The sequence below is a fragment of the Oncorhynchus mykiss genome, chromosome 12 (assembly GCF_013265735.2).
Source record: "Oncorhynchus mykiss isolate Arlee chromosome 12, USDA_OmykA_1.1, whole genome shotgun sequence".
Lineage (NCBI taxonomy): Eukaryota > Metazoa > Chordata > Actinopteri > Salmoniformes > Salmonidae > Oncorhynchus > Oncorhynchus mykiss.
The window spans coordinates 69,377,846-69,449,934 of record NC_048576.1 but is presented as its reverse complement, the minus strand read 5'-3'; the positions used below and the strand labels follow the sequence as shown (position 1 = coordinate 69,449,934).

At 45.5% G+C, this 72,089-nt stretch overlaps 1 protein-coding gene across 1 annotated transcript; it reads right to left on the bottom strand.

Annotated features, from left to right (window-relative positions):
• Nucleotides 1-14,657: 14,657 nt before the first annotated feature.
• On the bottom strand, nucleotides 14,658-46,942 carry LOC110538157 (rho-related GTP-binding protein RhoN). Its single transcript, XM_036938219.1, has 5 exons — nucleotides 46,576-46,942; nucleotides 45,882-45,969; nucleotides 24,236-24,345; nucleotides 21,532-21,666; nucleotides 14,658-15,026 (listed from the first exon to the last, which is right to left on the bottom strand). The coding sequence occupies exons 1-5, from the start codon at nucleotides 46,675-46,677 to the stop codon at nucleotides 14,757-14,759; spliced, it is 705 nt and encodes a 234-aa protein (XP_036794114.1). The 5' UTR covers nucleotides 46,678-46,942; the 3' UTR covers nucleotides 14,658-14,756.
• Nucleotides 46,943-72,089: the final 25,147 nt, after the last annotated feature.

Here is a 72,089-nt window from a genome sequence, read left to right as displayed (position 1 = left end):
ATCAGCTCGTTGGTTACCGTGACGTCAGCATCTCTGTGGAAACACACTGGGTTCAGGGTCTGACAGACACTCGATCTGGACTTCACATCACCATGGTGGGAGAATGTTTGGAATCAAAGCATTACCTAGCTCCTCTTTCCTATGTCTTGTCAGTGTATTCCTAATCCCTGTATAGAGGGCTGTTTGTTTAGTCTGGGTTTGTGTCTTTTAGAGTAACGGTTTATCATTGGTGTTGCTTCATGATGATTTTGATGTCTGAAAAGTTCACAGGGCTGTGTAGTTAACCACCTGGATTTAACCACAATATATCCTCTGAAATTACACCCAGGACCAGCCCATACTCCTACACCAGCTCATATCAGAACACCAGCCAACAGTGACAGTAGCTGACAGTAGCTTCATACTATACAGCAGGGATCAACTAGATTCGTCCACAGGCCGATTTTCTTTTTTTAGTGGATGGCCAGAGGGACGTAATTACATATAAAACTTCTGGTTTTATTGCTAGCTTGAGTTAACTAGGGTGGCAGAGAGTTCCTTTTAGTCATGACTCTATTTAATACTGTGTGTTTCCCAGCCTCTGTTCTGGACCTGGGGGCTGTGAAGAGACCTCTGGTTGCATGTCTTGTGTTGTACCGATGAGCGTCCGAACTGTGTGCCAACTGCTTGAACAGACAGTTTGGCATCTTTAACACATCAATGCCTAGCACAAAATCCAATACTGAAGAAGTTGATTTCTCCTCAACTTTGAATGCTTCCTAAATGGAAGCCTATTCCCTACATAGTGCACTACTTTTGACCAGAGCCCATAGGGGCCCTATGGTGCACTATAAACGGGTATAGGGTGCCATTTGGGACGCAGGCTAACTCCCTTCAGAGGGCATGATGAGGCATCAATTATGTTTTAGGTTGTGCACAGTAAATGTCTGTTCTTTATCTGCTGTTATGGATGTTCAAGTATTCTTTCTCCATTCAACACATATGGCTGTTAATCCAATAGATCTGTTCCCCCTCAATGATGTCTCAGACAATTAAAAACAAGCCCAAACACTGATTTGTTGCATACCTTAATGATGAAATAGAAACCTGTCTTTCATTATAAGCTTGAGTGAATGGCTCCCTGGCGTGTGACACTATGAGAGATTAGATATTGAATATTCTCACAACATTCCCCCTAACCACCACCCCCAACCACCACTTCATCCTCAATCTCGCCTGAGGAGAATCCCCCCTCCCCACCCCCCCCACCCCCCATCTTCACGTGTGTGTGTGTGTGTGTGTGTGTGTGTGTGTGTGTGTGTGTGTGTGTGTGTGTGTGTGTGTGTGTGTGTGTGTGTGTTTGTGTGTGTGTGTGTGTGTGTGTGTGTGTGTGTGTGTGTGTGTGTGTGTGTGTGTGTGTGTGTGTGTGTGTGTGTGGGTGTATGTGTGTGTATTCCCAGAAAACAAATGGAAGAATAATGAATATGCAGGCAGAATATCAATACTTGTATCGGTCAATCTCCGTTTAATGATAAAAGTGATTAGAGGGAGATCTTTCTGGGGTGATGATAAGGTTGACAGGGGTGGATCTCCTGACTAATTCAGACACACACACACAAACACACACAAATACATACATATATACAAGGCTCGTTTTAATTAGCAGGAATGTACTCGGTGGTGGAAAGAAGAGCTAGGCACTAAAGCGTGGGCTAATTCATCCCCACAGTCTGTGTTTTCATTACTAAACCACCTCAGGGACCAGCTCAGGTCTGCCTCCACTTTGTTGTGTTCATCTGTTAGGAAACAATCTAGTTCGGCTGGAACATGTAAGAGGCAACAAGGGAAAGTTCTCTGGATTAATATTCTGGTGGAGGATTTTCATCTCAAGATGTGCAATTTGGCTGGCATATACTGGCTGGCATATACTGGCTGGCATATACTGGCTGGCATATATTGGCTGGCATATACTGGCTGGCATATACTGGCTGGCACATACTGGCTGGCATATACTGGCTGGCACATACTGGCTGGCATATACTGGCTGGCACATACTGGCTGGCATATACTGGCTGGCATATACTGGCTGGCACATACTGGCTGGCACATACTGGCTGGCATATACTGGCTGGCACATACTGGCTGGCATATACTGGCTGGCATATACTGGCTGGCATATACTGGCTGGCACATACTGGCTGGCATATACTGGCTGGCATATACTGGCTGGCATATACTGGCTGGCATATACTGGCTGGCATATATTGGCTGGCATATATTGGCCTGCATATACATGTATTGGCTGGAATATATTGGCTGGCATATATTGGCTGGCATATACTGGCTGGCATATACTGGCTGGCATATACTGGCTGGCATATACTGGCTGGCATGTGGCTGTGTAGCACTACTTATTTTTCCAGGTGCAGTGTACAGATGTAGGATCTTAAGTTGAGCCAGTTAGCTACAGCGGTAACAGGAAATGTGAATTATTATGTGGACTATATTTAATGGACGTTTTTGTAAGGGTTATTACATTTGTCGTAAGGGAAAATCTAACTTCAGAACATTTGGTAAACCTCAAATAAAGTTTTAAAAGTCCTGCATAGTGGGAACATTCTCCTGCAACAGGGTGATCAAATGAAGATCCTACATCTGTATGTTTGTGTGCATGTACCAACCCTGTGCACTCATACGTTGTGTGTTTACCTTGCTTGACTCCTTTCTAGGAGTCCCTCAGGACACTGGCCAGTGTACTATAGCTTACTGGTAATGTCCACAGGCAAATTGGGAATGGATGTAGACAGTACGTTGTCCGTATGAATGGCCATTCAGATACACTACATGGCCAAAAGCATGTGGACACCCCTTCACATTAGTGGATTTGGCTATATCAGCCACACCCGTTGCTGACAGGTGTATAAATCAAGCGCACAGCCATGCAATCTCCATAGACAAACATTGGCAGTAGAATGGCCTTACTCGGGCTACCAAAAAGAGGCGCAGTGGTCTAAGGAACTGCATCTCAGTGCTTGAGGCGTCACTACAAAAACCAGGGTTAGATTCCAGGCTGTTTCACAACCGGCCGTGATTGGGAGTCCCACAGGGCGGCACACAATTGGCCCAGCGTCGCCCGATGTTGGCCGGTGTAGGCCGTCATTGAAAATAAGAATTTGCTCTTAACTCGGAAAGGGGGATACCTAGTCAGTTGTCAAACTGAATGTATTCAACTGAAACGTGTCTTCTGCATTTAACCCAACCCCTCTGAATCAGAGAGGTGCGGGGGGCTGTCTTAACCGACATCCACATCTTCAACACCAGGGGAACAGTGGGTTAACTGCTCAGGGGCAGAATGTCAGATTTTTACCTTGTCAGCTCTTGAATTTGATCCAGCAACCTTTTGGTTACTGGCCCAATGCTCTAACCACTAGACTACCTGCCGCTGACTTGAAGAAGGTTTTAAAAAATGAAATAAAAAAATACTGAAGAGCTTAGTGACTTTCAACGTGGCACCGTCTTAGGATGCCACCTTGCCAACAAGTCAGTTTGTAAAATTTCTGCCCTGTTAGAGCTGCAGTGCTCAACTGTAAGTGCAGTTATTGTGAAGTGGAAACGTCTAGGAGCAACAACGGCTCAGCTGTGAAGTAGTAGGCCACATAGGCTCACAGAATGGTACTGCCGAGTGCTGAAGTGCGTAGCACGTAAAAATCGTCTGTCCTTGGTTGCAACACCCACTACCGAGTTCCAAACACCTCTGGAAGCAATGTCAGCACAAGAACTGCTCATCGGGAGCTTCATGAAATGGGTTTCCATGGCCGAGCAGCCGCACACAAGTCACCATGAGTAATGCCAAGCGTCGGCTGGAGTGGTGCAAAGCTTGCTGCCATTGGACTGGAGCAGTTGAAATGCTTTCTCTGGAGTGATGAATCATGCTTCACCATCTGACAGTCCGATGGACGAATCTGGGTTTGGTAGATGCCGGCAGAATGCTACCTGCCGAATGCATAGTGCCAACTATAAAGATTGGTGGAGGAGGAATAATGGTCTTGGCCTGTTTTTCATGGTTCGGGCTAGGCCCCTTACTTCCAGTGAAGGGGAACCGTAACGCTATAGCATACAATTACATTCTAGATGATTCTGTGCTTCCAACTTTGAGGCAACTGTTTGGGGAAGTCCCTTTCCTGTTTCAGCATGACGATTCCCCCATGCACAAAGCGAGGTCCTTACAGAAACGGTTTGTCGAGATCGGTGTGGAAGAACTTGACTGGCCTGTACAGAGCCCTGACTTCGACCCCACCGGACACCTTTGGGATGAATAGGAACGCGGATTGCGAGCCAGGCCTTATCGTCCAACATCAGTGCCCAACCTCACTAATGCTCTCGTGGCTGAATGATCCAACATCTAGAAGAGTGGATGCTGTTATAGCAGCAAAGGGGGGACCAACCCCACATTAATTCCCATGATTTTGCAATGAGATGTTCGATGAGCAGTTGTCCACATACTTTTGGCCCTGTAGTGCGTGACTAGACCTCCTGTATGGACACCATCCGATAGTAATTGGGCATGAATGTATACAATCCAGATCACCAGACAGTGAGTTGTCTGTATGAATAATGTCAGATGGCAATTCAGATAACACACCATGTATGTCTCACAGTGGTTGTTATTAACAGCATGAGAGGGGAGTAAGTGAAGTATTCAGAGGCAGAGTGGAGAGGGAGAACTAACAAAGGTACTTCTAATCCCCCTGGCTTCTCCTCTGTAAAGGCCAACTGACTGATCAGATTGCTGAAATAGATGCCAGACATTCGGCTGTAAAAAAAAAAACTCTCCTTCACATCACAAGCCTGGGAAATGCCTGTGAGTGTATGGAGATACAGAGGAATCCAGAGCAAAGTTTCTGCTTAAATTAGAGGTCGACCGATTATGATTTTTCAACGCCGATACCGATACCGATTATTGGAGGACCAAAAAAATCCGATACCGATTAATCGGCCAATTTTAGAAATGTATTTGTAATAATGACAATTACAACAATACTGAATGAACACTTATTTTAACATAATATAATACATCAATATTCGGGGCGGCAGCGTAGCCTAGTGGTTAGAGTGTTGGACTAGTAAGTTCAAACCCCCGAGCTGACAAGGTACAAATCTGTCGTTCTGCCCCTGAACAGGCAGTTAACCCACTGTTCCTAGGCCGTCATTGAAAATAAGAATTTGTTCTTAACTAGGTAAAAAATAAAATAAATTTAGCCTCAAATAAATAATGAAACATGTTCAATTTGGTTTAAATAATGCAAAAACAAAGTGTTGGAGTAGAAAGTAAAAGTGCAATATGTGCCATGTAAGAAATCTAACGTTTAAGTTCCTTGCTCAGAACAGGAGAACATAGCTGGTGGTTCCTTTAACATGAGTCTTCAATATTCCCAGGTAAGAAGTTTTAGGTTGTTGTTATTATAGGAATTATAGGACTATTTCTCTCTATACCATTTGTATTTCATATACCTTTGACTATTGGATGTTCTTATGGACACTATAGTATTGCCAGTGTAACAGTATAGCTTCCGTCCCTCTCCTCGCCCCTATCTGGGCTAGAACCAGCAACACAACGACAACAGCCACACTCGAAGCAGCGTTACCCATGCAGAGCAAGGGGAATACCTACTCCAAGTCTCAGAGCGAGTGACGTTTGAAACGCTATTAGCGCTAACTAGCTAGCCATTTCACATCGGTTACACCAGCCTCGTCTCGGGAGTTGATGGGATTGAAGTCATAAACAGCGCAATGGTTGAAGCACAGAAAAGAGCTGCTGGCAAAACTCACGAAAGTGCTGTTTGAAAGAATGCTTACAAGCCTGCTGGTGCCTACCATCGCTCAGTCAGACTGCTCTATCAAATCATAGACTTAATTATAACATAATAACACAGAAATACGAGCCTTAGGTCATTAATATGGTTGAATCCGGAAACTATAATCTCGAAAACAAGACGTTTATTCTTTCAGTGAAATACGGAACCGTTCCGTATTTGATCTAACGGGTGGCATCCATAAGTCTAAATATTCCTGTTACATTGCACAACCTTCAATGTTATGTCATAATTACGTAAAATTCTGGCAAATTAGGCGGCCCAAACTGTTGCATATACCCTGACTGCGTGCAATGAATGCAAGGGAAGTGGCACAATTTCACCTGGTTAATATTGCCTGCTAACCTGGATTTCTTTTAGCTAAATATGCAGGTTTAAAAATATATACTTCTGTGTATTGATTTTAAGAAAGGCATTGATGTTTATGGTTAGGTACACATTGGAGCAACGACAGTCCTTTTTCGCGAATACGCACCCTATCGATTATATGCAACGCATATAAACTGGATAAACTAGTAATATCATCAACCATGTGTAGTTAACTAGTGATTATGATTGATTGATTGTTTTTTCTAAGATAAGTTTAATGCTAGCTAGCAACTTACCTTGGCTTACTGCATTTGCGCAACAGGCAGGCTGCTTGTGGAGTGCAATGAGAGTCATGTAGTTAGAGCGATGGACTAGTTTAACTGTAAGGTTGCAAGATTGAATCCCAGAGCTGACAAGGTAAAAATCTGTCGTTCTGCCCCTGAACAAGGCAGTTAACCCACCGTTCCTAGGCCGTCATTGTAAATAAGAATGTGTTCTTAACTGAATTGCCTAGTTAAATAAAGATTAAATAAAGGTGTAAAAAAAAAAAATGTCCATTCCGAATAATTGGCCGACCTCTAGTTTAAATACCTAGATTGTGCATGGATGACAGACAGACAGACAGACAGACAGACAGACAGACAGACAGACAGACCACCATGCTGCTGCTGGGGCCAACCTCCTTTCCCTTGCTCATTTCCTGCCCTAAGTTATCCCCTCCCAGACTTCCTCTGTCCCCTGTGCCCATCCCAACCCACCAACCCCTCAGCCCCTCTCGGTGTCTCTCTACTGTATATTGTTAAATTAATCTTTCCTCTTGTCTCTTCAGATCACATAAAGAATTTGCGATAGTAAAGTTTTGAAAAATGTATTTGTTATTCAAGTAAAAAGCCCAATGAATACTCACCTTTTGATTGAACTCCCACCGCTTGTGGGACATTTATTTTGAAGGCACGTACAAGTAACAACTGCGCGAGGACAAACAGTGACTGACAGGCATACACATGTCACAGTTACAAATAGTAGCTAGCTAGAAATTGCACAAGAAAATAGTTTTTCAAAGATTTCAAAGGAAAGGAAAGTAGACAATTAATGTAGGGTGTTTGTTTTGGCCTTTTTGCATATCAGATGTACAGCCTTGTCAAAGCCTTCATGGTAAAATGACTCAAGTAGAAGCCAACAATCTCACCCACCTTCCCACACTACTAGTCTGTTCCCTATCAGATGACCAGCGGGAGAAGTATACTTCGCTGCTGCATGCTTTGAACGGGGAGTTTTATTGTCGTTTTGAGGATTTCAAAGTGTTGGAAAATGACATGCTGTTGGTTTCCTCTCCTTTCACCTTCAATGTGGATAACTCTCCCACTGACCTGCAACTTGAGCTTATTGATCTTCAGTCTAATGCAGTGATTGGAGAACTACTCAAAACAATGTCACTGACGAGGTTCTAATGCATCTCTTGATGAACAAAACTTTCCAAAGATTAGGAGTCATGCTCAGAAGACGTTTGTAGTGTTTGGGTCAACCTATGTATGTGAACAGACATTTTCAGTGATGAAATATAGCAAGTCAAGGCACAGATCATCTCTTACTGACTCACCTCTCAGCAATCCTGCGCATAGCGACAGAAACTATACCTGACTTCACTGCTCTAGTCAATGCCCATCAGAGACTTCACTCCTCACACTGATTGAGTAGTTTAAATGTAATGTTGAGCTCTCTTTCTTGTGTTTTTGTGCATACACATTCTGTCCATGGTGCTGAATGCACAGTGTACTTTTCCCTCCGTGTAGTTCATTGTCTGTTTAATAATGAAAATACCTGCCAAAGGGAGAATATGGATGTGGTTTATTTCTGTGCATGTTAAAAAAGTAAAATAAGTAGCATGTCTGGATGTGATTTACAGTAGATATATCTGTCAACACAGTCATACACATGATGTATAATCCTGTAATATGGTTCTGGCCCGCGATGGCAAAAATATATTCTAATGTTGCCCTCCATGGAAAATAATTGCCCATGCCTGGTCTTACCTAACCTTTTTTGTCCTCCATAAATATACTACACCTAATTTGCCCTTTTGCAACTCTTTGCCCTCTGAGTATAATTGGGAGCTTTGGAGGTTGCCTGGTAGTCTGTGGCTTGTAAATAATAATAAAATATGTTGATTAAACGTACAATTGTAACGCAACCAGCTGCAATCGGATTGTGAATTTGCTCAATAAAAATTCCCACACAACATTTTTGATGTGAGTTTGCTCAACACGATTATTTTGGCTTAAAAACGTGTAACTTACAATTGTAAGTTGTGAGAGGAGCAAACTCACAGTCCTCTTGCAGCTGGACGCATTACAATTGTAAGTTACACGTTTTTTTTTTTACAGTGTGTGACAGCAGCAGTGACAGACACACATAGAGGAAATGTATTAAGTCAGGCCAGGACAGGGCCACAATGTGGTGACAGAGACTGAGTGTCCACTCCGACCTCCAGCCACACACTGTCTGGTCAACAGTCTGCCTGCTCCCCAACACCCTGTCATGTTTGGAATGTCACACAGACCAGCAGGCAGACAGGGAGGCCTTGGCTGCCCTGGCCTACAGCTTGGTTTACAGGTGCATGCAGGGAAAAATAACTCAGCCAACCACAGACGTGAAGGGTCAAACTGATGACAAAATGTTTTCCTCAGAGACGAGTACAACATGCACGTAATGTCAGCTGTCACTTTGAGTACAGTCGAAGCTCCTCTCACCCCGGGTTAAGAAGCAGCATGTGGTGACTCATTTAAATATGAACAAAACATTGTGTTGTCTTCTTTGTTGTGTTGATGATGCACTCGTTTTGCTGTAGTTAATTCAGTGAGCTGTGTGTTGCCTTGTCAGCCTGACTCACCTCGAAGGCAGCATGACTGTTTTGACTTTTTGATGAGGAAATAGTGCAATGATGGTGGTGGTAACCTTGACGACGTCCAATAGATGCTTATAGGCATAGCGCTAACAAGTAACCAGAGGGATCTGCCTGGAATCTCTTATGATTAACACCTGGTGAGGTTTGATACATGGCTTATTGTTCACTGTAAAAATAGAAAGACTCAAAACACCATGATTGCGTAATGAAAGCACGAAAAGTAGTACACCTGAGCTTAGAACAGATGTTTGGAGGGTGTTTGAATGTAAACCCGAGGTAAGTGTTCTGATACACAGAAAGCGTTACAGCCTAAATAAATATAATGAATAAAACCAACTTAATATGTTGCTCAAAATGTAAGTATTTTTTAATCTCCTTCCTATCTTGCCACGTGGTTCTGTTTTTAGAGGATGCTTGTTGTAAAACCTCTAGTTACTGCTAGTGGATTGAGCACTGCTCAACAATGCCTGCCAAAATGGGTTAAACTTGCAAATTATCAGATACATAAATCAATGTTTTAAAATACTTAAGAAAAAGTGATCTAATTCTGCACTAGACAGGATTTGAAACACCATAATAGTGTTAAGAAGCTTTAAAGAGAGGAAACGGGGACTCCCAAGTGGCGCAGCGGTCTAAGGCACTGCATCACAGTGCTTAAGGTGTCACTACAGACCCGGGTTCGATCAGAGGCTGCATCACAGCCGCCCACAACCGGGAGACCCATGAGGCGGCGCACAATTGGTCCAGTGTTGTCCGGGTTAGGTGAGGGGTTGGCCGGCTGGGATTTTCTTGTCCCATCGCACTTTAGTGACTCCTTGTGGCGGGCCAGGCACCTGCAAGCTGACCACGGTTGCCAGCTGTATGGTGTTTCCTCCGACAATTTGGTGCGACTGGCTTCTGAGTTAAGTAAGCAGTGTGGCTTGGCAGGGTCGTGTTTCGGAGGACGCATGGCTCTCAACCTTCGCCTCCCCTGAGTCTGTAGGGGAGTTGCAGAGACTAACTAACAATTGGACAGAAAAAAGGGGTAAAAAGTACAACAATAAAAAGTGAGGAAATTAAACCAAAAGAGAAGATATCTAATTGCACTTAACGAACTCGAAACACAAAAATTGTGTTTTCAACCTTTTCCGGTAGGCTCTCAGTCCCTAGCAAAGTGTTCCACAACAATTGATTAAAAGGTGTTACAACGGGGCCTGTTTCGGAGGCAAGACTCGACCTTCGCCTCTCCTGAGCCTGTTGGGGAGTTGCAACGATGAGACAAGATCGTAATTGGATATCACGAAAAAGGGGGTAAAATACAAAAAAGGGGGTGATACAACATACCATGTAATGTTTCAAAACATCTCAGGATGATGTGTTTCAAAACTCCAGCAAAGTTAAGGTTTCATCTCCTTCTCGTTGGTGGCAGCTCAGTTGCTACTGGTTGATGTTACAAAGCACTTGATTTTAACAGCGTGAATAATTAATGAAGCTGTATTGGGGAGTTAGATCAGGCTGGACCCCCAGCTAACATTCATCTGTTTGGGCTGAGTAATAACAAGAAGATGATCACACCCCACTGGGCACACACTGGTTAAATCAACCTGGTTTCCACAACATTTCAACAAAATTACATTGAACCAATGTGGAATAGATTTAATTGACATCTGTGCCCAGTGGGACAGACTAGTTACAGTGCTGCTTGAAAGTATGTGAACCCTACAGTGCCGGGCATTATTTTGGTATAAAATATACATCAAATCCTTATCTAAACCCCAATTCGTAATAAAGACATTCCAAGTAAATGACAGAAACAAACAAACAAAAATATTTTCATTGTTTATTTAACAAAAGTGATTTATTTAACAGAAACTCAGATTTGATGTGTCCAAAAATATGTGAACCCCTTCAGTCAATAGCTTGTGGCACCTCCACTAGCAACGATAACTTGGAGTAAACATCACCTATAGCCAGTCAGTCAGTCTCTGATATCTGTTTTTAGGGATTTTTGCCCACTCCTCCTTACAGAACTCAGCCAAGTGAGGTTTGAGGGGTGTCTGGCATGCCCACTTCAGGTATTGCCACAGCATCTCAATTGGATTTAGGTCAGGACTTTGACTTGGCCAATCCAAAACACAAATCTTCTTTCTGCTGAGCCATTCTTTGGAAGATTTGCTTGAATGCTTTGGGTCGTTGTCTCGTTGGAAGACCCATTTTCGGCCCAGCTTCAGCTCCTTGACTGACGGCCTGACGTTCTGTTCACGAATCTCCTGGTATACCTCAGAATTCATGGTTCCCTTAATGTTGTGGAGTCGTCCAGATCCAGAGTAGGAAAAGCAGCCCCAGATCTTAACATTCCCACCACCATGCTTGACTGTTGGGATAAGGTTCTTTTGGTGGTAGGCAGTGTTGGGTTTTCGCCAAACCTAGCGGTGTCGATTGTGACCAAAAAGGTCCATTTTTTGACTCATGGGTCCAGAGAATGGACTTCCAGAAACCTTCAGGTTTGTCCAGGTAGTCTCTGGCATAGTTAAGACAGGAAATGTGGTTATTTTTTTGGCAGCAGAGGCTTCTTCTGAGCAACCCACCCATCAATAGCATTTTGATTCAGTGTTCTTATTGTTGAAGCATGTTACCTGAGATGCAACAAGGGAGGTCTGCAAATCTCTAGAAGTTATGTTTGGGTTGGCTTTCACATTCTTTTTTTGTTGTTCTTGTGGCTCGGGGATAATTTGGAAGGGCGTCCACTCCTAGGCCGAGTTGCTGTCATGTTAAATGCTCTCCATTTGTAAAGTATTTGCAGAACAGTGGACTGATGGAGCTCAAATCTTTTTGAGAGGATTTTATAACCCCAGACTGATGTGCTCTCACTACCCTCGTCCTGATGTCCTCTGAGATCTCCTTTCCTCTCCGCATGGTGTGCTTTGCATTCACCGGGATGGGTAACACCAAACTGATCAGGTTTCTGATCTCTATTTGCCAGAATCCCGCCCAAACTCTTTCCTAACGATCTCTCCTTTTGATTGGTTCATGTGGTACCCAATTGTTTACCCACCAGATTTTACTTACCTGCTTGATTTAACCAATGCAACCTGGGGTTCCCTTTTTTTTGCACCTGCAGTCATTTTTTTTTCATTTTGTTCTTCTACTACACGCATGATTTTCTCTACACCAACATATGTCAGATCAAAAAGACTGGTTCTGATTAAATAAAGATTTCATGGTAAAAACATAAAAAATCTGTATTTGCACAAGGGGTTGACATACTTTTAAGCAGCACTGTATGTAATGTTAGTGACTGACAGCACTGATGTCTTCTCAAACACAATGAAGAGACATGGGTCAGAGAGGATGTCTCTTCTCCCTACAGTCAAGCTGTTGCTTTATTTGAGACTTTTAGAGTATGTGAAAATACAGTAAAATAGCCCTAACATTTTACCGCTATATTTCCCACAAAGTAACATCTTAACATAACGACAACAGCAATAGCTTCAGTGAATCAAGTTGACATGATCTGAGTTGACGCATTGAATAGTGTTAAATTATTACGAAAACAGATATGTAAAGTGACTTTTTTCTAGAAAGCACTTGGTGGTTCGAATGATCTGAGGAAAACTCCACACATTCTTCATGTTGTTAACTCTGTGTTGTTACAAAAGCAATGTCAAACTGACTACTGTATTTCTGTCTGTCTGACCTACTCCCATCATTTACCCACTCAATAAGAGTCCCTTTTCAGCATTTTGTTTTTTTACACGTTTCTATTCTCATATATGGCAACAGGAAGTATCAACTAGAGGTCGACCGATTAATCGGAATGGCCGATTAATTAGGGCCGATTTCAAGTTTTCATAACAATCGGAAATCTGTATTTTTGGGCGCCGATTTGCAGATATTTTAATTTAAAAATGTTTTACCTTTATTTAACTAGGCAAGTCAGTTAAGAACACATTCTTATTTTCAATGACGGCCTAGGAACGGTGGGTTAACTGCCTTGTTCAGGGGCAGAACGACAGATTTTCACCTTGTCAGCTCGGGGGATTCAATTTTGCAACCTTAGTTAACTAGTCCAATGCAATAACGACCTGCCTCTCTCTCATTGCACTCCACAAGGAGATTGCCTGTTACGCGAATGCAGTAAGCCAAGGTAAGTTGCTAGCTAGCATTAAACTTATCTTATTAAAATATGATATTACTAGATATTATCTAGCGTGTCCTGCGTTGCATATAATCTGACTGAGCACACAAGCATACAAGTATCTGACTGAGTGGTGGTAGGCAGAAGCAGGCATGTAAACATTCATTCAAACAGCACTTTCGTGCGTTTTGCCAGCAAACAGCACTGTTTTGCAAACAGCACTTTTGTGCGTTGTGCGTCAAGCATTGCGCTGTTTATGACTTCAAGCCTATCAACTCCCGAGACGAGGCTGGTGTAACCGAAGTGAAATGGCTAGCTAGTTAGCGTGTGCTAACTAGAGGGACGGAAGCTGTTACACTGGCAATACTAAAGTGCCTATAAGAACATCCAATAGTCAAAGGTTAATGAAATACAAATGGTATAGAGGGAAATAGTCCTATAATTCCTATAATAACTACAACCTAAAACTTCTTACCTGGGAATATTGAAGACTCATGTTAAAAGGAACCACCAGCTTTCATATGTTCTCATGTTCTGAGCAAGGAACTGAAACGTTAGCTTTCTTACATAGCACATATTGCACTTTTACTTTCTTCTCTAACACTTTGTTTTTGCATTATTTAAACCAAATTGAACATGTTTTGTTATTTACTTGAGGCTAAATTGATTTTATTGATGTATTATATTATGTTAAAATAAGTGTTCATTCATAATTGTTGAAATTGTCATTATTACAAATATTTTTTTAAATCGTCCGATTAACCGGTATCAGCTTTTTTGGTCCTCCAATAATCGGTATCGGTGTTGAAAAATCATAATCGGTCGACCTCTAGTATCAACACAATATAGCATAGCAACAGCAACCATGTCCATTGTCCACTTAGAAGTTTCTTGTTCCATCTTCCTGTTTCAACTCCTCCACTACCTTCTCCACAGAATTAAATTCTTCTCCTCCAGCCGTCCAGTAAAGATGGCTGTTGTGCCGTCCTTGTGTGAAGGATTGATCCCCCAGTCAGTGCACTCCACAAACCCTACCCCAGGACCATGCAGCACTTCCTATTTCCCTCCTCTCCTCTGTCCACCCTGAGACTTTGCCTCGAGAAAACCAGTCCACTTCACCGTCCATCAGTCAAAAAAAAAAAAAAATGTAAACAGCTCCAAAAAGATTCGCAAACACACACGAAAGCATATTTTTTCTTTTTTTGTCCTTGTTCCTCAGCAGTGCAAAACGAGAATAATAGAGGATTTCTTTAAAAAATAAAATAAAATTGAACAAAACAAAACCAATAAATAGAGTTCCTCTTTCTGTCATATATTTCTGTGTATCATACTGTACTGTATGTATCTCTCTCTCTCTCTCTCTCTCTCTCTCTCTCTCTCTCTCTCTCTCTCTCTCTCTCTCTCTCTCTCTCTCTCTCTCTCTCTCTATATATATATATATATATATATATATATATATATATATATATATAGAGAGAGAGAGAGAGAGAGAGAGAGAGAGAGAGAGAGAGAGATACATACAGTACAGTATGTATACATACAGTACAGTATATATATTTGTCTTGGTGGGTCTCTACATGAGCACACAGCTCTTGGCCCGGTCCTTCTGCATGACAGGGGCAGGATCCAGGGTATCAGTCCGACCGGGCAGGGGGGGCAGGGGCAGCTGGGACACCCGTTTGAGGCCCCGGCGGGAGCTGCTGCGTTTCAGCTGAGGCTTGTGTGGCCGCCGCACAGACGCCAGCGTGGTGATGTGGAACACGTCCCGTACACTGTTCTCCGACACCTTGGAGGTGCACTCCACGTAGGCTACCGCACCTATCTGACGGGCCAACCCACTACCCTGAGGGGAGGGAGGAGAGGAGGGAGCAGTTTAGAGACCATCATCATCATCAACAACATCATCATCAACAACATCAAGAACATCAACAACAACATCACAACATCAAGAACATCATCATCAAGAACATCATCATCAACAACAACAACATCAAAAACATCATCATCAACAACATCAATAACATCACCATCAACAACAACATCAAGAACATCATCATCAACAACAACAAAATCAAGAACATCATCATCATCAACAACATCATCATCAAAAACAACAACATCAAGATCATCATCAACAATGTCAAGAACATCATCATCAACAACAACATTAAGAACATCATCATCAACAACATCAAGAACATCATCATCAACAACAACATCAAGAACATGATCATCAACAACAACATCAAGAACATCATCATCATCATCAACAACAACATCAAGAACATCATCATCAACATCATCAACAACAACAACATCAAGAACATCATCAACAAGATCAACAACATCATCATCAAGAACATCAAGAACATCATCATCAACATCAAGAACATCATCATCATCATCATCAACAACAACATCAAGAACATCATCATCAAAAACATCATCAACAACAACATCATCATCAACAACATCAAGAACATCATCATCAACAACATCAAGATCATCATCAACAACAACATCATCATCAACAACTTCAAGAACACCATCATCAAACAACAACATCAAGAACATCATCAACAACATCATCAACAACATCATCATCAACAACGTCAAGAACATCAACAACAAGAACATCAACAACATCAACAACAACAACATCAAGAACATCATCATCAACATCAAAAACATCGTCATCAACAACAACAACATCAAGAACATCATCATCAACAATGTCAAGAACATCATCATCAACAACAACATCAAGAACATCATCATCAACAATGTCAAGAACATCATCATCAACAACAACATCAAGAACATCATCAACAAGAACATCATCATCAACAAAAACAACAACATCAACAACATCATCATCAATAACATCAAGAACATCATCATCAACAACAACATCAATAACATCATCATCAACAACATCAAGAACATCATCAACAACATCAAGAACATCATCTCATCAACAACATCCTGCTGTTGTGAATAGTATCTACTGTTCTTCCTGAGGTACCATGACAGTTAATGTGCCATAACCTAGCACCAATGATCTCACATTACTGTAGTGAGATACAAGCAGGAGCCACAGAGATGCTGCTGGTCTAAACATCATGTCTACAGTGCAGATGCAGCTGCAGTTGAACCTGCCCTACATCTAATGAATAATCCATGACTCTCTCTCTGTCCCTCTCTCAGTCTCTCTCTCTCGGTCTCTCTCTCTTGCTCTCTGTGTTTCTCTCTGTGTCTCTCTCTCTGTCTCTCTCTCTGTCTCTCACTGTCTCTCTCTCTCGGTTTCTCTCGCAGTCTCTCTCTCGATCTCTCTCTCGGTCTCCCGCTCGGTCTCTCTCGCTCTGTATCTCACTCGCTCTGTATATCTCTCTCTCTCTCTCTCTCTGTTTCTCTCTCGGTCTATCTATCTCTCTCTCGGGCTCTCTCTCTCTGTCTCTTTTGCCAAGTTCTGGTGTGGCTGTTTAAACTGAGCAGAAAGCCCACCACAGGGAGCTCAGTGGGTCAGAGTTTTCCTCTAATTGTCTTATACATGTACACTACCGTTCAAAAGTTTGGGGTCACTTAGAAATGTCCTTGTTTTTGAAAGAAAAGCAACATTTTTTGTCCATTAAAATAACATCAAATGTATCAGAAATACAGTGTAGACATTTTTAATGTTGTAAATGACTATTGTAGCTGGAAACAGCAGATTTTTTATGGAATATCTACATAGGTGTACAGAGGCCTATTATCAGCAACCATCACGCCTGTGTTCCAATGGCACGTTGTGTTTGCTAATCCAAGTTTATCATTTTAAAAGGCTAATTGATCATTAGAAAACCCTTTTGCAATTATGTTATCACAGCTGAAAACTGTTGTTCTGATTAAAGAAGCAATAAAACGGGCCTTCTTTAGACAAGTTGAGTATCTGGAACTTCAGCATTTGTGGGTTTGATTACAGGCTCAAAATGGCCAGAAACAAAGAACTTGTCAGTTTATTCTTGTTCTGAGAAATGAAGGCTATTCCATGCGAGAAATAGCCAAGAAACGGAATATCTCGTACAACGCTGTGTACTACTCCCTGCACAGAACAGTGCAAACTGGCGCTAACCAGAATAGAGAGAGGAGTGGGAGGCCCCGGTGCACAACTGAGCAAGAAGACAAGTACGTTAGCGTGTCTACTTTGAGAAACAGCCACCTCACAAGTCCTCAACTGGTAGCTGTATTAAATAGTACCAGCAAGACACCAGTCTCAACGTCAACAGTGAAGAGGTGACTCTGGGATGCTGGTCTTCTAATGTACTTGTCCTCTTGCTCAATTTTCTAATGATCAATTAGCCTTTTAAAATGATAAACTTTGATTAGCTAACACAACGTGTCATTGGAACACAGGAGTGATGGTTGCTATAATGGGCCTCTGTAAGCCTATGTAGATATTCAATAACAAATCAACCGTTTCCAGCGACAATAGTCATTTACAACATTAACAATGTCTACACTATTTCTGATCAATTTGATGTTATTTTGATGGACAACATTTTTTGCTTTTCTTTCAAAAACAAGGACATTTCTAAGTGACCCCAAACTTTTGAACGGTAGTGTACATGTATCTACTGTTATTCTTGAGGTACCATGACAGTTAATGTGCCACAACCTAGCACCAATGATCTCACATTACTGTAGTGAGATACAAGCAGGAGCCACAGATGGATTTGGTACTGTAGATATGTGGTAGTGGTGGAGTAGGGGCCTGAGGGCACACAGTGTGTTGTGAAATCTGTGAATGTGTTGTAATGTTTTTAAAATTGTATAAACTGCCTTCATTTTGCTGGACCCCAGGAAGAGTAGCCTTGGCAGCAGCTAATGGGGATCCATAATAAATACCAAAAAAATACAAAATACAGAGATGCTGCTGGTCTAAACATAATGGCTACAGTGCAGACAGTTGAACCTGCCCTACATCTAATGAATAATCCATGACTCACTCTCTCTGTCTCTCGGTCTCTCGCTCTCTCTTTCGCTCTCTCTGTCTCTCTCTTGGTCTCTCTCTCTCTATCGCTCTGTCTCTCTCTCGCTCTGTCTCTCTCTCGCTCTATCTATCTGTCTCTCTCTCGCGCTCTCTCTATGGTTCTCGCTCGCTCTCTCTCTGTCTCTCTTTCGCTCTCGCTCTCTCTCTGTGGCTCTCGCGCGGTGTTTCTCTCTCTCGCTCTCACTGTCTCTCTCTTGGTCTCTCTCGATATCGCTCTGTCTCTCTCTCGCTCTATCTTTCTGTCTCTCGCTCTCTCTCTCTATGGCTCTCACTCTGTCTCTCTCTCTCTCTTTCGCTCTCTGTTTCGCTATCTCCCTCTCTCTCGACTCTCTCTCAATCTCTCTGTCTTATCACTCTAGCTCTCTCTCTCTCTCTCTGTGTCTCTCACTCTGTCTCTCTCCTCTTTCTCCTGCCAAGTTCTGGTGTTGCTGTTTAAACTGAGCAGAAAGCCCACCACAGAGAGCTCATTGGGCCAGAGTTGTCCTCCCATTGTCTGGTACATGTATATGTATTGGAGAGTAGAGAGGAGAAACTAACTGTCTGTCCAAAGCCTGCCTGGCACTGTGTACTGCCTGCTTTCCCCCAGTTCCAGTGTTAGCAAAGCGCACTGACTGAAAGGATACATTGAATGGATGAAGTTTCAGTTTAGAATTCTATGGTACTGTATTTGCCCTCTCCTTTCTGGCTATCTCTCCTTATTCTGCATTGGATTATGCCTGGTCCGGATGAAGTCTGTTTCCCTGTTTTACTTTGGTTTGTCTTCACACCCAGAGTCGTACGGGGACAGCCCGGCACTAATGCAGTACCAGATGAGAAGGTAGTACAATACACCTCCAATGGCCCTCTCTGGGAATTACACTCACTCACACACAGATGGGGCCTTTCAGAACCACAGGCCTGGTGTGATCTTATCAAGACTCCTTCCTTACACAGTCACAGGAAAAGTCTCTATTAGGTGGAATCAATGATTTAGAGAAGCGAGGGAGGGAGGTAGCGAGGGAGGAGAGAGAGAGATTGAGAGGGAGGGAGAGAGATTAAGGAAGGGAGAGAGAAAGAGCGAGAAAGAGTGAGATTGAGAGGAAGGGGAGACAGAGCGATAGGCGAGAGATTAAGGGAGTGAGAGAGATTAAGGAAGGGAGAGAGCGAGAAAGAGAGAGATTGAGAGGGAGGGAGAGAGATTAAGGAAGGGAGAGAGAGAGCGAAAGAGAGAGGGGGAGATGAGGAAGGTTGAGAGAAACAAAGGGAGAGGAAGAGATGGGCCTGACAAGCAGCAAAGCTTTATCAGATCGTGGCCAGATTAGCGTGTAATGTGTAGAGTTCATCCTCTGGTCACCTCACCTGTGACTCCTCAACTCTGCTACCGGAATTCAATTTGAGATCAACAACAGGATAACAAGCTGGGGGATATTGGATTAGATCAGCAAAAGTTGGTTGTTGGGAGCCTGCCTGGCGCTTGTACTGTATGTGACAGATTCCCTGGCAATTATAGACAGGTCAGAACAGTACAGTACAGTAGCTGCCTCAGACAGAAATAGAGTATGACGTAGAACAAAAACACAATAGCCCTAACATGAGCCTCTGAAACATTGTCCATGAGCTTAATGGTGTCCCACTCTATATTTTGTTTGTTTATTTTATTGACATGTCTTGTTGCTTTCCTGTTGCTTTTTTGGGGGATATGGATCTGGTTTTTGCCCCTGTGTCCAACCACAGCCAGCCCACAGCCAGCCCACAGCCAGATCACAGCCAGCCACAGCCAGCCCACACCCACACCCAGCCCACAGCCAGCCCACACCCAGCCCACAGCCAGATCACAGACAGCCATAGCCAGCCCACAGCCAGCCCACACCCAGCCCATTCCCAGCCCACACCCAGACCACAGCCAACCACCGTCAGCCCACACCCAGCCCACTCCCAGCCCACAGTCAGATCACAGCCAGCTCACAGCCAGCCACAGCCAGCCCACACCCAGCCCACAGCCAGCCACAGCCAGCTCACAGCTAGTTCAGAGTCAGTCCACAGCCAATCATGGAAAAGGATGTCGGTTCCCTGTGTGTATAGGGGGGGGGGGGTGAAACAACCCCACAGCCCCTCCACTCTGTGTATGTTAGGGAGCATTAAAAAATAAACAATGACTATTTCGCAGATTTACTGACCATCACCTCCTCCACTTTTCCCTCCATCATTACCATGTCCCTGGATTAGAGGATGTGGTAGTGTTCCCTCCATCATTACCATGCCCCTGGCTAAGATGATGTGGTAGTGTTCCCTCCATCATTACCATGCCCCTGGCTAAAAGGATGTGGTAGTGTTCCCTCCATCATTACCATGTCCCTGGATTAGAGGATGTGGTAGTGTTCCCTCCATCATTACCATGCCCCTGGCTAAGATGATGTGGTAGTGTTCCCTCCATCATTACCATGTCCCTGGATTAGAGGATGTGGTAGTGTTCCCTCCATCATTACCATGCCCCTGGCTAAAAGGATGTGGTAGTGTTCCCTCCATCATTACCATGTCCCTGGATTAGAGGATGTGGTAGTGTTCCCTCCATCATTACCATGCCCCTGGATTACAGGATGTGGTAGTGTTCCCTCCATCATTACCATGCCCCTGGATTACAGGATGTGGTAGTGTTCCCTCCATCATTACCATGCCCCTGGCTAAGATGATGTGGTAGTGTTCCCTCCATCATTACCATGCCCCTGGCTAAGAGGATGTGGTAGTGTTCCCTCCATCATTACCATGTCCCTGGCTAAGAGGATGTGGTAGTGTTCCCTCCATCATTACCATGCCCCTGGATTAGAGGATGTGGTAGTGTTCCCTCCATCATTACCATGCCCCTGGATTAGAGGATGTGGTAGTGTTCCCTCCATGTGGTAGCGTGCGATAAAAGGCCTTGTTTATCAAAGTTTATTTTGATTTGAGACATAAATCCTATACATACCCACCCCCCACCCTACATACCCACCCCCCACCCTGCCACCCTACATACCCACCCCCCACCCTGCCACCCCCTAAACCCAGCATACTAGAGTCAGAACGCCAACCTCTGCAAAATGTCTGCTTCGGTGTGTTTCTTTGTATCGGGTAATATGTACATAATATATGTGTGCGTGTTGATAGAGCAACTGTGGATGGCTACTTCAACGCTGGGTTAAGGGTTAAAGCTAGTTTGACAATGGGTCGGCTCTGTCTCTCTCTTCTCCCGTGCGTGTCTCATTATAATTCGATGGGTTATGACTCGTCTCCTTCCTGCTATGTTTTCCTCTTTCATTTCTTCATCCCTCCATCCTTTCCCCACTGCTCTCCCTCTGCCCACCTGTTCGTGTGTGACGGGGATGAGGCGTTGCTTGGACAGCTCTCTCAGGGTGCTCACGTCGGTCCTCATGTCCAGCTTACAACCCACCAGAACCACCTTGGCATTGGGACAGAACTCCTGGGTCTCCCCCTGCCACTGTGGGATGGGCACACAGACAGGAGCATGTTAACAAGGAACGCATAAAGAGAGAGGCAGACAGGCAGACATACAGACAGGCAGACATACAGGCAGGCAGACATACAGACAGGCAGACATACAGGCAGACAGGCAGAGTTTAACGAAGAAACAGAAAGAGCGAGGTAGACAGACAGTTCAAACCTAATACAAATACAGCACATGTCAAATACTAGAGCTCTCATTTATTTAGTTTTTTCCGTTACAATTATGAAACCAATAGAATAGTTACAAAAGTGCAAATTCCAAGCCAACTCAAGCACACCTCAATTGGACCGAGGTCAGTATTTGATCCAGGTCTGGGACAGACAGACAGACAGACAGACAGACAGAAAGAAAGAAAGAAAGAAAGAAAGAAAGAAAGAAAGAAAGAAAGAAAGAAAGAAAGAAAGAAAGAAAGAAAGAAAGAAAGAAAGAATGAGCATCAGTAAATAGCCAGCAGCGCTCATCAGTCACCTCACCAGCAGGACATTCCTATGAAAACAGTGTAATGACTCCACACAGAGGACCTTTACATTCTCTGGCCCAAACTACCCTGGCCTGCGACCCCCAGGACTCTACCCAGGCCACTTAGCTCATAGAGGAAGAGGGTTGACCCTGGCCCCTGTTAAGCAAAGAGGATGAACCGTTTCTTTGTCTCACCTAAATCTCTCTGTAATAGACATTAGGTTATCTCATTAGTCTAAATGAATGTAAATGAATGACTTTGCTTCCCTGTGAGACTTCTGTCCTGTTCCCTGTGTATTTGTGTGAGTCTCCCAATATAGCTTCACGCAGTTAGATGAATACGCAGATCTATGATTAGACCTCAGAGGAATCTATCATTTCACAATAATAGGGAAGCTGTTTCAATGAGCTCCCCATTAAATCAGTGCTCTAAATTCTCTTTGTCAATTGAGTGGTTTGGATAAGACTTACCAATCCAATAGAAATGGAGGAGAGAGATTTCTGTGTGATATAATACAACGGCATGAGATTAATTTAATTTCTTTCTCCACGCTGGCTTGAGTCAATAGAGCTATTTTAGGTAGAGTACAGAACAGAAAACCCTGTGCAGTCCAGTTGAAACAACACCCTGTGAAATTAAATGTCATTGTTCAGGCTTCAGCTGGAAAATAAATTCTGCCTCCCTTCTGCCACACAAATACCAAATAATACCCCCCCTTCCCCAAAACACCCACCATGTCTGAATTCAACCAGGAGCCACATGCAGAATGCAGGGGTGTGCAGCCATCCGTCAAGAGTTAAACAACCTTTGACCCCCCCCCCCCCCCCCCATGCTCCACCCCCATCTCTTCTATACCATTCAACCACGTTGCACCCCCATTCTCAATCCCCTCCCGCTCCTGTCATCTGATGACCTTGGTGACAGGCAAGGTCACAGAGGTCAAGAGTCTAATTTGAGACGGTGATTGGGCAACAGGTTTCCATTCGCACCCGGGTTTTACAAATTAATGGAGCCACAGCTATGGGGTCAGGGGGTCATGGCCACCCCCTACCAAAGGGATTCATGGGAAAACCACAAGCCATGTCGACAGACGGGGGCACGGAACTCTGAGACTGAGACGGGTGGGTAGAACCAAGGTGTCGTGTGGGTTAGCTCTACAGAGCCTGTGGGTGGGGCGTGTTTTACCAGCTCCCCTCAGACCACTAAACACGTCAACAGAGCCGCCGTGGGAATGTCTTTTACAAGGTCCTGAGCTCACAGGAGGAGACCTTCAAAGAGACTCACCACACATGGCCTCAAGATGGAGGACTACTGAGAGACCGCTGAGGGCCAGCGAGACTGGTTTACATGACACAAACACACACACACACACACTGTTTTAAATGTGTAATGTAACAAATTTACTGACGCACACAAACTCTCTCATGAGAATAGCTGTAAAACATTCCCATGACCACGTCACCACCCCACCACCCCACCTCCACACCTTACCACACTCTGCCTGGTTCCCTTCCCAAGCCCAGTATCAACATATCACACCCCAAAGCCACGGTAAAAACGTTAACTATCAGCATCTGTCCTGGCTTCTCACTTAACATGAAAGTCCCATAAATGCCCAGATTCACATAAATACTCTGTCTCCTTAAACAGCTGCTCTTTGATTGGTTGTTGCAAAGCTAATCGTGCCTTTGCTGGAGCTCCACTTCAATTCCCACCCCAACCGTGCTCCAGGGCCTCCTCTCATTCTCCAGTCTGACCTCTCATTCCAATAGGGGTCAAGGGGTCAAGTAGCCCTGCTGGTTTCATGGGGATAAAGGGGGGTAGCTCTTACCCCCATTGTGACATTATTCTATTGTTGACGGGTCAGAATGTGTGCTGGCTATAGATAGCATGGGAACTCTATATGAGAAGGGGAGGCAGAGCAGTTTGGATGAGAATGTTAATAGAGAACGTTCACTAATGGCAGGGCATGTTGTTTACATACCCTGGTTGTGAGGAGGAGGAAGAGGAGGAAGAGGAGGGGGGGGGGGGTTGGAGGAGGAAGGTGGGGGAAAGGAGGAAGAGGAGGAGGAAGATACCGACCTTCTTCAGAACACTGTCCAGAGTCTCTGGGCGACTGATGTCAAAGCAGATGAGCACAGCGTCTGAGTCAGGATAGGCCAACGGCCGCACGTTGTCATAATACGAGGAACCTGCGGACACACAGACACTCATACAGTTAGACCCAGTCAGTACACTAGACACTTTATGTAAGGTCCCTTTACCTCATTCAACCCACATGATTCTAATAGAATGTGAACGCTTGGCAGCCTCTGTACACCCTGGAGGACGAAGCTGTTTAACAAATGGGCATTAACATACTGTACACTTAACCATTCCAGCAGGGAGTATCACAGCTTCACAGCACACACACTCTCTGCTGACGCACACACCTGTTGATATAAACAGCTGTGGGCAGATGGGAGAGTATCCTTAGTCTGTGACCCTCCCCCAGTTTAAAAGGTGGTAGGGGGTAGGGAGGGGCATTGTGATAAGCACACGCACACATGAACTGTAGTTGGCAGAGGAGCTAGGTCCCTTTCCACATACTACATCCCTATCCCAAATGACAATGGTCGCCGGTACAAAGGGCAAAGCGCTTTCTCACTCTCACTTTCTCTGCAGCTCCTGAGATTTCTCTCACTCTCACACACTCACACACACACACACACACACTCACACTCACACTCACACTCACACACACACACATACACACACACACACACACACACACACACACACACACACACACACACACACACACACACATACACACACACATACACACACACACACACTTCCCCCTCTCTCCTCTCCATTCCCTTTCTCTCCTCTCTCCATTCCCCCTCTCTCCTCTCTCCATTCCCCCTCTCTCCTCTCTCTCCATTCCCCTACTGCTCTCATTAGGAGGCTTGTAAAACTCCCTGGGCTCTGAGGGATACTGGCTGGGGATGTGGCTGTGGGTTCCTTCCTGCCTCCCCTGAGATATAGGCAACACAAGCCTACATCCCTCTAGAGCATGGGAACAGAAACCTGTTGGAATGGACACAATGAATCTGACTCTGCTATTGCTTTTATTAGGAGACAGACTGACGAGAGAGAGAGAGAGAGAGAGAGAGAGAGAGAGAGAGAGAGAGAGAGAGAGAGAGAGAGAGAGAGACAGAGAGACAGAGAGAGAGAGAGAGCGAGAGAGACAGAGAGAGAGAGAGAGCGAGAGAGCGAGAGAGAGAGAGAGAGAGAGAGAGCGAGAGAGAGAGAGAGAGAGAGAGAGAGAGAGAGAGAGAGAATATCAAACAGGGGAGAATAAAGACGTAGACTAGATTTTAACCTGAAATGTCAACTGAAATGCCACCAAGTTAGAGCAGTAGAAGCCTATACAAACAGCCTGTACCTGATGTCTGGCATGTAGAGTAGAGTGATGTAGACATTGTTACTGTACATGACCTCACATAATGCCATGGCACGCTGTTGAACAGGCACAGACTTGCTGTGCCAGTGAATTGGGATGGGCACAATGGTAGTTGCGCCTGTTTTAGCAGTGCTATGTTCTCTTTGTTTGTGGTGGAATGAGGGAGGCCTGCACAATGGCTGCACGTGGTGCATAACCCTAAACATTCAGCCTCCCTGCCCTGACCTGAGCCATCCCCTCACTGGACAATGCAACAGGCCCCCTGTCCTAAAGGGTCAAAGGCTGTTACCCTTCAGTGAGAGAGAATGTGCATGTGCGAGGGATGGCCTTTGTATGCTTGAGATTACGAGTGCACAGGAAGGAAGCTTTACAAATGTCTTCTTTTTCATATAGCCATTGAGAAGTTTGTTAGACGTTCATTCATTTGGCTTCTGCAGCCAGAGCTCACTCTTCCTGTTTCTCCCGCCCTGCTGTTCAACAGAGCAACAGAGTAACACAGAACAGAGTGACATCTCAAATACAAACAGTGGGGTCCCAGACAGAGCCAGGGATTGTATCTCAGAGAAGAAGCAGTCCTCCCAGCAGCAGGAAGTCAGTCATTAGGAAACCATCACATGGACAGCAGGTCCACCACTCAGCAGTGTATCAAACAATGCAGGGCCCTGATTGGTCACAAGGTATTGTAATGCCAAAGGTGATCTTTAGTATGTATCACATCACAACAGGCCTGCAGTGAGGAGAGAGGGAGGGACTGTGTTAGGGGAGAGGAGAGAGGGAGGGAGTGAGGGCAGAGGAGAGAGGGATGGACTGTGTTAGGGGAGAGGAGAGAGGGAGGGAGTGAGGGCAGAGGAGAGAGGGAGGGACTGTGTTAGGGGAGAGGAGAGAGGAAGGGACTGTGTTAGGGGAGAAGAGAGAGGGAGAGACTGTGTTAGGGGAGAGGAGAGAGGGAGGGAGTGTGTGAGGGGTGAGGAGAGAGGGAAGGAGTGTGTGAGGGGAGAAGAGAGAGGGAGGGAGTGAGGGCAGAGGAGAGAGGAAGGGACTGTGTTAGGGGAGAAGAGAGAGGGAGGGACTGTGTTAGGGGTGAGGAGAGAGGGAAGGAGTGTGTGAGGGGAGAAGAGAGAGGGAGGGAGTGTGTGAGGGGAGAGGAGAGAAGGAGGGACTGTGTGAGGGGAGAAGAGAGAGGGATGGAGTGTGTGGGGGGTGAGGAGAGAGGGAAGGAGTGTGTGAGGGGAGAAGAGAGAGGGAGGGAGGGAGTGTGTGAGGGGTGAGGAGAGATGGAAGGAGTGTGTGAGGGGAGAAGAGAGAGGGAGGGAGTGTGTGAGGGGAGAGGAGAGAGAGAAGGAGTGTGTGAGGGGTGAGGAGAGAGGGAGGGAGTGTGTGAGGGGTGAGGAGAGAGGGAAGGAGTGTGTGAGGGGTGAGGAGAGAGGGAGGGAGTTTGTGAGGGGTGAGGAGAGAGGGAAGGAGTGTGTGAGGGGTGAGGAGAGAGGGAAGGAGTGTGTGAGAGGTGAGGAGGAGAGGGCAACAAAAATACTTAATGACTTTCACACTGGGCTGAAGCTAGGGCAAGGGGCAGAGGGATGAGAGAGGGGGGATCAACCAGTCAATCCTTGGGGGATCAATCAGTCAATCCTACAGATCAGCATGATTGACAGGCGACGGGCACGACAGGGCTAGTCACAGAACCTCAGAGGAACAGAGAAGTCACCTCAGCACTTTTACAAAGTCAGAAAAGTCCTCTGAGAGAGAGAAGGGGAGGGAGGGAGAAAACGAGGAAGGAGGAAGAGTACTGTGTGTAAAACAACCCGAGCAGACACAAATAAAAGCCAATCACCATAACCATCATCAGCAACAGCAGTAGCAGGAGGAGGAGAGATGCAGTTTTTGACACTCAAAATTCCTCAGCGCCTCTTGCCAAAAGCGAGGCCCCACTTTCACAGTTTGATAGGTGCGAGAGATACGGTGGAGATGGGGGGTGCGATGGTGCAGAGAAGGGGGGGGCTGTGCTGTGCAGATGGGTAATGAAAGTGTTGGACTGGACAGAACAGAACAGAGAAAGAGGTATAGGACCGTTACATGAGGCATGAAGATGGGGCTCACGCCGTTGGCTGTGAGATAGAACAAAAGGTCAAGTGAATTCCAGTCAGGGACGGGAGGAGGGACAAGACGGATGGGGAAGGAGGGGGGAGGGGTACAGGCAGATCCTGGGCCGAGCCCACTCAGGACTGGCACTGCCAAAGCAAACCTGCCCCTCGATACCAAGGACGGGCATAAAACACCTCAAACAAAACACCTAGCGTTAGCATTATCCTGATTTAGCACTAGCCACCACCGACAGGAAGTAAGGATGGCTGTCTTTATGTCCACTGTACTAATTAGGGAGAAGAAGAGGCATGGCAGAAGGGAAAGGCCTCTGTCTGAATGGAGGACACAGAGAAGCCAAGAGGCCAGCCTTCTCAAAGGCCATTAACATCCCAAGGGACTTACAGTAGTACGATACAGGCAGGGACTCACTGGAGCGCTATTACACACACTATCCAGGCCTTGACTGTTAAGTCCCTGGATATAAATATGAGCAAGGGACTGCTGCCACTAAGAGAAGCGCGCCACGACTTCCTGATCAGACCGTATTGTGATGAGATGCAGTCATTATGTTGTTCATGTTTTAGGAACGTTGATAACAAGTCAGTCTGCGCTGGAAAAATACATCCTGATATAACCCTTGATAGTCGTTGCTGTGAATAGGGGCGACACTGTCCAATTTTCTTGCCAGTTTTCGAGAGAAACCTACTTCTAGTATAATGCCTGTTTTGGGTAAAAGTATCAACACATAATTGTGTATAATTTAACTTGCGTGTTGAAGAGCTATATTGCACCATTACCAGGGAGATTACGCCTCTTTGAACCGGGACATGTCTGGTTGCTTGTGGAGACATGAATCATGGTTAAAGGGTTTTTGCTGGGTGCAGAAGCAGCTGAGAAAGAGGCCATTGAAATGGCTTCCAGCAAAGAGACGGGGAAGGAGCAGCCTTTGCCCAGAAGTCGTCTAATGAGCAGAGAGCATGGAGTCCACAGCAACAAACACAGGCTGATTAGACCACACACACACACACACACACACATACGCGCGTGCGCACACACACACACACACATACACACGCACGTGCGCACACACACACACACACACACACACACACACACACACACGCAAACACACACACACACGCGCGCGTGCGCACGCACACACACACACACACACACACACACACACACACACACAGACGCCCACTTTCTCAAATACAGTGACTGATGCATACTGTGCTGGGTCCATAGAAACAGTATAATCAAACTAGCCATAGCCCATAAAAACAAACACTAAAAATACAAATGTGCTCACACATACCACTCTCTCTTTCTCTCTTTCTCTCCAACACCCGCAGCTGTTTTCCCCTTTAATACCACCTTCAAAGTGCAGCAAAACATTTCAAGTTGTGCTGACTGTGTAGCATAGCAACCTGCAGCGACGCAAATGGCTTCTTTGTGCTGCCCCCAAAAGGAGGTAAGAGACGGAGGGAGCGAGAGAGCAGGGGAACAATGGAGACGGGAAAAGAGAGCGAGGACAGAGTGCATCCACAAGGAGCTGATGCATTAATGGCAAAGAGGGAACCAAGAGGAGACGGGGAGGGGGGAAGAGGAGAGGAAAGAGAGGGGGATTGGGGCTCTTGGGGGGGGGGGGGGGGGGGGGGGCTTGGCCTATAGCCTCCCACTCAAGCAACCTCATGCTCGAAAAAACCTTGCTTACAGAGAGAGGAAAGCATTATGTCTTGCCAGACCGGACACTTTTAGAGAGGGCTTGTACTGCAGGCTACTAGATGCCAACCCAAGACATTATATACTGCATCTAGAAACAACATCCTTTCATCATGTCCTACAAAGCATTCTGCTGGCTTGGTCTGTTTCCCCTCCATTAGTTCTAAGGTTTGAGCACTGTGGGTGTTTGCACTTTTCCCAGTTCGACACACACAGACACACACACACCGTACGCACACACACACACCGATAAAGAATCTGGTGGTCTGAAATACGGTGTGCAACGTCAGGTTGTCAAAGGCTCTAAAGTGCAGGTGGGACAGTGGACAGTGGGTTAAATGGCCATTAACCTCCCCAGTCTGTGGTCCCCTTGCCAAGGATATTGATCAAAGCTATGCTGGCTCCCTCTCTCTCTCCCTCTTTCTCTCTCTGGCGGAAATAGAGCCTTTGAAGGGTGATGGCTAGGCCCCGGTGCAAGGATCTGACTCAAAGCCCCACTGTAGTGGAGTTAATGCCTGTGTCTCTCCCACTCGCAGGTTCAAAAGCAGGGCTGTCCGCTGACAGAGCAGGTTGGGGACAGAGGGGGACGTGGCCGCCAGCCGAGAGCTGGATTACTGTCTGTCTTCTCTGGGCCTCTGGGGATATGGTGATGGAGACTCCTCTTTCTCTCTCTTCTCATCCCTCCTCTCCTCCCTCTCTACATTTCATCTCCTGCTGTTTGATCTCTCTCTCTCTCTCTCTCTCTCTCTCTCTCTCTCTCTCTCTCTCTCTCTCTCTCTCTCTCTCTCTATATATATATATATATATATATATATATATATATATATATATATGTGTGTGTGTGTTAATGTTTTTTTCTGTCTCTATAGAGACTAAGTCAAGCTGTGTTGCTTTCTATCACTCTCTCCCACTATCCTTGTATCACTATGGCTCTCTGTATCACTATGGCTCTCTGTCTCACTATGGCTCTCTGTCTCACAATGGCTCTCTGTCTCACTATGGCTCTCTGTCTCACTATGGCTCTCTGTCTCACTATGGCTCTCTGTATCACTATGGCTCTCTGTATCACTATGGCTCTCTGTCTCACTATGGCTCACTGTCTCACTATGGCTCTCTGTCTCACTATGGCTCTCTTTCTCACTATGGCTCTCTGTCTCACTATGGCTCTCTGTCTCACTATGGCTCTCTGTCTCACTATGGCTCTCTGTATCACTATGGCTCTCTGTCTCACTATGGCTCTCTGTCTCACTATGGCTCTCTGTATCACTATGGCTATCTGTATCACTATGGCTCACTATGGCTCTCTGTACCACTATGGCTCTCTGTCTCACTATGGCTCTCTGTCTCACTATGGCTCTCTGTATCACTATGGCTCTCTGTATCACTATGGCTCTCTGTATCACTATGGCTCTCTGTATCACTATGGCTCTCTGTATCAAACCCACCGGCTTCAGGTCATCTATAAGTCTTTGCTAGGTAAAGCCCCGCCTTATCTCAGCTCACTGGTCACCTTAGCAACACGCACCTGTAGCACGCACTCCAGCAGGTATATTGCACTGGTCATCCCCAAAGCCAACACTTCCTTTGGCCGCCTTTCCTTCTTGTTCTCTGCTGCCAATGACTGGAACGAATTGCAAAAATCTCTGAAGCTGGGGTTTTATATCTCCCTCACTAACTTTAAGCATCAGCTGTCAGAGCAGCTTACCGATGATCACTGTACCTGTACACAGCCAATCTGTAAATAGCACACCCAACTACCTCATCCCCATATTGTTACTTATCCTCTTGCTCTTTTGCACCCCAGTATCACTCCAGTATTAATGCTAAATTGTAATTATTTTCACCTCTAGGGCCTATTTATTGCCTACCTTCCTACTCTTCTACATTTGCACACACTGTACATAGATTTTTCCAATTTTCTTTTCTTTTGTGTTAAATGACTGTACGTTTGTTTATGTGTAACTCTGTGTTGTTGTTTCTGTCGCACTGCTTTGCTTTATCTTGGCCAGGTCGCAGTTGTAAATGAGGACTTGTTCTCAACTGGCCTACCTGGTTAAATAAAGGTGAAATAAATCAAACATTTTTTACAAATAAACACGCTTTGTCTGGGTTTGCTCAAGCATAGCCTCCCTCACACGAGGAATGATGAGGAACGATGAGTCACTACGAAGCAGTTACACCAAATAGCACCATTCAAACAGACAAGGGGCATTGAAAGACAGCCGGGAGAACAAAAGGCTTTGTGTTTCCCCACCTCCACCACTTAGACCTCGTAATGCCAACCACGCTGATTCTAACATCCTTTCCAACACCCAGCTTCACGTCGCGTCTTGAGATCACTTCTCTGTTGTTGCTCTGGGCATGTGAAAGCAGAGTAGGGTCCACAGGGAAGGGAGGAGAGGGAAAGTGGGGGGGGGGGTATTTTGGAATTGAGAAGACCTGGGAATATCCGGTTTCACTCCCTGAAGAGATTATGTGTTGATCCGATTCGACAAAGGGCCCGGGGAGACAGGTTGTAAAGGCAGGCCGCCCCCTCCCTGGTCCTTCGCAGCACCTCAGAACCGTCCACCGCTGAGACACGGCTAAAGCACGGAGGGATGGAGGAGGGCGGTATACTGCAGGCATGGTGGTGGCCAGTGTTCGGTTGCTTCACAGACAGCCGGCCTGTAACTCCGTGATTACCGTGGCCTAATGGATTCATCTCTGAAGAGGCCCCGCTCTCTTCTCTCTCTCACACACAATCAAAAATCCACCTCCTTAGATTCCCTTTCCCCTGTAAAACACTGTGCATCACATCCTTTGAGAGTCATCTCTTTTCCATCTCTTTCTTTCCTGGGCTGAGGGAAATTCATCAGAGTGTTGGAATACTACTAAGAGTGGGTTATTTCCGTCCACGGCTGTCTGTTGGATATTAAATAGGAATTGAAATAGGATTGTTCAGACATCTATCACGGTCACATAAAAGACAGCTTGTGAGAGGAAACGGACATCCTCTCCACTTCCCAGCCATCCAAGCGCATCCCTATCATAGCCCTATCTATCTTCGGCCCACTCTGTAGGGTCCCTAGGGAGGGCTCGAGTGGAGATGATGGGCACAGTTTCCCTCTCTCCTTTGAGTACACTTCCACTCCCGCCAAAGACAGCAGAGAAAGAGAGTGATAGAGAGAGAGAGAGAGAGAGAGAGAGAGAGAGAGAGAGAGAGAACAAGAGAGAGCATCTGATCCTGTTTTTAAATAAAGCCATCCATAAATGATGGGGGCTGTGGAAGGGAAGTGGGAGAGGATGCGGGTTAGAGGACCACGGGGGTAAGAGACAGGCACACTGAGAGAGGGTTTCATCCGATGGAGGTGGTGGTAGCCAAGCAGTGGTGACGGCGAGGGCCAGTCACCGTGCTGTTCAAAGTGCCGCGATCAAAGCTGTAGCCGCGGCAAGTTTTGCTGCCGCTACTCTTGCCGCCCGGAGGGACAGGCCCGGACACTCCGTGTCCCAGAGTTCCCTGTGGGAGCTACATCCTGCCACCCTGGGAGATCAACACTCCTTCACTGCTGGCGGAGGATGACGAACAAGTGTTTCAGGAAAGTCTGAGAAAATCGGATGACACTCAGAAACTCCAAATCAATCAATCAATCTAATTTATTTATGAAGCCCTTCTTACATCAACCGATGTCACAAAGTCCTGTACAGAAACCCAGCCTAAAACCCCAAACAGCAAGCAATGCAGGTGTAGAAGCAACAGACTAATCCTAGTTTCAGCCCATACTGTTACTGAATGCCCTTAAGTTGACTCCATTTGGGATCAACAACGCTCCACTGTGGCACTGGATACAGAGGATCCCATTACTGTGGGTCACTGAAGACCAAGGCAGGCTTAGAATAAACGTCCTGTGTATAGGCCTGTGTCTTTGGCTGTTTATTCTTGGCTAGCAAAGAGATAGAGTGCGTGTGTGAAGTACAGTTTGTAAACAGTCAGTGTATGCGTGAGTAAGTGAACGTCTCCCACGGGACTGGAAATTCTTCCCTCGGGGCTAAAAACAAGCCTGTCCCATAACACATCATGAAGGCCAGAGGGCTGGACCCAGAGGGGTGGTCCCAGAGGGCTGGGCTCATAGGGGTGGTCCCAAAGGGCTGGGCTCAGAGGGGAGGTCCCAGAGGGCTGGGCTCAGAGGGGTGTTCCCAGAGGGCTGGGCTCAGAGGGGTGGTTCCAGAGGGTTGGGCTCAGAGGGGTGGTCCCAGAGGGCTGGGCTCAGAGGGGTGGTCCCAGAGGGCTGGGCTCAGAGGGGTGGTCCCAGAGGGCTGGGCTCAGAGGGGAGGTCCCAGAGGGCTGGGCTCAGAGGGGAGGTCCCAGAGGGCTGGGCTCAGAGGGGAGGTCCCAGGGGTCTGGGTTCAGAGGGGGGGCCCAGAGGGCTGGGCTCAGAGGGGTGGTCCCAGATCTAGATGTATACCTCTCCTTCTTCTGTCCCTTCTCCCACTATTCACTGCCACGAAACACGATCCTCTCTTAGCTCTGAGAGCATTCTCTCCATCCCCCCCCCCCACTCCACTCCCCCCTCAGTCAGTCCCAGCTGCTTCCCAGCCTCATTGTGCCCTGAGCCAAGCAAGCACCACCCCTGTTTTTTTGCACCTGACTTGTGGAAGGCTCTCTAAAATAATCAAGGCTCTCTAAAAGAATCGAGGCTCTCTAAAAGAATCAAGGCTCTCTAAAATTGAATGAATTGGTGCTTCTAGGACAATTCTAAAGTCTGATTGAGGTGAATATTGATGTGTATTACTGATGTATACAGTATATTGATGTGTATTATTGATGTGTACAGTATAATGATATGTATTATTGATGTATACAGTATACTCAAATCAAATCAAATCCAATTTTATTTGTCACATACACATGGTTAGCAGATGTTAATGCGAGTGTAGCGAAATGCTTGTGCTTCTAGTTCCGACAATGCAGTAATAACCGACAAGTAATCTAACTAACAATTCCAAAACTACTGTCTTGTACACAGTGTAAGGGGATAAAGAATATGTACATAAGGATATATGAATGAGTGATGGTACAGAGCAGCATAGGCAAGATACAGTAGATGGAGTACAGTATATACATATGAGATGAGTATGTAAACAAGTGGCATAGTTAAAGTGGCTAGTGATACATGTATTACATAAGGATACAGTCGATGATATAGAGTACAGTATATACGTATACATATGAGATGAATAATGTAGGGTAAGTAACATTATATAAGGTAGCATTGTTTAAAGTGGCTAGTGATATATTTACATCATTTCCCATCAATTCCCATTATTAAAGTGGCTGGAGTTGAGTCAGTGTCAGTGTGTTGGCAGCAGCCACTCAATGTTAGTGGTGGCTGTTTAACAGTCTGATGGCCTTGAGATAGAAGCTGTTTTTCAGTCTCTCGGTCCCAGCTTTGATGCACCTGTACTGACCTCGCCTTCTGGATGATAGCGGGGTGAACAGGCAGTGGCTCGGGTGGTTGATGTCCTTGATGATCTTTATGGCCTTCCTGTGACATCGGGTGGTGTAGGTGTCCTGGAGGGCAGGTAGTTTGCCCCCGGTGATGCGTTGTGCAGACCTCACTACCCTCTGGAGAGCCTTACGGTTGAGGGCGGAGCAGTTGCCGTACCAGGCGGTGATACAGCCCGCCAGGATGCTCTCGATTGTGCATCTGTAGAAGTTTGTGAGTGCTTTTGGTGACAAGCCAAATTTCTTCAGCCTCCTGAGGTTGAAGAGGCGTTGCTGCGCCTTCTTCACAATGCTGTCTGTGTGAGTGGACCAATTCAGTTTGTCTGTGATGTGAATGCCGAGGAACTTAAAACTTGCTACCCTCTCCACTACTGTTCCATCGATGTGGATAGGGGGGTGTTCGCTGTGCTGTTTCCTGAAGTCCACAATCATCTCCTTAGTTTTGTTGACGTTGAGTGTGAGGTTATTTTCCTGACACCACACTCCGAGGGCCCTCACCTCCTCCCTGTAGGCCATCTCGTCGTTGTTGGTAATCAAGCCTACCACTGTTGTGTCGTCCGCAAACTTGATGATTGAGTTGGAGGCGTGCGTGGCCACGCAGTCGTGGGTGAACAGGGAGTACAGGAGAGGGCTCAGAACGCACCCTTGTGGGGCCCCAGTGTTGAGGATCAGCGGGGAGGAGATGTTGTTGCCTACCCTCACCACCTGGGGGCGGCCCGTCAGGAAGTCCAGTACCCAGTTGCACAGGGCGGAGTCGAGACCCAGGGTCTCGAGCTTGATGACGAGCTTGGAGGGTACTATGGTGTTGAATGCCGAGCTGTAGTCAATGAACAGCATTCTCACATAGGTATTCCTCTTGTCCAGATGGGTTAGGGCAGTGTGCAGTGTGGTTGAGATTGCATCGTCTGTGGACCTATTTGGGCGGTAAGCAAATTGGAGTGGGTCTAGGGTGTCAGGTAGGGTGGAGGTGATATGGTCCTTGACTAGTCTCTCAAAGCACTTCATGATGACGGAAGTGAGTGCTACGGGGCGGGGCGGTAGTCGTTTAGCTCAGTTACCTTAGCTTTCTTGGGAACAGGAACAATGGTGGCCCTCTTGAAGCATGTGGGAACAGCAGACTGGTATAGGGATTGATTGAATATGTCCGTAAACACACCGGCCAGCTGGTCTGCGCATGCTCTGAGGGCGCGGCTGGGGATGCCGTCTGGGCCTGCAGCCTTGCGAGGGTTAACACGTTTAAATGTCTTACTCACCTCGGCTGCAGTGAAGGAGAGACGGCATGTTTTCGTTGCAGGCCGTGTCAGTGGCACTGTATTGTCCTCAAAGCGGGCAAAAAAGTTATTTAGTCTGCCTGGGAGCAGGACATCCTGGTCCGTGACTGGGCTGGATTTCTTCCTGTAGTCCGTGATTGACTGTAGACCCTGCCACATGCCTCTTGTGTCTGAGCCGTTGAATTGAGATTCTACTTTGTCTCTGTACTGACGCTTAGCTTGTTTGATAGCCTTGCGGAGGGAATAGCTGCACTGTTTGTATTCGGTCATGTTACCAGACACCTTCCCCTGATTAAAAGCAGTGGTTTGCGCTTTCAGTTTCACGCGAATGCTGCCATCAATCCACGGTTTCTGGTTAGGGAATGTTTTAATCGTTGCTATGGGAACAACATCTTCAACTAACGTTCTAATGAACTCGCACACCAAATCAGCGTATTCGTCAATGTTGTTGTCTGACGCAATACGAAACATGTCCCAGTCCACGTGATGGAAGCAGTCTTGGAGTGTGGAGTCAGCTTGGTCGGACCAGCGTTGGACAGACCTCAGCGTGGGAGCCTCTTGTTTTAGTTTCTGTCTGTAGGCAGGGATCAACAAAATGGAGTCGTGGTCAGCTTTTCCGAAAGGGGGGCGGGGCAGGGCCTTATATGCGTCGCGGAAGTTAGAGTAACAATGATCCAAGGTCTTTCCACCCCTGGTTGCGCAATCGATATGCTGATAAAATTTAGGGAATCTTGTTTTCAGATTAGCCTTGTTAAAATCCCCAGCTACAATGAATGCAGCCTCCGGATAAATGGTTTCCAGTTTGCAAAGAGTCAAATAAAGTTCATTCAGAGCCATCGATGTGTCTGCTTGGGGGGGGATATATACGGCTGTGATTATAATCGAAGAGAATTCTCTTGGTAGATAATGCGGTCTACATTTGATTGTGAGGAATTCTAAATCAGGTGAACAGAAGGATTTGAGTTCCTGTATGTTTCTTTCATCACACCATGTCACGTTAGCCATAAGGCATACGCCCCCGCCCCTCTTCTTACCAGAAAGATGTTTGTTTCTGTCTGCGCGATGCGTGGAGAAACCCGTTGGCTGCACCGCCTCGGATAGCGTCTCTCCAGTGAGCCACGTTTCCGTGAAGCAAAGAACGTTACAGTCATGTCCCTCTGGAATGCTACCCTTGCTCGGATTTCATCAACCTTGTTATCAAGAAACTGGACATTGGCAAGAAGAATGCTAGGGAGTGGTGCAAGGTGTGCCCGTCTCCGGAGTCTGACCAGAAGACCGCCCCGTTTCCCTCTTTTTCGGAGTCGTTTTTTTGGGTCGCTGCATGGGATCCGCTCTGTTGTCCTGTTTGTAAGGCAGAACACAGGATCCGCGTCGCGAAAAACATATTCTTGGTCGTACTGATGGTGAGTTGACGCTGATCTTATATTCAGTAGTTCTTCTCGACTGTATGTAATGAAACCTAAGATGACCTGGGGTACTAATGTAAGAAATAACACGTAAAAAAACAAAAAACTGCATAGTTTCCTAGGAACGCGAAGCGAGGCGGCCATCTCTGTCGGCGCCGGAAGTGGAAACTGATGTGTATAGTATATTGATGTGTATTATTGATGTATACAGCATATTGATGTGTACAGTATATTGATGTGTATTATTGATGTATACATTATATTGATGTGCATTATTGATGTATACAGTATATTGATGTGTACAACATATTGATGTGTATTATTGATGTATACAGTATATTGATGTGTACAGTATAATGTGTATTATTGAAGTATAGAGTATACAGATGTGTATATTGATGTGTACAGTATATTGGTGTGTACAGTATATTGATGTGTATTATTGATGTGTACAGTATATTGATGTGTATTATTGATGTATACATTATATTGATGTGTATTATTGATGTGTACAGTATATTGATGTGTATTATTGATGTGTACAGTATATTGATGTGTATTATTGATGTATACAGTATATTGATGTGTACAGCATATTGATGTGTATTATTGATGTGTACAGTATAATGTGTATTATTGAAGTATACAGTATACTGATGTGTATATTGATGTGTACAGCATATTGATGGGTATTATTGATGTATACAGTATATTGATGTGTACAATATAATGTGTATTATTGAAGTATACAGTATACTGATGTGTATATTGATGTGTACAGCATATTGATGGGTATTATTGATGTATACAGTATATTGATGTGTACAGTATAATGTGTATTATTGAAGTATACAGTATACTGATGTGTATATTGATGTGTACAGTATATTGATGTGTATATTGATGTGTACAGTATAATGATGTGTATTATTGATGCATACATTGCAAGGCTCATCTGTAAATGATACCTTGGTCTCAGCATGAGTCCCTGTCCAAATAAAGGTTAAATCAAAAAGACATATGTTTAGCAGATTGTATGTTAAGCCTCAGTGTCTAGCACCTCCCCGTGAGCCTACAGTCATATTTAAGAGAGGCAGTAGACGTATCGTATGACCTTTGTCTGTCTGTGACCAAGGTCAGACGGTCATACAGAGATCATCAGAGATCATCAGATAGCAGAGGGATCGGAGGGGAGGATGGCATTAGAGATAGTGTCTGAATGGAATCCCCCAAAAGCCACTATGTGTCTAGATAAGGAGCTGGGAGACAGTGAGAGGGCAGAGGAACAGGGAGAGGAACCGGGCAGGTGGGCAGTGGGCTCACCATGGGGCTGTGTAGTATACCACTCAAAAGGACATGGCACATAATAAGCCCAGAGAGGAGCATGACCTTGGTTGTACCGTATGCATGTTTCCTTTGTGTTTTTAGAATATTCAAAAAAGTATGTATGCGGGCGGGCGTGTGTGTGTGTGTGTGTGTGTGTGTGTGTGTGTGTGTGTGTGTGTTTGCATAGTCACATCTGTGTGTTTGTGAGTGAGTGCGTGCGTATGTCTGAGCGAGTGCGTTAGACTTAAATTGGATATTCTGTGTGTTTAATTATAGGCTGTGTGTTCCTGTCAGTGAGGCTGACTGGCCCTCTCATAGCTCCTCTCCTCCTTTCCTTTCCTTTCCTCTCCTACACACTGTCGCTGACTCCAGGTCAGAACAGAGCTATGCAAACTAATGAGAGAGAGAGAGAGAGAGAGAGAGAGAGAGAGAGAGAGAGAAGGGACGTGGTTCATTTAAAAAAAAACTAATTTGGTCGTGAAACTAGCCATGTCAGACTATTGTCTTTCTCTTCTTGTCACGCCCTGACCTGAGTATTCTTTGTTTTCTTTATATATTTTGGTTAGGTCAGGGTGTGACGAGGGTGGCATGTGTGTTTTTGTCTCATCTAGGGTGTTTGTACTGTCTAGGGGTTTTGTAGATTTATGGGGTTGTTTCCATCTAGGTGTTTATGTAGGTCTATGGTTGCCTAGATTGGTTCTCAATTAGAGGCAGGTGTTTATCGTTGTCTCTGACTGGGAACCATATTTTGGCAGCCATCTTCTTTGGGTATTTTGTGGGTTATTGTCTATGTTATGTTGCACGTTAGCACAGTGTTTATATAGAGGTCACGGTCGTTTTGTTGTTTTTGTTTAAGTGTTCTTCGTGTTCTTCATTAAATAAAGAAGAATGTATTCTAACCACGCTGCGCTTTGGTCTACTCCATACGACGATCGTGACACTTCTTTCCTTCATGTTTACTTCCTCGTTTCCCTCTTTCAATTGTCCAGGGTCCTGTTGTCTCTCTGGCTGAAGCCAGAGCGTAACAGTGTTAGTGACTCAGACCAAGAGAACCCCAAGGCTCTAGGGGGAGAGTCAGCGACGTGTACCCAGCCAGGGGCCACTCTGACTGGGTAGACATAAAGCCCTGCTGCCTGGACCTCTGGGTGGCTACACTGTCACAGACACTCAGTGGAACAGTGTGCGGTGAGGTGGCTACAGTATCTATGAATAAGATATCTACTATACATATCCACATGCTGTACATCCACAGTCACCACATGTTAGGGTGCAAGATTCCAATAACGTTCCCAAAATTCACAGGTGTTCCCGAAATCCCAGTTGGATTATTCCTGGAATCAGTATGGAATAAGCAGGAAATCTATCAATCCTCCAACCAGGGTATCGGAATAATCTGTATTTTGGTTTCCAGAATTTTTGCAACACTACCACAAACACAGCTATTACTTCTAGTCTATATGTAAAAGAGAGACGCAGCACTGTGGAGGCTCTTCTCCAGTGGGTATGAGGTACTCCAAAATGGGAGCCAGGGACGGGGAGCCGCAAGGGAGGACAGGGAGGAGCCGGATGAAACCCCCCCACAGAGCCGACCCCCGCCAGAGGCTCAGCGGAGAGCCGGATCACCACCCCCTGTCCAGAAATAGCTCCACATGCATTCCAACACTGTCTGTCCTTCTGTCTGTCTGTCTGTATGCACAGACCCGGCAGTAACACGTTTAGCTTTTAAGTTCAGCTCCTGTTCAGATGCACCGTCCATTGGTCATTTGGTAGTTTGCTTTATACAACACTATGAGTGACGGTCTTTGGTGTTTTGGGTTGTTTTATGAATGTTGAAACATAAAGAGACATACCATTCTACCATGTGTTGAATAAGTTATGTATAACGATATACTGTAGGCAGTGTTCTTCAGACAACGGAACTGAGCGTGGGTGACGTTGAGGGTGAATCTTTTACAATGTGTTCTCCTAACTACTTCCGTTTGAAGTGCTCTGATGACATGTTAGGGTTAAGTAGTCCTGACGCACCTTTTCATGTCCTAAATATAGTCTGGCTATTGGGCAACACCTTCCCTACTACATTAGGAACACACCTATTCTCCATAATGGTGCTTCACTGAAACAATCGTTCTAAAACCGACATAATGCAGCGTTTGACATTCCAATGGAAAAATAATGGGGGAGGCAATCATCATAGAGCCTTTTCAAACAGATAAATTGGGGCGAGAGGGGGGGATGGGTAGTTCATCTGAAATGTAACTCCGTGCGCGATCTAAACACCTTTCTCATGAAAATAATTCCTCTGGGAGTCAACAAGGGTCATAGCACTCATTTCCACAGACAAACACACACAGAAACACAGACAAACACACACACACACAGACAGACACACAGACACACAGTACACTCCCTGGCTGTACCTAACCGGCGGGTGTGCCTGCTACGTGCTAATCATCATAAAAACAGGTTTAAGTTTCGGCAGTTCTACCCCCAGGCAGGTCAGGAGACTAGCATGAAGTGTAGACTAGTGCAGCTGTGTGAGTTAGTTGGGGGGGGGGGGGGGGGGGGGGGGGCATTTTAACTACGATTTAATGGTTGTGATAGATTTAAAACGTCATGCAAAACGAACCATAGCCTTGTACAATACGTGTGTACTCACAAATTATAAAACACAGGTGCAGGTAGGAAAAGATGAAAACGTATGAGGGTAGCATCACAGCACGACGAGGAAGAGCAAACTAAAGGCTGAGGTCATCTTCCCCAGTCATCTCTGTCTAGAACCGTAAATCAACATGGCAACCCAGGCGAGCTGCTCATTTCATGTTTCTGCTGAAGGACCTCCAGCTACAGCCAGCCACAGTAGACAGGGCTGTTGGTTTTATTTCATCTCTGTTTTGGTTTGTAGCTCATGCAGTTTCTATTATAGATGAATCAAGTGGAAAGGGTTAGGGCAGGGAAGGCCCTGTGAACTAAGCTTGTTTATACAGGGCTCTTGATGCCCTAATGGTCCACTGCACTGAGAATGTGGCTTTAAGCTAAAAACATAGTCACAAGAAACATTAAAAAGTCACTGTGACTGTGATGTGTGTGTGTGTGTGTGTGTGTGTGTGTGTGTGTGTGTGTGTGTGTGTGTGTGTGTGTGTGTGTGTGTGTGTGTATGTGTGTGTGTGTGTGTGTGTGTGTGTGTGTGTGTGTGTGTGTGTGTGTGTGTGTGTGTGTGTGTGTGTGTGTGTGTGTGTGTGTAGTGGCTGTGTGAGTGATGCAAGGTGTTTGAAGCTATTTGTCATTATCGCTCAAATCAAAAATATATCACCCCACTAATTACAGAAACACCTGTTGTGTGTTATAAAATAATCATTATAATACATGTGGAGGGTCAAGTAGGCAAGTGGATAATTCTTTGGAGAGGTGTTTAACATTGCCTAACGCCTCTAATGAAATTAGAAATAATTCAAAATATGTGTGAAGCTACAGTATGCTATAGTATGACAAAGAATATTCTCTGACCCGCAACAGACAAGGAATCAGGCGTAGTCAATCAGTCGAGCATAAACAGAGATGTGACTGTGGTGTGGGACTGTGGGAGAAGCCTGAATGACTGTCACGAGTTACTTAGATATTCCCTGGGACAGTCCTTGCTGTGCTGTGAGTGGGAGAATGTTCCAGGCCTGACTTGGATGAGATAGTTCCCATGGTGCAGCACCCCCACACAGGGAAGAGACACAGTACAGGGGGCATGACAGTATTGGCTGGATGAATACTCAGACTGGCTGACGAGCATCATAACCCATGACCGTGAGCACCCAGTACTGGTCACTGATTGGTGCACAGACCTATTGTGACCCAGTGTCAGTTAGCTTGGCCAATCACAGCTCGGAATGGGGTTAGGAATGGTGACATTTGAACTCAAGGAGCAACGGTTTGTCAGTCATCGCTGGCTTTTTATATAAAAGTCCTCGCTACTGCTATTTAGATACACAAATACACAGATGCCAAAGACAGATAAACAGACATGCATACACAGACTATGCCCTCTCCCACAATACATACACACACACACACACACACACACAAACACAGACAAACATTCTCATTTGCATTCCACTCAATCAGTTTCTAATTGACTTAATCCTCCAGATGGTCCGTGGCGTAATGCAGGGGGAATACAAAGCAGCTGCCAGTTTCCCTCTGGTTCTGGACAGCCATAATGGCCCTGTTTCTGTTTATGCCTATTTAAATTAACCATCCTATTCACGAAGACACCGGTTCACACACACGCACGCACGCACACACGCACGCACGCACACACACACACACACACACACACACACACACACACACACACACACACACACACACACACACACACACAGTACCTAGACACAGTCATGACCCTAATTAGATCAACCTCACCTCTGTTTTCTTCCATCCTGTGAATACTAGAAACCCTGCTGGTCTGGAGAACAACAGATCACCGAGGCTAAACTAATCAATGGTCTACTGACACAAACAATAGGCACCGTGACCTTGTTAATGGCAATACACGTCCTACCAAACCCACTGAGACCAATCAGACCACAGAGGCCGTAAAAGTGTAAATGAGGAGGCTAGACTCCAGCTCCTGAAACAGAACACACCTCAAGGACTAATCAATAATGATTGAATCAGTGATATTCGGAGACCACGGGGAGTCTCTTGTGTTCAACTGATATGTTATTACTAATGCACTCTCCATCTTATTACTCGACACTAACTAGGTGGATGGCAGATGGAGTGAAACCAACTGAGCTGATCCTGGTACATTGTTATACAGAGTTGCTGTTGGGTGGTTATAGACAGTGGTGTAAAGTACTTCAGTAAAAATACTTGAAAGTATTACTTAAGTATTTTTGGGGGTATCTGTACTTTGCTTTACTATTTATATTTTTGACAACTTCTACTTTAACTGCACTACATTCCTAAAGAAAATAATGTACCTTTAGCAATTACATTTACTTTTGATACTTAAGTATATTTAAAACAAAATCATTTTAAGACTTTTACTCAAGTAGTATTTTACTGAGTGACTTTCACTTTTACTTGAGTCATTTACTATGAAGGTGGGCTTATTGTTTACGGAAGTATGACAATTGGGTACTTTCTCTACCACTGGTTATAGATTACAGGAGGCGTTCTACAGACCCTGGTCCTGTGCTACACACCAGTAAGTTATAGCCACCATATTGGCTGTAGTTTATGAACGCCAGCGAGGGGTCTACTGCATATGCAAAAGCTTCTTCACAGTAATTACATAGTGGGTCCAGATAGTGGCCATGCAGCCAGGCAAAACGGAGTGGAAAAGACACATGGTCCCTGGCAATACCCTGCTGCTGCCAGCGCACGGGAGAGGGGGGAGGAAGAGTGAGAGGGCAGAAGAGGGGGTCATGAGAAGGGTGGAATTAAAAGTATGGAAAAAAGAAGGGCAGGAAGTCAGAGGCAGAAACCTGACCTTTCTCTCTTTATTGAAATGTTTGAGTGTTTTTACCATAGGAGAACATCCGTTAACTCATTTACATCTGGAGTGGAAACATGAGCATCTGTGTTTGATACGAACCAAGGAGTTAATAGGCAGGCATGTGAGCACACATACTCTTGAGTGTAACTTGCTTGAGGCTGGTAGGCTGGGTGGGTGATGTCATGTTGGTAGATGGAGTAAAGAGAGAGGGAGGGTTATTGTCTCTTTACTGAAAATAAAAGGCTAATCACCCATTGTCAGTGATCATCAAAGGGTTAGATATGGACAGACAGAAGCACAACCCTGCTACCATTACAGAAGCCCCCCCCCCCCCCCCCCCCCCAGTCCAAAGCTATGGAGGAGATAAGGAATACTTCTGACCCACTGATTCCTTCCTCCCAGCCACAGAGACTTCTTCAGCCCTCACTGACAGACTCAAGTAGATTTACTCTCAGGGTCAACACCAGGTCCCTCCCACACATAGAAAATCCCCTCAAAAGAAAACACTCTCAGCTATATGACCGTGTAAAATGGCAATACCCCCATCATCATCATCGGTTGCGAGGATGTTTTTAGGTTTAGGAATGTTTATGGCAATAGACGGGGATTCCCCTGGGGGTTCAATTACATACCCAGGCTTCTCAGTCACTCAGTCAGCCAGTCAGAGATGTTTCAGATACTGTTTTGACCAGTCTGTGGATCTCTAAGCTGCACTTACAGCTTCAGCCTGAAGGCCCTGGGCTGAGAGCTGAAACTAGAGCATGGCATTCCACACAGATGGGCCACAATCACCCCCTCTCAAGTCTGGAGATGTGGTGTCAATGGGGCAAACCCAAATTGCTTTCCCACCATGGCGGGCATCTGTATTCTAAACCCCTCAGATAGAGGGTCTATAGCTGGAACCAAACACTGACTGACCCACTATCGACAAAGAGGCATAATAAGTCAGTTAACGTCCAGAGAAACACTATTTGCAGCCATTTGGCACTGATAGGAGTGGATTGAGAGCAAGTGCAACTGTAACCACAGTCAAACACAACTGAAACAGTATGGATGGGTTGAGATCATTTCTGTGGGCCAGTCAGTCGGCCGGCCGGCCATTCTGCTTCAGCCCCTGCTCCTGCCCCTCTCCGACCCCCAGCAGTCTTCTGGCCACTGGACAGAGCATGGGAACAGCCCGGCCACACGCAGTGCTCCGCAGAGAGAGGAATGTAAACAGAGTGCAGCGCCGAGAGAAAGGGCTGGCACTGGAGATTTTCAGCAAAGGAAACAATCATAAATAGCAGATGCCTCAAGCAAAAGTACGCCAGTCAGTCAGTCGACATGGTCAAAGCAATTCAGCAGAGAGAGATGGCTGCTTGAAAAACCCAAAATGATTGAAGCAGCCCTCCCACGGTTGCAGATGTGGACTGTCATCACTGCCAAGCTGAGCAGCCAGAGGGATTGATTTGTCATCAGCCTTTAGGAGATAGATGCAGAGAGCAGAAATAGTCTTACCTGACGTGTCCCACATGTTCAACTCAATCCTCTGTTTTTCGATTTCAAAACTGGCCGTGTAGTTTTCAAAAACGGTGGGGACATAGTTCTGGAAAAGGGGTGCATCTTGATTAGTAAAGCACTAATAGCATAGGCGTAACGTAGGTTAGACGTTCAACTACGTACATGTAATGTATCATACAAATATATAGGTTATATTAAAACAATATAGGTCTAGTTGCTAATAACACCCCGATACCATATTAACGACAATAGGAAAACGAATACACTCCGAAATACATTATATGAGTCTATATTCTTTAATCACTGATAATAATGACCATTTTATATTTAAAGATGCACATTATTTCCCTGTCTTTCAGTTTCCGTCTCTCTCTCTCTCTCTCTCTCTCTCTCTCTCTCTCTCTCTCTCTCTTTCTCTCTCTCTAGAGAAATGTCTAACGCAGGTGCGTGCACACCTCTGGCTCATAATTTAAATCAAGACATTGGGGTTAAATGATTAGAATAAAGAAGCTCTGGTTGTTCTATTTGGTTTCGGTGTCCGTCTTGACATTTATTTTTTGCTTCATTCCCAACCGCGATGACCTACAGTACACACACCACTCTTAAATGATCCAGTTGCCTGTTTTCAAGTGTTGACAGTCGTGCTCATAACGCAATACTTCATAGCCTATATATATATCAGGACACTTACCTCCGGATAGCAGTCCTTCGCAAAAACATGTAGGAGCGCAGTTTTACCACATTGCGTATCTCCGACCACCACGATCTTACAGCGGCTGCCTTGACTTTCCATCTTTGTCTGTCAGTGTGTCTGTTCTGGACGCGGATCGGTTTCATTCACCATCCGATGTGGATATAAGGTGAGACTGGAACTCAAGGAAAACCCAGCAGGTACATGCCCCGATTGTGGCGCGCCCTACTATGTGTCCTCCCCTGTCCACCCCGTGCAGCCCTCGGTTCCCACGGTTACACCAGCTATCCTCTCAATGCCTGTTTACACCCACCTTGCCCGCAACAGCAGCACTCAGCAGCAGCACGCAGACCCCTCCCTCCAAACTCGTTAATTGGCCACGCCTTACCCATACACTCTCCCAACGACAGCGAGTTGGTCCTCGTGCCTCCGTGCTCATTTACTTGTTTGATAGCTTGTCTCTTTACTTGTCTAACAGTGGCGCAGTGGCGCACATATTATAATTGGGCTACATCTCATGACTTTTATTTATAGCTTTGAGGATAGTGTTGAGATACGCATTTCAACGAATGTACTGACTGTTTATTACATAGTTATAAACTGGAAAACTAGACTAATAATTAGTCGAACAGTTTATAAACGGGGTATAAACCCCTTTACAAATGATTTATAGGTCTAACGTATATTTTAATGTTAAGTGGGAGTGTCTTATACAAAACAAATGAAAAGTAAAGTATTTTTGTATTATGCATTGGAGAGGTAGGCTACAACTATGGGGGGGATGAAGCGTGTATGGTGTGATGGATCGTATGGTGTGATGGATCGTTTCCCCCTTGTGACATGAGTTTTAGTAGATAGCTAGAGGACAGAGAACAAGCCACTGGTAATTACGTATCAGTTATCACTGTATCTTGAAGCATCATGTTGTGGAAGTCGAAAGTCTTAACCCACTCAGCCCAACCCTGTCTTATTACATATCAATGGATCACTTCCCTATCCACAACTCGAATTGCTTCATTTGGAAGCTCTTCGATTGAAACGTCCATGTTTCACGCACTGTTGTTGTTTCAAGTGAGATATAAATGCCACCTGAGGCAGACCGGTTTACAATTCAGTGAGGTCTCAAACTAGTTGTTACATACTTTTTTCTACAGGCTTTTACTGCCTCCCTTTGGTGAGGAGTGGTATTTTATCTATACGAAAAGAAACATACGCTGAGCCATCAGCATTAGCCTACCACCAGTGTCTGCATCTTCCCGAAAGATTATTGAACCAATAATATATTGTTTTGGGGGGTTTCAATGGGCCTAAATGATTCATAAGTAATATATAATATATTTGCAGAAATAGGGTTTCCCTTGTATGATACAGACTACATTTAACTTGTAGAAGCCTAGGCATTACTGAATTCCACCAATACATATCTTATTTACTTAAACTTTCTCAGCATGCAGTTGGTCAGAGATGAGGTACAGAGAGTACCATTACATGGCTGTGTGAGCTCCCCTTCCCTCCTGTCCATGACTAACTCCACTCTATGACACAAGTCATATATTTTAACCAGAGTTAAACGCAATGAGCTGTGCAGTGCTTCTTCTGAGCAGCAGGTGGACACAGAGCACAGTCTCTCTCTGGTCCAGTGGTGGCAATGTATGAAAGTAACTTTTCCAGTGTTCCATATTTCTATGAAATACAATTTATAATTAGAAACAATATGAGTGAAATAGCTTTCCTTCCCAAAAATTGTAATTAAGTATGTTAAAAAAAGCCATGTTTTTTCTTCCCCTGCTTGGACTGGTCACAAACAACAGAATGGTGTGGGAATATCCAGAGCCTTCAGAAAGTATTTCCCCTCTGGACTGTTTCCACATTTTGTTGTGTTACAGCCTGAATGTAAAATTGATTATGTTTAGATTTTGTATCACTGGCCTACCCACAATACCCTGTAATGTCAAAGTGGAATTGTGATTTTAGACATTTTTACACATGAATTAAAACATAGAAAAGCTGAAACGTCTTGAGTATTCAAGCCTTTTGTTATGGCAAGCCTAAATAAGTTCAGGAGTGAAAATGGGCTTAACAAGTCACATAATAAGTTGAATGGACTCACTCTGTGTGCAATAATAGTGTTTAACATGATTTTTAATGACCACCTAATCGCTGTACCCCACACTTACAATTATCTGTAAGGTCCCTCAGTTGAGCAGTGAATTTCAAACACAAATTCAACCACAAAGACCAGAGAGGTTTTCCAATGCCTCGCAAAGAAAGGCAACTATTGGTAGGTGGGTAAACTTTAAAAAGCAGACATTGAATATCCCTTTGAGCATGGTGAAGTTATAAATTACACTTAAAACCAGTCACTACAAAGCAGTGGTGGAAAAAGTACCCATTTGCCATACTTGAGTAAAAGTAAAGATACTTTAATAGAAAATGAGTCACACAGTAAAATAGTACTTGAGTAAAAGTCTAAAAGTATTTGGATTTGTCACATCCTGACCATAGAAAGCTTTTATTTTCTCTGGTGGAGTAGGTCAGGGCGTAACTGGGGGGTGTTCTAGTTTATTATTTCTATGTGTAGTCTAGTTTTTGTATTTCTATGTTGGCCTGGTATGGTTCCCAATCAGAGGCAGCTGTCTATCGTTGTCTCTGATTGGGGATCATATTTAGGTAGCCTTTTCCCACCTGTTGTTTGTGGGATCTTGTTTTTGTATTGTTGCTTCTGAGCCCTTCAAGGCTGTAAGTTTGTTTGTTTGTTTCGCTTTATTGTTTTGTTGCTGGTTCACATTTAAATAAAATATGATGAACTCAAATGCGCCATGGTCTACCCATTTCGACGAGCGTTACAGGATTTAAATATACTTAAGTATCAAAAGTAAATGCAATTGATCAAATATACTTAAGTATCGAAAGTAAATGTATAAATTATTTCAAAGTCCTTATGTTAAGCAAACCAGACGGCATATTTTCATGTTTTTTATTTATTTACGGATAGCCATGGGCACGCTCCAACGCACAAACTATGCATGAGTTTAGTGAGTCCACCAGATCAAATCAAGTTATATTTGTCACATACACATGGTTAGCATTTGTTAATATGAGTGTAGCGAAATGCTTGTGCTTCTAGTTCCAACAATGCAGTAATAACCAACGAGTAATCTAACTAACAATTCCAAAACTACTACCTTATACACACAAGTGTAAAGGGATAAAGAATATGTACATAAAGATATATGAATGAGTGATGGTACAGAGCAGCATAGGCAAGATACAGTAGATGGTATCGAGTACAGTATATACAAATGAGATGAGTATGTAAACAAAGTGGCATAGTTTAAAGTGGCTAGTGATACATGTATTACATAAAGATGCAGTAGATGATATAGGGTACAGTATATACATATACATATGAGATGAATAATGTAGGGTATGTAAACATTATATTAAGTAGCATTGTTTAAAGTGGCTAGTGATATATTTTACATCAATTCCCATCAATTCCCATTATTAAAGTGGCTGGAGTTGAGTCAGTATGTTGGCAGCAGCCACTCAATGTTAGTAGTGGCTGTTTAACAGTCTGATGGCCTTGAGATAGAAGCTGTTTTTCAGTCTCTCGGTCCCAGCTTTGATGCACTTGTACTGACCTCGCCTTCTGGATGATAGCGGGGTGAACAGGCAGTGGCTCCGGTGGTTGTTGTCCTTGATGATCTTTATGGCCTTCCTGTGACATCGGGTGGTGTAGGTGTCCTGGAGGGCAGGTAGTTTGCCCCCAGTGATGCGTTGTGCAGACCTCACTACCCTCTGGAGAGCCTTACAGTTGTGGGCGGAGCAGTTGCCGTACCAGGCGGTGATAAAGCCCGACAGGATGCTCTCGATTGTGCATCTGTAGAAGTTTGTGAGTGCTTTTGGTGACAAGCCGAATTTCTTCAGCCTCCTGAAGTTGAAGAGGCGCTGCTGCGCCTTCTTCACGATGCTGTCTGTGTGGGTGGACTAATTCAGTTTGTCTGTGATGTGTATGCCGAGGAACTTAAAACTTACTACCCTCTCCACTACTGTTCCATTGATGTGGATAGGGAGGTGTTCCCTCTGCTGTTTCCTGAAGTCCACAATCATCTCCTTAGTTTTGTTGACGTTGAGTGTGAGGTTATTTTCCTGACACCACACTCCGAGGGCCCTCACCTCCTCCCTGTAGGCCGTCTCGTCGTTGTTGGTAATCAAGCCTACCACTGTTGTGTCGTCCGCAAACTTGATGATTGGGTTGGAGGTGTGCGTGGCCACGCAGTCGTGGGTGAACAGGGAGTACAGGAGAGGGCTCAGAACGCACCCTTGTGGGGCCCCAGTGTTGAGGATCAGCGGGGTGGAGATGTTGTTACCTACCCTCACCACCTGGGGGCGGCCTGTCAGGAAGTCCAGTACCCAGTTGCACAGGGCGGGGTTGAGACCCAGGGTCTCGAGCTTGATGACGAGTTTGGAGGGTACTATGGTGTTAAATGCTGAGCTGTAGTCGATGAACATCATTCTCACATAGGTATTCCTCTTGTCCAGATGGGTTAGGGCAGTGTGCAGTGTGGTTGAGATTGCATCGTCTGTGGACCTATTTGGGCGGTAAGCAAATTGGAGTGGGTCTAGGGTAGGGTGTCAGGTAGGGTGGAGGTGATATGGTCCTTGACTAGTCTCTCAAAGCACTTCATGATGACGGAAGTGAGTGCTATGGGGCGGTAGTCGTTTAGCTCAGTTACCTTAGCTTTCTTGGGAACAGGAACAATGGTGGCCCTCTTGAAGCATATGGGAACAGCAGACTGGGATAGGGATTGATTGAATATGTCCGTAAACACACCAGCCAGCTGGTCTGCGCATACTCTGAGGGGCGGCTGGGGATGCCGTCTGGGCCTGCAGCCTTGCGAGGGTTAACACGTTTAAATGTTTTACTCACCTCGGCTGCAGTGAAGAAGAGTCCGCATGTTTTGGTTGCGGGCAGTGTCAGTGGCACTGTATGGTCCTCAAAGCGGGCAAAAAAGTTATTTAGTCTGCCTGGGAGCAAGACATCCTGGTCCGTGACTGGGCTGGTTTTCTTTTTGTAATCCGTGATTGACTGTAGACCCTGCCACATACCTCTTGTGTCTGAGCCGTTGAATTGCGATTCTACTTTGTCTCTATACTGACGCTTAGCTTGTTTGATTTTCTTGCAGAGGGAATAGCTACACTGTTTGTATTCGGTCATGTTTCCGGTCACCTTGCCCTGGTTAAAAGCAGTGGTTCGTGCTTTCAGTTTCACTCGAATGCTTCCATCAATCCAAGGTTTCTGGTTTGGGAATGTTCTAATCGTTGCTATGGGAACGACATCTTCAACGCACGTTCTAATGAACTCGCTCACCGAATCAGCGTATTCGTCAATGACGAAACATATCCCAGTCCACGTGATGGAAGCAGTCTTGGAGCGTGGAATCAGATTGGTCGGAGGTTGTAGGGATGAACAAGGACGTTCTTTTGATAAGTGTGTGAATTAGACCATTTTATTTTCCTGTTAAGCATTCAAAATGTAATGCATACTTTTGAGTGTCAGGGAAAATGTATGGAGTAAAATGTACATTTTCTTTAGGAATTAGGTTTTCTTTAGGAAAGTTGTCCAAAATATAACTAGTAAAGTACAGATACTTAAACAACTTAAGTAGTACTTTCAAGTATTTTTACTTAAGTACTTTACACCACTGCTAAAAAGATACAGGCATCCTTCCTAACTCAGTTGCCAGAGGAAGGAAACAGCTCAGGGATTTTGCCATGAGGCCGATTGGTGATTTTAAAACAGAGAGTTTAATGGCTGTGATAGGAGAAAACTGAGGATGGCTACACATTTGTAGTTACTCCACAATTCTAACCTAAATGACAGGGTGACAATATGGAAGCCTGGTACAGAAAAACTATTCCAAAACATGCATCCTGTTTGCAATAAGGCACTAAAGTAAAACTGCATAAAACATGGAAAATAAACTTTATTTCTTTAACTTTATCTCCTGAATACAGAGCGTTATGAATGGGGGAAATTCAACACAACACTGAGTTGTTACTCATGTTCATGTTCTTCATGTTTTCAAGGATGGTAATGGCTGCATCATGTTTGTCACACCCTGATCTGTTTCACCTGTCTTTGTGCTTGTCTCCAGCCCCCTCCAGGTGTTGCCCATCTTCCTCATTATCCCCAGTATATTTATACCTGTGTTCTCTGTTTGTCTGTTGCCAGTTTATCTTGTCTTTTCAGGTCTTACCAGCGCGTTTTCCCGTCTCCCTGCTTTCTCAAGTTCTGTTTCCTAGTTTCCCCAGTTCTGACCATTCTGCCTGCCCTGACCCAGAGCCTGCCTGCCGATCTGTACCTCCCTGACTCTGACCCGTTTACGAACCTCTGCCTGCCCTGACCCCAAGCCTGTCTGCTGTTCTGTACCTTATTGACTCTGCCCTGGATTATGGACCTCTGCCTGCCATTGACCTGCCCCTATTTGAGTCAATAAACATGTGACTCTAGCTGTCTGCATCTGGGTCTTATCCTGAGTTCTGATAATGTTATGGGTATGCTTGTCATCGGCAACGACTAGACAACATTTTTTTTTACATACAAACAGAATAGCGCTAAGCACAGGCAGAATCCTACAGAAGAACCTGGTTCAGTCTGCTTTCCAACAGACACTGGGAGACAAATGCACCTTTCAACAGGACAATAACCTAAAACACAAGGCCAAATATAACCTGGAGTTGCTAACCAAGATGACATTGAATGTTTATGAGTGGCCTAGTTACAGTTTTGACTTAAATCAGCTTAAATCTATGGCAAGACTTGAAAATGTCTGTCTAGCAATGATAAACAGCCAACTTGACAGAGTTAGAAGAATTTTAAAAGGAATAATGGGCAAAGATTGTACAATCCAGGTATGCAAAGCTCTTAGAGACTTATCCAGAAAGACTTACAGTTGTAGTCACTGCCAAAGGTGATTCTAATATGTATTGATTCAGGGGTGTGAATACTTATGTAAATTAGACATTTTTGTATTTAATTTTCAATACATTTGCAAAAAAAATTAAAACATGTTTTCACTTTGTCATTATGGGTTATTGTGTGTAGATGGGTGATGGAAAATATATATTTCATACATTTTGAATTCATGCTGTAACACCACAAAATGTCGAATAAGTCAAGGGGCATGAATACTTCCTGAAGGCACTGCAGCCTACCAATCATTATAAATATCCATGACAAGTAAACAGCTTATTTTCCAGCTCAGTCACTGAGCCAATGAGACGTCTCAGCCAAAGCATATGAGGTCACCTTATATGAAATAGAAAGCATTTTTGAAGATGTCTGTTTCAGACAAGTTTATGGACGGAGAGGCCTATTACCCAATGTTTTTTCTCGAATTTATGATTTGACCACAAATACAGAGAAAGGACAAGTCAACAACATTATTTGGGTGGGCCTTTGAGTTGACAGAATAGTAGCTTTTTTTGGGGGTGGGGGGGTGGGGGGGGGGGGTAGTTAGGTCCCATGTAGCCTAAAAGACACATGGGACACATGAGAAACACATGTCAGAGTTTGGTTGGATAATAGCCCTTCCCATGACTCAATGCTACATTGGAGTCATTCCATATCCCTTTCGATTGGCTGAGGTGGTTTGGTCAAGTGTCTATCGCTCTATCTGGGAACAGAATGATCCTGATTGATGTATGGTTTTGGAAACCTTGAACACTCAACTTAAAAGTTTTGTGCAAGATTTTGTCAATTAAGTCCTTTTTCTACTACAGATTATTATTTTATTTTATCCATGAGTTCATCTGACTCTGGGTAAGTAGAAAAATGGCGTAATTGTGAGAATCTGTGTTAAAACGGCGCACAATAAGTGTATCTTTTCTATTTGTAAAATTATTTTGGGTAGATATGAAAATAGAGTTTCTGATGTTTCCAAATCTGTATTGCACGCAGTGATTATGTTACGGTGAGTGAATGAGGACCCAAAAGCGAATTAACTTAAACAGAGCTTCTTTAATTACCAAACATAGGTAGGCTCAGACGGACCGGCAGATTCCGACAGGACAAGACAAGGTTACAGCAAACATGACGACAGTCTGGTTCAGGCATGAAACACAACAAACAAGAATCCGACAAGGACAGGAACAGAAACAGAGAGAGATATAGGGACCTAATCAGAGGGAAAAAGGGAACAGGTGGGAAACGGGGTGAATGGGTAGTCAGAGGAGACAAGGAACAGCTGGGGGAAAGCGGGGGAGAAAAGGTAACCTAACAACGACCAGCAGAGGGAGACAGGGTGAAGGGAAAGGACAGAGACAAGACACAACATGACAGTACATGACAGTACCCCCCCACTCACCGAGCGCCTCCTGGCGCACTCGAGGAGGAAACCTGGCGGCAACGGAGGAAATCCTCGATCAGCGCACGGTCCAGCACGTCCCGAGAGGGAACCCAACTCCTCTCCTCAGGACCGTACCCCTCCCAATCTACGAGGTACTGGTGACCACGGCCCCGAGGACGCATGTCCAAAATTCTACGGACCCTGTAGATGGGTGCGCCCTCGACAAGGATGGGGGGGGGGGGGGAAGACGAGCGGGGGCGCGAAGGACGGGCTTGATGCAGGAGACATGGAAGACCGGGTGGACGCGACGAAGGTATCGCGGAAGAAGAAGTCGAACTGCGACAGGATTAATGACCCGAGAAATACGGAACGGACCAATGAACCGCGGGGTCAACTTGCGAGAAGCCGTCTTAAGGGGAAGGTTCTGAGTGGAGAGCCAAACTCTCTGACCGCGACAATATCTAGGACTCTTAGTTCTACGCTTATTAGCAGCCCTCACAGTCTGCGTCCTATAACGGCAAAGTGCAGACCTGACCCTCTTCCAGGTGCGCTCGCAACGTTGGACAAAAGCCTGAGCGGAGGGGACGCTGGACTCGGCGAACTGAGATGAGAACAGCGGAGGCTGGTACCCGAGGCTACTCTGAAAAGGAGATAGCCCGGTCGCAGACGAAGGAAGCGAGTTGTGGGCGTATTCTGCCCAGGGGAGCTGTTCTGACCAAGACGCAGGGTTGCGAAAAGAAAGACTGCGTAAGATGCGACCAATAGTCTGATTGGCCCGTTCTGCTTGACCGTTAGACTGGGGGTGAAAGCCGGAAGAGAGACTGACGGAAGCCCCAATCAAACGGCAAAACTCCCTCCAAAATTGAGACGTGAATTGCGGACCTCTGTCCGAAACGACGTCTGACGGAAGGCCATGAATTCTGAAAACATTCTCGATGATGATTTGTGCCGTCTCTTTAGCAGAAGGAAGCTTAGCAAGGGGAATGAAATGAGCCGCCTTAGAGAACCTATCGACAACCGTAAGAATAACAGTCTTCCCCGCTGACGAAGGCAGTCCGGTGACAAAATCTAAGGCGATGTGAGACCACGGTCGAGAGGGAATAGGAAGCGGCCTGAGACGGCCGGCAGGAGGAGAGTTACCGGACTTAGTCTGCGCGCAGACCAAACAAGCAGCCACGAAACGACGCGTGTCATGCTCCCGGGTGGGCCACCAAAAACGCTGGCGAATGGAAGCAAGCGTACCCCGAACGCCAGGGTGGCCGGCTAACTTGGCAGAGTGAGCCCACTGAAGAACGGCCAGACGAGTAGGAACGGGAACGAAAAGAAGGTTCCTAGGACAAGCGCGCGGCGACGGAGTGTGAGTGAGCGCTTGTTTTACCTGCCTCTCAATTCCCCAGACAGTCAACCCGACAACACGCCCCTCAGGGAGAATCCCCTCGGGGTCAGTGGAGGCTACTGAAGAACTGAAGAGACGAGACAAAGCATCAGGCTTGGTGTTCTTAGAGCCCGGACGATAAGAAATCACGAACTCGAAACGAGCGAAAAACAGCGCCCAACGCGCCTGACGCGCATTAAGTCGTTTGGCAGAACGGATGTACTCAAGGTTCCTATGGTCAGTCCAAACGACAAAAGGAACGGTCGCCCCCTCCAACCACTGTCGCCATTCGCCTAGGGCTAACCGGATGGCGAGCAGTTCGCGGTTACCCACATCATAGTTACGTTCCGACGGCGACAGGCGATGAGAAAAATACGCGCATGGATGGACCTTGTCGTCAGAGAGGGAGCGCTGAGAAAGAATGGCTCCCACGCCCACCTCTGACGCGTCAACCTCGACAACGAACTGTCTAGAGACGTCAGGTGTAACAAGGATAGGAGCGGATGTAAAACGATTCTTGAGGAGATCAAAAGCTCCCTGGGCGGAAACGGACCACTTAAAGCACGTCTTGACAGAAGTAAGGGCTGTGAGAGGAGCTGCCACCTGACCGAAATTACGGATGAAACTACGATAGAAGTTCGCGAAGCCGAGAAAGCGCTGCAGCTCGACGCGTGACTTAGGGACGGGCCAATCAATGACAGCTTGGACCTTAGCGGGATCCATCTTAATGCCTTCAGCGGAAATAACAGAACCGAGAAATGTGACGGAGGAGGCATGAAAAGTGCACTTCTCAGCCTTCACAAAAAGACAATTCTCTAAAAGGCGCTGGAGGACACGTCGAACGTGCTGAACATGAATCTGAAGTGACGGTGAAAAAATCAGGATATCGTCAAGGTAAACGAAAACAAAGATGTTCAGCATGTCTCTCAGGACATCATTGACTAATGCCTGAAAGACAGCTGGAGCGTTAGCGAGGCCGAAAGGAAGAACCCGGTATTCAAAGTGCCCTAACGGAGTGTTAAACGCCGTCTTCCACTCGTCCCCCTCCCTGATGCGCACGAGATGGTAAGCGTTACGAAGGTCCAACTTAGTGAAAAACCTGGCTCCCTGCAGGATCTCGAAGGCTGAAGACATAAGAGGAAGCGGATAACGATTCTTCACTGTTATGTCATTCAGCCCTCGATAATCTATGCAGGGGCGCAGAGACCCGTCCTTCTTCTTGACAAAAAAACCCCCCGCTCCGGCGGGAGAGGAGGAGGGGACTATGGTACCGGAGTCAAGAGCTACAGACAAATAATCTTCGAGAGCCTTACGTTCGGGAGCCGACAGAGAGTATAGTCTACCCCGGGGGGGGGGTGGTTCCCGGAAGGAGATCAATACTACAATCATACGACCGGTGTGGAGGAAGAGAGGTGGCCCTGGACCGACTGAACACCGTGCGCAGATCGTGATATTCCTCCGGCACCCCTGTCAAATCACCAGGCTCCTCCTGTGAAGAAGAGACAGAGGAAACAGGAGGGATAGCAGACATTAAACATTTCACATGACAAGAGACGTTCCAGGAGAGGATAGAATTACTAGACCAATTAATGGAAGGATTATGACAAACTAGCCAGGGATGGCCCAAAACAACAGGTGTAAAAGGTGAACGAAAAATTAAAAAAGAAATGGTTTCACTATGATTACCAGAAACAGTGAGGGTTAAAGGTAGCGTCTCACGCTGAATCCTGGGGAGAGGACTACCATCCAGGGCGAACAAGGCCGTGGGCTCCTTTAACTGTCTGAGAGGAATGTCATGTTCCCGAGCCCAGGTCTCGTCCATAAAACAGCCCTCCGCCCCAGAGTCTATTAAGGCACTGCAGGAAGCTGACGAACCGGTCCAGCGTAGATGGACCGACAAGGTAGTGCAGGATCTTGAAGGAGAGACAGGAGTAGTAGCGCTCACCAGTAGCCCTCCGCTTACTGACGAGCTCTGGCCTTTTACTGGACATGAAGTGACAAAATGACCAGCGGAACCGCAATAGAGACAGAGGCGGTTGGTGATTCTCCGTTCCCTCTCCTTAGTCGAGATGTGGATACCTCCCAGCTGCATGGGCTCAGCACCCGAGCCGGCAGAGGAAGATGGTAGTGATGCGGAGAGGGGGGCGACGGAGAGCGCGAGCTCCTTTCCACGAGCTCGGTGACGAAGATCAACCCGTCGCTCAATGCGAATAGCGAGTTCAATCAAGGAATCCACGCTGGAAGGAACCTCCCGGGAGAGAATCTCATCCTTTACCTCTGCGCGGAGACCCTCCAGAAGACGAGCGAGCAAGGCCGGCTCGTTCCAGCCACTGGAGACAGCAAGAGTGCGAAACTCAATAGAGTAGTCTGTTATGGATCGATTGCCTTGACATAGGGAAGACAGGGCCCTGGAAGCCTCCTCCCCAAAAACAGATCGATCAAAAACCCGTATCATCTCCTCCTTAAAGTCCTGATACTGGTTAGTACACTCAGCCCTTGCCTCCCAGATTGCCGTGCCCCACTCACGAGCCCTTCCAATAAGGAGAGATATGACGTAGGCGACACGAGCAGTGCTCCTGGAGTAAGTGTTGGGCTGGAGAGAAAACACAATATCACACTGGGTGAGGAACGAGCGGCATGCAGTGGGCTCCCCAGAGTAACACGGCGGGTTATTGATTCTGGGCTCCGGAGATTCGAAAGCCCTGGAAGTGGCCGGTGGATCGAGGCGGAGATGGTGAACCTGTTCTTTGAGGTTGGAGACTTGGGTGGCCAGGGTCTCAACGGCATGTCGAGCAGCAGACACTTCCTGCTCGTGTCTGCCTAGCATCGCTCCCTGGATCCCGACGGCTGAGTGGAGAGGATCCGAAGTCGCTGGGTCCATTCTTGGTCGGATTCTTCTGTTACGGTGAGTGAATGAGGACCCAAAAGCGAATTAACTTAAACAGAGCTTCTTTAATTACCAAACATAGGTAGGCTCAGACGGACCGGCAGATTCCGACAGGACAAGACAAGGTTACAGCAAACATGACGACAGTCTGGTTCAGGCATGAAACACAACAAACAAGAATCCGACAAGGACAGGAACAGAAACAGAGAGAGATATAGGGACCTAATCAGAGGGAAAAAGGGAACAGGTGGGAAACGGGGTGAATGGGTAGTCAGAGGAGACAAGGAACAGCTGGGGGAAAGCGGGGGAGAAAAGGTAACCTAACAACGACCAGCAGAGGGAGACAGGGTGAAGGGAAAGGACAGAGACAAGACACAACATGACAGTACATGACAGATTATTAACATTAGACAAGCGTCAGGACAGCTGTAGGCAGACACATTTGCCCTGCCTTGGTCAATTGCTCTCACAGTCTCACTGCATAATTAGACGTTTATAATCGTTCTCCAAACGTATAAATTCTAATTTCGAAGTTGCTCCAAACGTTATATATCAAAGATTTTTGTTGTTCTTGCTGATTTGTATCATTCCATTTCTCCAAACATCAAATTTACAAGTTAAGGGTTAAGTTTAGGCACTCATTCCAAATGGTTATGGTAAGGGTTAAGGTTTGGGATAGTGTTACAATAAAAAATAGAAACCAGTGTCCACAACTGTAACCTTCTGATCCAAAGTCATAAGATTACATCCATCTACTTTAGCAAAACCCAAGCCTACTTGATGGTAATAGGGCTCACTGTTATGCTTAGTGTTTGGTTTTGAAAGACATTTCCCGCGTGGATAGACGTCCAATTTCGACTTCAATCTTGAATGACCTGGCAAGTAAGGTCTTGGGTTCTCGAGAGCTAGTCAGATGCATGCAATTCAATTACAGTAGGTTTGGAGCGCAACTATTCTGTTTGTTGCTCCGTTATTTAAGCCTGTTCTTTCTAGTCATGACTTTTGCATGTTTTGATAATTTGGTCTCTATTTCCATATCAAGGCATGTTTGCAAACTTACCGGTAATTGCTTGTTCTTGAGCAGGGAAGATGTTTGAGACCTGGTTTATTTTGAGCACTCTACAGACTCCATCAATGTGCCTTCCAGACAGAGGCTTCAAGGCACTCATTATTTTAGAGGGGGCATGAAGTGCGTGATGATGGAGGGGGGTGGTCCAGAGGCTGGCTTGCAAGTCTGAGAATTTAGCATTTTTAAAACACCTGAAACAGCTTTTTCCTTCAGTTCTATGTATAAAAATATATATATATATTTTTTCTGCATAGGTTATCTAAGCATACCTCTTTACCTGCTCAGTTGTCATTTTAATGAATTATGCACATTGATTCTTCAAGAACTGTTATGTCTTAGGAGATTAGTACAACTGCCACATTGGTATAGCTATACTGTAGTATCATAACCAAATAATTAAATCCATTTTTGCATGGCAGATAGGATAGTCAGAGAAGCTACCCAGCTAGCACAGAACCATGTTTCTTAGAGCTTGGTGAGAGCAGGATTGTCATATGACTATTTTCCCATGGGGGACCAGCACAAAAAAAGTGCAAAAATGTATGCACTCACTACTGTAAATTGCTCTGGATAAGAGCATCTGCTAATGTAAAAAATATATATATATATATTTTTAGGAGGCATGGCTGAGTGGCCTTCAGATCGATCTTATTGGCCACCCTTGAGAGCAAATGTCATTCCTGTTCATTATGTGAAGTTTACATACTGCAAATAAGTGTTCCTTAAAATGTTTAGCATTTTACACATTCTTCTAGAAAATTAGGATTATTTATTACATATAATAATAATATGGGGGTATGTATCCTAATAATTTAATTTTCATAGACTGTTATGGAACTCATAAACTTCTGTAAGCCCCAACTAAGCTACAAAAATGTAAATGTTCAACCTTAACATGTGATAACTATACAACAGAACAAATTAACAGGAATGGCAAAAAATAACTACTAAACTACACCTCCAGTCTTCTGATCTGACCCACTGGGTCATATCTCAATAACTGAGCACCAAAAGAAAATAACCCAACCAAGTGACCCAACGCATAAAAACAGGACAAATCTAAGGGGGCATGTGCCCTTGTGTCCCCTATGGACATGACGCCTCTGCTTCCAGACGTCTGAACCCACAGCTCCCTCCCTGCCTTATCCAGGCCACATTACTGAATGTGTAATGCTGTAAAGCAGAACTGTAATAACCTACTTAGTCAAAACAGAAGAAGAACTCTCAGGGCACCTAGTTGTTCAGGAGCACAGACAGTGCTGCAGCAGTGACAACACTTTTTAACATTTGTTCTGCGACTTTGGGCCTTAGTGGTGCTTTGCAGCGATATTAATAATGCAATGCACACTACTTGACTGAAGCATACGGAAAACAATTCATTCTGATTGATGATTCTATAAAAGTCAATTGGCCTCATAGGAGACGGAAGCCCCCCCCCCCCCCCCCCCCCCCCCCCCATATTTACACACAGATGTGATGAGCACGCTAGATAGCTAATTAGCACAGGTGGCCAGCTAGGTCTTCCGTCTGTCTTCCGTGAATATAAGGGCTCAGGGCCAGGGCCAGATGCAGACACAGGAGGCAGATGGTTTGAGTGTTTGATATTTATTAGTTCTAAAAGGGGTAGGCAAGAGAATAGTCGTGGACAGGCAAAAGGTCAAAACCAGATCAGAGTCCAGGAGGTACAGAGTGGCAGGCAAGCTCGAGGTTAGGGCAGGCAGACTGGTCAGGCAGGCGGGCACAGAGTCCAGAAAACAGGCAAGGGTCAAAACCAGGAGGACTAGCAAAAACAGGAGCACGGGAAAAACACACTGGTTGACTTGAAACAGACAAGACAAACTGGCACAGAGATACAGGAAACACAGGGATAAATACGCAACACCTGGAGGGGGGAGCGTTGACGGAGGAAAGCCAGTGCGTTGACGGAAGAAAGCCAGTGTTCGACGAGTAACAGGATGACAGGTAAGCCTGGATGAGTGAGCCCATTCCAGGATCTGAGACCGGACCGAATTCGGAACAAACAGCTGGTTAGCAGGCCCCCCCCCCCCCCTCCCAGGGTCCGACTGAGAATTCTGTGCCTTGCAAACCAGAGCCTCAATTCCACAAATGACAGAAGCTGCCAAACAAGAGGCAGGGAGGATGGTCTCAGATTCAGAGGGAGTGGCAGTGGAACTGATGGGATAGAGCGTCCGGCTTCACATTCTTTGACCCTGGTCGGTAGGAGATGGTGAAATTGAACCTGGTAAATAACAGAGCCTAATTAGCTTGCCTTGGGTTGAGGAGCTTGGCAGTATGGAGGTATTCTACATTTTTATGATCCGTCCATACCAGGAATGGATGTTCCGCCCCTTCCAGGCAGTGTCTTCACTCCTCCAGAGCCATCTTCACAGCTAGGAGTTCTCAGTTCCCAACATCATAGTTCCTTTCCGCAGTGTTGAGACGATGGGATATGAAGGCACAGGGATGAAGCTGGAACTGCACCCTGAACGTGGGCTAGGGCCAATCCACCACCGCTCTCACCTTCTCCTGATCCATCTCTACATTCCCCTCAGCCATAATGTATCCTAGAAAGGAGATAGTGGAGCGGTGGAACTCACCCCTCTCAGCCTTTACAAACAACTGATTATCCAAGAGCTGCTGAAGAACCTGTCGAACATGGAGAATGTGTTCCTGGGCAGAATGAGAAAAAAACAGGATGTCGTCGAGGTAGACAAGAACAAAACGATTCAACATGTCCCGGAGCACATCGTTGACCAGAACCTGGAAAATGGCAGGCGCGTTGGTGAGTCCAAACGGCATAACTAGGTACTCAAAATGTCCACTGGCAGTGTTGAAAGCTGTCTTCCACTCGTCTCCTTCGCGTATCCGCACAAGATGGTAGACATTCCGAAGGTCCAGTTTGGAGAAGATAGTAGACCCCTGGAGAGGTTTGAAAGCTGAGGAGAGGAGTGGTAGAGGGTACAGATTTTTAATCATAATATCAGAGACCCCGGTAATCAATACATGGATGCTGGGTCTTCTCCTTTTTCCCCACAAAGAAGAATCAAATCAAATTAAATGTATTTATATAGCCCTTCGTACATCAGCTGATATCTCAAAGTGCTGTACAGAAACCCAGCCTAAAACCCCAAACAGCAAGCAATGCATGTGTAGAAGCATGGTGGCTTAAAACTCCCTAGAAAGGCCAAAACCTAGGAAGAAACCTAGAGAGGAACCAGGCTATGTGGGGTGGCCAGTCCTCTTCTGGCTGTGCCATGTGGAGATTATAACAAAACATGGCCAAGATGTTTAAATGTTCATAAATGAACAGCATGGTCCAATACTAATAAGGCAGAACAGTTGAAACTGGAGCAGCAGTATGGCCAGGTGGACTGGGGACAGCAAGGAGTCATCATGTCAGGTAGTCCTGAGGCATGGTCCTATATAGTACTAAAACACTTGAGCGTCTCTCTTGATCCTAGGTCCTGGCAGAGTTGTGCAGACTCAGGACAACTGAGCTTTGAAGGAATACGCAGATTTAAAGAGGAGTCCGTAATTTGCTTTCTAATCATGATCTTTTCCTCAAAGAAGTTCATGAATTTATCACTGCTAAAGTGAAAGCCATCCTCTCTTCGGGAATGCTGCTTTTTAGTTAGCTTCGCGACAGTATCAAAAAGGAATTTTGGATTGTTCTTATTTTCCTCAATTAAGTTCGAAAAATAGGATGATCGAGCAGCAGTTAGGGCTCTTCGGTACTGCACGGTACTGTCTTTCCAAGCTAGTCGGAAGACGTCCAGTTTGGTGTGGCGCCATTTCCGTTCCAATTTTCTGGAAGCTTGCTTCAGAGCTCGGGTATTTTCTGTGTACCAGGGAGCTAGTTTCTTATGAGAAATGTTTTTAGTTTTTAGGGGTGCAACTGCCTCTAGGGTATTGCGCAAGGTTAAATTGAGTTCCTCAGTTAGGTGGTTAACTGATTTTTGTCCTCTGGTGTCCTTGGGTAGACAGAGGGAATCTGGAAGGACATCAAGGAATCTTTGTGTTGTCTGTGAATTTATAGCACGACTTTTGATGTTCCTTGGTTGGGGTCTGAGCAGATTATTTGTTGCAACTGCAAACGTAATAAAATGCTGGTCCGATAGTCCAGGATTATGAGGAAAAACATTAAGATCCACAACATTTATTCCATGGGACAAAACTAGGTCCAGAGTATGACTGTGACAGTGAGTGGGTCCAGAGACATGTTGGACAAAACCCACTGAGTTGATGATGGCTCCGAAAGCCTTTTGGAGTGGGTCTGTGGACTTTTCCATGTGAATATTAAAGTCACCAAAGATTAGAATATTATCTGCTATGACTACAAGGTCCGATAGGAATTCAGGGAACTCAATGAGGAACGCTGTATATGGCCCAGGAGGCCTGTAAACAGTAGCTTTAAAAAGTGATTGAGTAGGCTGCATAGATTTCATGACTAGAAGCTCAAAAGACGAAAACGTCATTTTTTTTTTTGTAAATTGAAATTTGCTATCGTACAGTGCCTTGCGAAAGTATTCGGCCCCTTTGAACTTTGCGACCTTTTGCCACATTTCAGGCTTCATACATGAAGATATAAAACTGTATTTTTTTGTGAAGAATCAACAACAAGTGGGACACAATCATGAAGTGGAACGACATTTATTGGATATTTCAAACTTTTTTAATGCAAAATTATGCAAAATTATTCAGCCCCTTTACTTTCAGTGCAGCAAACTCTCTCCAGAAGTTCAGTGAGGATCTCTGAATGATCCAATGTTGACTTAAATGACTAATGATGATAAATACAATCCACCTGTGTGTAATCAAGTCTCTGTATAAATGCACCTGCACTGTAATAGTCTCAGAGGTCCGTTAAAAGCGCAGAGAGCATCATGAAGAACAAGGAACACACCAGGCAGGTCCGAGATACTGTTTTGGATACAAAAAGATTTCCCAAGCTTTAAACATCCCAAGGAGCGCTGTGCAAGCGATAATATTGAAATGGAAGGAGTATCAGACCACTGCAAATCTACCAAGACCTGGCCGTCCCTCTAAACTTTCAGCTCATACAAGGAGAAGACTGATCAGAGATGCAGCCAAGAGGCCCATGATCACTCTGGATGAACTGCAGAGATCTACAGCTGAGGTGGGAGACTCTGTCCATAGGACAACAATCAGTCGTATATTGCGCAAATCTGGCCTTTATGGAAGAGTGGCAAGAAGAAAGCCATTTCTTAAAGATATCCATAAAAAGTGTTGTTTAAAGTTTGCCACAAGCCACCTGGGAGACACACCAAACATGTGGAAGAAGGTGCTCTGGTCAGATGAAACCAAAATTGAACTTTTTGGCAACAATGCAAAACGTTATGTTTGGCGTAAAAGCAACACAGCTCATCACCCTGAACACACCATCCCCACTGTCAAACATGGTGGTGGCAGCATCATGGTTTGGGCCTGCTTTTCTTCGGCAGGGACAGGGAAGATGGTTAAAATTGATGGGAAGATGGATGGAGCCAAATACAGGACCATTCTGGAAGAAAACCTGATGGAGTCTGCAAAAGACCTGAGACTGGGACGGAGATTTGTCTTCCAACAAGACAAGGATCCAAAACATAAAGCAAAATCTACAATGGAATGGTTCAAAAATAAACATATCCAGGTGTTAGAATGGCCAAGTCAAAGTCCAGACCTGAATCCAATCGAGAATCTGTGGAAAGAACTGAAAACTGCTGTTCACAAATGCTCTCCATCCAACCTCACTGAGCTCGAGCTGTTTTGCAAGGAGGAATGGGAAAAAAATTCAGTCTCTCGATGTGCAAAACTGATAGAGACATACCCCAAGCGACTTACAGCTGTAATCGCAGAAAAAGGTGGCGCTACAAAGTATTAACTTAAGGGGGCTGAATAATTTTGCCCGCCCAATTTTTCAGTTTTTGATTTGTTAAAAAAGTTTGAAATATCCAATAAATGTCGTTCCACTTCATGATTGTGTCCCACTTGTTGTTGATTCTTCACAAAAAAATACATTTGTATATCTTTATTTTTGAAGCCTGAAATGTGGCAAAAGGTCGCAAAGTTCAAGGGGGCCGAATACTTTCGCAAGGCACTTTATATGTTAGCAACACCTCCGCCTTTGCGGGATGCACGGGGGATATGGTCACTAGTGTAGCCAGGAGGTGAGGCCTCATTTAACACAGTAAATTAATCAGGCTTAAGCCATGTTTCAGTCAGGCCAATCACATCAAGATTATGATCAGTGATTAGTTCATTGACTATAATTGCCTTTGAAGTAAGGGATCTAACATTAAGTAGCCCTATTTTGAGATGTGAGGTATCATGATCTCTTTCAATAATGACAGGAATGGAGGAGGTCTTTATCCTAGTGAGATTGCTAAGGCGAACACCGCCATGTTTAGTTTTGCCCAACCTAGGTCGAGGCATAGACACGGTCTCAATGGTGATAACTGAGCTGACTACACTGACTGTGCTAGTGGCAGACTCCACTATGCTGGCAGGCTGGCTAACAGCCTGCTGCCTGACCTGCACCCTATTTCATTGTGGAGCTAGAGGAGTTAGAGCCCTGTCTATGTTGGTAGATAAGATGAGAGCACCCCTCCAGCTAGGATGGAGTCCGTCACTCCTCAGCAGGTCAGGCTTGGTCCTGTTTGTGGGTGAGTCCCAGAAAGAGGGCCAATTATCTACAAATTCTATCTTTGGGAGGGGCAGAAAACAGTTTTCAACCAGCGATTGAGTTGTGAGACTCTGCTGTAGAGCTCATCACTCCCACTAACTGGGAGGGGGCCAGAGACAATTACTCGATGCCGACACATCTTTCTAGCTGATTTACAAGCAGAAGCTATGTTGCGCTTGGTGACCTCTGACTGTTTCATCCTAACATCGTTGGTGCCGACGTGGATAACAATATCTCTATACTCTCTACACTCGCCAGTTTTAGCTTTAGCCAGCACCATCTTCAGATAAGCCTTAACGTCGGTAGCCCTGCCCCCTGGTAAACAATGTATGATCGCTGGATGATTTGTTTTAAGTCTAATACTGCGGGTAATGGAGTCCTGCGCTGGCAGGAGAGACAGAAGGGTGAATACTCCCAACAGCCAGTGAGTCCTCGATGTACTCCTCCATGGCCTTGGTCTCAGGTCCGGACAGAGAATATAGCCGACCTCGTGGCAGTGTGGTGCCCGGGAGGAGGTCAATAGCACAATCGTAGGGACGATGTGGAGGAAAGGAGGTAGCACCAGTCTTGCTGAAAACCTCCAGGAGATCCTGATACTCTGCGGGCATGGCAGAGAGATCCGAGGCCATACTTAATCCTGGAGACAGACTTTTCAGAGATGGCTGTGCCTCTTTTAGGCAGTGTGAATGGCAAAATAGGCTCCAACCCAGAATGAACCCGTAGTCCAGTCAATATTGTGTGTTTTTGGACCCAAGAAAAACCCAAAACAACAGGTATGTGGGGAGACTTAATGAGGAGGAGCTGAATTGACTCACTGTGGTTTCCAGATACCCGCATATTTAGGGGAATTGTACTGTGCGTGACTCTACCAAAGGAGTGACCGTCCAGTGCCCTGGCATCCATGGGAACAGAGAGGAGTTGCGTAGTAATACCCAGTTCTGATACCAGGGTAGCGTCCATAAAACTCTCATCTGCCCCAGAATCAATAAGCACCCGGAGAGACTTAGACTGGTCTCCCCACATCAAGCTCACATAAAAAGGAGTACGGTTAATGGGACTTAGATGACTCCCAGTCAGACTCACCAGAATGCTTGTACCAACTAAGGTGTCTGGTCTCTTAACTGGGCAGGTGGCTATATAATGCCCTACAGCTCCACAATACAGACAGCAACTGGAGCTTAGCCTGCGGGAATGTTTCCTAGGCAATAACCTAGCCCTTCCCAGTTGCGTAGGTTCTTGTGTGTCAGACTCACCCGTCATCGATGATTCTTGAGGAGGCTCAGGTGGCTTCGGATCCTCTCGGAAGAATAGCCTTCGGGGACTTCCGGATTCCTTTGAAGATGAGCGAGCCACTGCGGATGAATGAGTGTGACCCAGGCCAGACCTCCTCTCATTCCTGCGTTCCCTTAGACGCCCATCAATTCTAATGGAGAGGGCGATGAGGGAATCGAGGTCCACTGGCAATTCCAGAGCAGCTAGCTCAACCTTTATCACCTCAGAGAGTCCGTGAAGGAAGGTATCGAAATTATCGGATATCGGATTCTCCGGATTTTTAATGCAAAATTATGCAAAATTATTCAGCCCCTTTACTTTCAGTGCAGCAAACTCTCTCCAGAAGTTCAGTGAGGATCTCTGAATGATCCAATGTTGACTTAAATGACTAATGATGATAAATACAATCCACCTGTGTGTAATCAAGTCTCTGTATAAATGCACCTGCACTGTAATAGTCTCAGAGGTCCGTTAAAAGCGCAGAGAGCATCATGAAGAACAAGGAACACACCAGGCAGGTCCGAGATACTGTTTTGGATACAAAAAGATTTCCCAAGCTTTAAACATCCCAAGGAGCGCTGTGCAAGCGATAATATTGAAATGGAAGGAGTATCAGACCACTGCAAATCTACCAAGACCTGGCCGTCCCTCTAAACTTTCAGCTCATACAAGGAGAAGACTGATCAGAGATGCAGCCAAGAGGCCCATGATCACTCTGGATGAACTGCAGAGATCTACAGCTGAGGTGGGAGACTCTGTCCATAGGACAACAATCAGTCGTATATTGCACAAATCTGGCCTTTATGGAAGAGTGGCAAGAAGAAAGCCATTTCTTAAAGATATCCATAAAAAGTGTTGTTTAAAGTTTGCCACAAGCCACCTGGGAGACACACCAAACATGTGGAAGAAGGTGCTCTGGTCAGATGAAACCAAAATTGAACTTTTTGGCAACAATGCAAAACGTTATGTTTGGCGTAAAAGCAACACAGCTCATCACCCTGAACACACCATCCCCACTGTCAAACATGGTGGTGGCAGCATCATGGTTTGGGCCTGCTTTTCTTCGGCAGGGACAGGGAAGATGGTTAAAATTGATGGGAAGATGGATGGAGCCAAATACAGGACCATTCTGGAAGAAAACCTGATGGAGTCTGCAAAAGACCTGAGACTGGGACGGAGATTTGTCTTCCAACAAGACAAGGATCCAAAACATAAAGCAAAATCTACAATGGAATGGTTCAAAAATAAACATATCCAGGTGTTAGAATGGCCAAGTCAAAGTCCAGACCTGAATCCAATCGAGAATCTGTGGAAAGAACTGAAAACTGCTGTTCACAAATGCTCTCCATCCAACCTCACTGAGCTCGAGCTGTTTTGCAAGGAGGAATGGGAAAAAAATTCAGTCTCTCGATGTGCAAAACTGATAGAGACATACCCCAAGCGACTTACAGCTGTAATCGCAGAAAAAGGTGGCGCTACAAAGTATTAACTTAAGGGGGCTGAATAATTTTGCCCGCCCAATTTTTCAGTTTTTGATTTGTTAAAAAAGTTTGAAATATCCAATAAATGTCGTTCCACTTCATGATTGTGTCCCACTTGTTGTTGATTCTTCACAAAAAAATACAGTTGTATATCTTTATGTTTGAAGCCTGAAATGTGGCAAAAGGTCGCAAAGTTCAAGGGGGCCGAATACTTTCGCAAGGCACTTTATATGTTAGCAACACCTCCGCCTTTGCGGGATGCACGGGGGATATGGTCACTAGTGTAGCCAGGAGGTGAGGCCTCATTTAACACAGTAAATTAATCAGGCTTAAGCCATGTTTCAGTCAGGCCAATCGCATCAAGATTATGATCAGTGATTAGTTCATTGACTATAATTGCCTTTGAAGTAAGGGATCTAACATTAAGTAGCCCTATTTTGAGATGTGAGGTATCATGATCTCTTTCAATAATGACAGGAATGGAGGAGGTCTTTATCCTAGTGAGATTGCTAAGGCGAACACCGCCATGTTTAGTTTTGCCCAACCTAGGTCGAGGCATAGACACGGTCTCAATGGTGATAACTGAGCTGACTACACTGACTGTGCTAGTGGCAGACTCCACTATGCTGGCAGGCTGGCTAACAGCCTGCTGCCTGACCTGCACCCTATTTCATTGTGGAGCTAGAGGAGTTAGAGCCCTGTCTATGTTGGTAGATAAGATGAGAGCACCCCTCCAGCTAGGATGGAGTCCGTCACTCCTCAGCAGGTCAGGCTTGGTCCTGTTTGTGGGTGAGTCCCAGAAAGAGGGCCAATTATCTACAAATTCTATCTTTGGGAGGGGCAGAAAACAGTTTTCAACCAGCGATTGAGTTGTGAGACTCTGCTGTAGAGCTCATCACTCCCACTAACTGGGAGGGGGCCAGAGACAATTACTCGATGCCGACACATCTTTCTAGCTGATTTACAAGCAGAAGCTATGTTGCGCTTGGTGACCTCTGACTGTTTCATCCTAACATCGTTGGTGCCGACGTGGATAACAATATCTCTATACTCTCTACACTCGCCAGTTTTAGCTTTAGCCAGCACCATCTTCAGATAAGCCTTAACGTCGGTAGCCCTGCCCCCTGGTAAACAATGTATGATCGCTGGATGATTTGTTTTAAGTCTAATACTGCGGGTAATGGAGTCCTGCGCTGGCAGGAGAGACAGAAGGGTGAATACTCCCAACAGCCAGTGAGTCCTCGATGTACTCCTCCATGGCCTTGGTCTCAGGTCCGGACAGAGAATATAGCCGACCTCGTGGCAGTGTGGTGCCCGGGAGGAGGTCAATAGCACAATCGTAGGGACGATGTGGAGGAAAGGAGGTAGCACCAGTCTTGCTGAAAACCTCCAGGAGATCCTGATACTCTGCGGGCATGGCAGAGAGATCCGAGGCCATACTTAATCCTGGAGACAGACTTTTCAGAGATGGCTGTGCCTCTTTTAGGCAGTGTGAATGGCAAAATAGGCTCCAACCCAGAATGAACCCGTAGTCCAGTCAATATTGTGTGTTTTTGGACCCAAGAAAAACCCAAAACAACAGGTATGTGGGGAGACTTAATGAGGAGGAGCTGAATTGACTCACTGTGGTTTCCAGATACCCGCATATTTAGGGGAATTGTACTGTGCGTGACTCTACCAAAGGAGTGACCGTCCAGTGCCCTGGCATCCATGGGAACAGAGAGGAGTTGCGTAGTAATACCCAGTTCTGATACCAGGGTAGCGTCCATAAAACTCTCATCTGCCCCAGAATCAATAAGCACCCGGAGAGACTTAGACTGGTCTCCCCACATCAAGCTCACATAAAAAGGAGTACGGTTAATGGGACTTAGATGACTCCCAGTCAGACTCACCAGAATGCTTGTACCAACTAAGGTGTCTGGTCTCTTAACTGGGCAGGTGGCTATATAATGCCCTAATGCCCTGAAGGAAGGTATCGAAAAGGGACTCCGGATTCCAGGCACTCTCGGCGGCCAACGTGCGAAAATCAACAGCGTTGTCTGCCACACTACAGGAATCTTGACGTAAATCAAAAAGCTTACAGGCCGCCTCTCTCCCAGATACCAAAGAATCGAACACCTTCCTCACCTCTGCCATGAAATCCTGCAGATGACGACAAATGACAGGTTGTTGCTCCCAAACAGCCGTTGCCCAGGAGAGCGCCTTTCCCGACTTTAGCGTAATAATATATGCTATCTTAGATTGGTCCAACGGGAAAGAAGATGGCTGTAGCTCAAAAATAAGGGAGCATTGAGAAAGAAAACCCCGGCAGGTACCAGGATCCCCAGAGTAACGCTCCGGAGGTTGTAAGCGTGGTTCCCGGGGAGCCGGGGTAGGCTGCACCAACTCACCACT

Excerpts from the sequence above, each read along its gene's own strand:
- LOC110538157 (XM_036938219.1), bottom strand. The coding sequence starts at position 46,677 with ATGGAAAGTCAAGGCAGCCGCTGTAAGATCGTGGTGGTCGGAGATACG. Across the intron at positions 45,970-46,575 it reads CGAAGGACTGCTATCCGGAG|AACTATGTCCCCACCGTTTT; the intron begins GTAAGTGTCCTG and ends CCCCTTTTCCAG. Across the intron at positions 15,027-21,531 it reads TCCCCGTCACACACGAACAG|GGTAGTGGGTTGGCCCGTCA; the intron begins GTGGGCAGAGGG and ends CCCTCCCCTCAG.